General features: G+C 37.8%; 5 protein-coding genes across 5 annotated transcripts; 2 read left to right on the top strand and 3 right to left on the bottom strand.

Moving 5' to 3' along the window:
• Positions 1-13,930: 13,930 nt before the first annotated feature.
• LOC131604192 (uncharacterized) lies at positions 13,931-14,617 on the bottom strand. Its single transcript, XM_058876652.1, has one exon. It carries the CDS (start codon positions 14,615-14,617, stop codon positions 13,931-13,933), a length of 687 nt encoding a protein of 228 aa, XP_058732635.1.
• Positions 14,618-32,934: 18,317 nt separating this feature from the next.
• LOC131601320 (probable pyridoxal 5'-phosphate synthase subunit PDX2) lies at positions 32,935-36,842 on the top strand. The gene is made up of 7 exons (XM_058873104.1): positions 32,935-33,103; positions 33,189-33,316; positions 33,941-34,028; positions 34,332-34,405; positions 34,764-34,955; positions 36,415-36,512; positions 36,605-36,842. The coding sequence occupies exons 1-7, from the start codon at positions 33,049-33,051 to the stop codon at positions 36,735-36,737; spliced, it is 768 nt and encodes a 255-aa protein (XP_058729087.1). The 5' UTR covers positions 32,935-33,048; the 3' UTR covers positions 36,738-36,842.
• Positions 36,843-41,706: 4,864 nt separating this feature from the next.
• On the top strand, positions 41,707-43,856 carry LOC131601319 (chlorophyll a-b binding protein CP29.2, chloroplastic-like). The gene is made up of 2 exons (XM_058873103.1): positions 41,707-42,296; positions 43,368-43,856. The coding sequence occupies exons 1-2, from the start codon at positions 41,787-41,789 to the stop codon at positions 43,728-43,730; spliced, it is 873 nt and encodes a 290-aa protein (XP_058729086.1). The 5' UTR covers positions 41,707-41,786; the 3' UTR covers positions 43,731-43,856.
• Positions 43,857-48,315: 4,459 nt separating this feature from the next.
• On the bottom strand, positions 48,316-51,935 carry LOC131601318 (uncharacterized). The gene is made up of 4 exons (XM_058873102.1): positions 51,591-51,935; positions 50,951-51,005; positions 49,953-50,851; positions 48,316-49,005 (listed from the first exon to the last, which is right to left on the bottom strand). Exons 1-4 carry the CDS (start codon positions 51,798-51,800, stop codon positions 48,790-48,792), a joined length of 1,380 nt encoding a protein of 459 aa, XP_058729085.1. The 5' UTR covers positions 51,801-51,935; the 3' UTR covers positions 48,316-48,789.
• A 10,281-nt stretch (positions 51,936-62,216) lies between these two features.
• LOC131606255 (small ribosomal subunit protein bTHXc) lies at positions 62,217-63,755 on the bottom strand. The gene is made up of 3 exons (XM_058878509.1): positions 63,514-63,755; positions 63,365-63,429; positions 62,217-62,456 (listed from the first exon to the last, which is right to left on the bottom strand). The coding sequence occupies exons 1-3, from the start codon at positions 63,704-63,706 to the stop codon at positions 62,337-62,339; spliced, it is 378 nt and encodes a 125-aa protein (XP_058734492.1). The 5' UTR covers positions 63,707-63,755; the 3' UTR covers positions 62,217-62,336.
• Positions 63,756-72,089: the final 8,334 nt, after the last annotated feature.

The raw sequence follows: 72,089 nt of genomic DNA, 5'->3' as shown, positions 1-72,089 counted from the left end.
TTTATATGAGGGTAGTTTCGTCCAAAAATTTTGATTGTAGGGGTATACGGGCAATTGTAGGGGTAGGAAGTAAATTTTTCCTTTATTTTTTTAAATTAGGAATTGGGCTCCCCATTTTTATTATATTTTGTAAAAAAATAATTATATCTATCTAAACTTTTCATACTTTTAAAATTGACACTTTTTTTTATGTTGACTTCTAATTTTTTTTTTAGTATTACTAAATTTACTTTAAAATGTATAACATCTAATTTAACATGTTACTAAGATTCACTCCACCAAAGAATATTTTACACTTATTAGGATTCGCCAATAGAAACATAAAAGTTTGTGAAAGCATTTAGCATCAGCTCAATAGACCGGTGGTCTCCTCTAGCAAACATCAACAGATCATCAGCAAAGGTAAGATTAGTGATATGCAACTTTTCACAGTTGATATGATGGTTGAAATCAAGGTTCTTATGCATCTTGTGTAAAGATCTATTCAAGTATACCATAATGATCACAAACAAGAAAGGCGGCATGAGGTTCCCTTGTCTAATGCCTCTCCTAGATTGCATGTATTGATGTATTTACCATTAATACTAAACATATAAGAAACAAAAGTGACAATAATCATGGTTCATCTAATGAACTGCCTAGGCATTCCTATCTTCCGGAGAATACGCTCTAAACCCTTCCAACCACCCATGCCATATGCTTTTTGGAGGCCCATGTGCATCATGCACCTAGGAGTCCCTCTCTTCATAAGTGTAACCTTTAATCATCTCACTTTGTGGTCGGCAAAATTTCAATGACGTCGTCACCATTATTTATTTTTCCTAAAGACATGGAAGATAACAGGAAAACCTTGAAAGTATGGATAAGTCAGTTGTCGCAACCAACTTAAGGGTCCGAGAGTCCATTGAGTGAAAGAAATGTATTAGTCACTCCTCACTTTCCTTGTACTCTAGGGAAACCTTCTCTAATCTTGAATTATTATATGCATTCATCTATTGCTTGCTTATTCTGCTTTTAATTATTTATTTATTTATTTATTTACGCAATAAAAATATCTACAAAAGATTAAAAGTTGACTCGCCTTGGTCTCGCAACTGTTTACCTTTGTATTTTCGTAGTGCAATGAGAAATTCAAAGTCGTCGTAGTTCAAAGTGTTTGGTTGGTCAGCAAGACCATTGTGTTGAGGAGTATAAGGAGCAGTAACCTCATGCTCAATTCCATTATCATCATATAACTTCTGGAATTATGTAGAGTTATACTCACCTCCACCATCCATTCTGAGAATTTTTAACTTTTGACCACTTTGATTCTCAGCCTTCACCTTGAATTTATGGAATTTTGTAAACACCTCATTCTTAAACTTGATGAGTGTTACCCACGTCATTCTTGTGAACTTGTCCACAAAAGACACAAAATACTTATTTCCTCCAAGTGAAGGTTTTGGAAATGGTCCACACACGCCAGAATATACTATTCCCAGAGCATACCTCACATGACTTCTCATGCTTCATAATTTTTGGAATGCCACGTACGAGCTTCTTCAAACTTATATGCCCTAAGCTTCCGAAGAAGGCGAGGGGTGGTTGCACCGCATGTAACACCTGAGGCCTAAGATGGCAAAGGTGGTCGCCACATCGGAATGAGAGGGATCCTGAGGCTATGCAAGTATGGCACTGCATGGTTGAAAGAAGACTTATAAGGATTGATGCCTACTACCTATACCAACAAGATGCATCTTCTTTTCGGTAGCCCGTTCCATAAGAACTCCATAGTTAAGTGTGCTTGACTTGGAGCAATTATGGGATGGGTGACCTTCTGGGAAGTTTCCCGGAAAGCGTGCGAGTGAGGTCAAAGCATGCTGAAAAGACCCGTGTTGGTCTGTGGGGTCAGTCGATCATCCCGAAAGCAGTCTGGGGTGTTACACTCAGCCTTCACCTTGAATTTATGGAATTCTGTAAACACCTCATTCTTAAACTTGATGAGTGTTACCCACGTCATTCTTGTGAACTTGTCCATAAAAGACACAAAATACCTATTTCCTCCAAGTGAAGGTTCTGGAAATGGTCCACACACGTCAGAATATACTACTCCCAGAGCATACCTCACATGACTTCTCATGCTTCACAATTTTTGGAATGCCATGTACGAGCTTCTTCGAACTTATATGCCCTAAGCTTCTATAGTTCAGATGCCCCATCCTCTTATGTCACAACTTACTATCTCCTTCATAGCCTTCTGCACTAAGAAACTTTGTTTCATCTGTTTCTACATTCACCTTGAATGTTTTGTTGCTTCCCTATTCACATTGCATAATCAACTTCTGATTGTAATCATACAACTTCAAGAGATTGTTCTTCATAACAACTGAGAAACCTTTGTCAATGAGCTGACCCGCACTCATTATATTTCTTTTGATTCCACGAACATACCAAACATCTTTAATCAGAACAGTCTTCCCATTCTTCATATTAACTTTGACATTTCCCATTCCTTCTCCATTAAGGTACTTATCATCAGCACGTCTAATCTTTGTCCTCCTTCTGGAGTCAAAATCTATCAACCATCGTTTGTTTCCAGTCAAATGATTTGAACAGCCAGTGTTCATATACCACCAATATGCCAAACATCTTCCATCAGACTCAGAAGCCATCAATAACACAGGTTCTTCATCTGACTCTCCTCTGGCTATGTTTGCTTCTTCTGCTTTCCTTCCTTTGTTTGACCAGCAATCTCTAGCAAAATGGCCAAACTGCTTACAACAGTAACATTGAACTTTCTTCTTGTGAAACTTCTCCTTCCCCTTTTGTTGTTTCTTCTCATCAGAAGTTGAGGTTTATGACTTTGGAATCTATCACCATGTATATTCTTGGCCTCTGATCAAGAATACTACTGGTCCTTCTTGACAAAAGATGCTTTCAGAACCTGCTTAACTTCCCTCTCAAAAGTTCTTTCAGTCAGACGCAACTCATGCGCTTCTAGACTACTTTGCAGATATTCTATTCTTATGGTTTCAAGATCTTTAGAATGTTCAATTGCTACAACAGTGCAAATTGAGGAGTAAGTGACCTTAATACCTGATTGTACCTGATCAAAAGAATCGTCGCTGGCTGCTCGAACTGGGTCTTCTAGGAATGAGGAGGGGGTGTACCTGCAAGGTACTCCGATGCCAAAGTGAGTAGACGAGCAAAGGAGTGCAAGTACGAGCTAAAGGTTAGAAAGAAGTGAATACCTGACCCTCTAGTAAAAGAGGGTATTTATAGCCCCCAGCGCTGGGCCATGATCTCGCTATTGGGTTGGACTTCCAAGCCCAACTAGGAGACTGCCAGGTTTCCTGAACGGAAATATCGGAGGTGCGTGAGTGCCCTCTGTCCTGGTTAACCGCTCCGAAGTTCAAAGGAGACGCGGTCTTTCAGGAACCACGTTGGCTCCGTATTATTCGGAGGGTTGGATATGAAGGAGCCCTGCGAGGAGCAGGGTCCTCGGCAATGAAGGTGCTCGCGGGGAGCACCTATACTAGGCATCAGCCAGCTCACGGGGAGCATGGTGCCGAGCACGATGGAAACGAGCACGGACCATCATCGATCAACAACTTAGGGTGGTCTGGGCCTCTAAGGCTAAGTGGGCCGAAAGTGGATTGGGCCAAGTCTTGGCCCAGTCCAGAACAGGAGCCCCCCAAGTCGGAGTTCCGAGGAAGGAGCTTCGAGTTCTGCAACTGCTGGCCGGCACGATGGTGGTCCTCGTCCACTGCTGGCTGCTCGAGTGGTGTCATCCGTAGGGGAAGGTCGAAAGACCGCGCGTGGACAACACTCGCTGACGTGTCAGGGGTAATGATTGCCTAGGGGTAGATGGCGGCGCCTAGGAAACCTGTGTCAGCCGACGCGACGTTTCGCATTTCGGGCAAACCCCTTATAAAAAGGGTCAAAGTTCCTCATTTAGGAACTTTCTGCTCCCCGTTTGTGTGCTCGGCATCTAGGTCAAATTCCCAGATCTCGTTATTCGTCAGTGTTTTTCCAGCAATCAAGTCCGCCGAAGCCATGTTAGAATCAGGTGTGTTTGAGGTTTCTTTTAGTTTCAAATGCTTTTCTTTTGCTTTATGGGGGATTATGAGGCGTGATTCTGCCATTTTTGCCGTCTAAATCGGTAGGCAGATGCGAAAGTTGTGCCATCTCCCCGGGTTATTCATGCGATGCCCGGGGAAGGTCAATGTAGGAGTTGATTTTTCCCGCTTTTGCCCGGCTTCTTCATGTTTTAGCCTGTCAGATTTATGGAATGATCGGCATCGCTGAGTTACCCGTCGGGTTATTTATAGCTATGCCCGGCGGATTCAAGGTTTCTGCCGGTCTCGTTGGGGCTGGATCCGAGTGTGTTTGCGTTTTTATGTCAAGTTAACCTTCTTTTGGTGGAGGGCCTCGGCCATAGATCAACGAATTCTTCGAAGGGGTTTGGTCGGTGGCTTTGTTGCTCGCCGTTCCACCCTTTCACTTGCATCGCGGTGGAAGTGTGGATTTGATGATTGATCGAATTCATTTTTTCCTTCTGCATGCAGGTGAATCTGGCTCGGGGTCCAGCTCGGGATCCAACTCGGGGTCTAGCTCCAGTTCTAGCTCGTGGGATGATTCACAAGATACGAGCGCGAGTAGTTCCGAAGTCGAGGAGGTGGAGCTCGAGAGCTCACGCCTCACCGTGATAGAAGAAGGCGACGAAGAGGGGGGGCCCTCGGAAGTTGACGAGGAGGGTCCTCTGACTCCACTTTTTGAGTATGACTTCGAAGTTGACTTAGGCTGGGCGGCCGAGGAACCTCAGCTCGAGGTATCCCGATATACTGAATCGCTGGTCGGGGCCTTCCGGGAGGTCGAGGATCGAGGGCCGAGCGACGAATTGAACTTCCAGGTGGTTTGCCCGACGGCCGAGGAGCGTATCAGTTCTCACTTCCATGGGGATAGTTTTGCCATGTACGAGTATGTTTTCAGGGAGCTCGGGTTTCGCCTGCCTTTCTCCAGCTTCCAGGTCTCTCTGTTGGCCAGTCTTGCGTTGGCTCCGTCCCAATTGCACCCGAATGCCTTTGCTTTTATGCGGGCTTTCGAGATCATCTGTGACTACCTGGGTATCGGAGCTACGACTGACTTGTTCGGGCATTGTTTCAGAGTTCAAAGGAAGATGGCCGACGGGCGCTTCAGTTGGGTTTCCTTCAGGAATGCCGACCGGAAACTTTTCAAAATGCATGTCGACTCGGTCAAGGCCTTTAAAGATCGTTACTATATCATTCGCTTGCATAGTCGCGCAGCGTACACTTCGTTGTCGAAGATGGTGACAGTGTGCAGCGAGAATGGTATCCCGGAAAGGGGAGGGGAAGGGAAAGTCAGGACCAAGCTTTGTAGCATGTTCCCCTTTGTCTGGTGGAAAATCCATTTCAACTTCCCTCCTAAGTACTATGATCGTGAAGACGGGGATTTAGACGAGCAAGATTTGGCATCGTACCTTCGTCTTTGTCAGTGGGTGGATAGCTTTAATCTCAGCCCGTGGGTGACGAGGACGGGGGAGCCTATTTATGACGAAGAGGGGGTGTCGAAGGTCGAGACTCGGGCCATAAACACCAAGGCCCTCCTGATGTGCAGGACGCCGCCGGAAACCAAAGCGCTGCTAGGTGGATCTTTCGTTGTTTACTTTTGATTTTTCAATTAACGCTCGTTGCTAACTGTTTGTTTTCATTTTCAGATGCCATGTCGCTGAAGGACGAGAAGGTCCTGAAGGTGGCCCAAGATGCGAAGAGGCTCCGGGCGTTAAAGAACAAGAATCGGGCGGCGGCTTCGGGTGAACACTCTGGATCGGCTGGTTCTCCTTTGGTGATCCCGGAAGGGGAGAGGACGCCGAAGAACACTGGATCCGAGCGTGGATTTTTCTCCCTCCTTGCTTCAAAGAAGATTAGTTTTTTGAGAAGTTTCCTCTATCCATCTCTTCGGACGAGACTCGTCGAGTCGAGGAGATGTCTTCTTCGGCCCGACTAAAGCAGCTGGTCAGCGAAAGTGCCGCCGTAATGAGGGTTGTCAGGATGGATCAGGTGTTCGCACAAGGGGGCGTTGTGTCTGCCGAGGCCCTGAAGAAGGCGGAGGATGACAAGAGAATTGCCAAGGAGGAAGCTGTCAGGCAAAATGTGGCGGTGTTAAAATCGAGGGTCGAGTTTGTTGAGAAGATCGACAACTTGAAACTCGAACTTGCCGACATGGATGAGGAGGGGTTTAAATGTGTTGTCCAGCAGTTGAAGCTTCTGAATCCGGGTCTGAAGACGGATGATATCGGGGTTTCGTCTAGGATTGTGGATGGCCAACTGGTGCCCGGCACACCCGATGAAGAGTGACCTTGCTTGGGGCCTGTGTGCCTATGTTTTCTTGGCCTGCGTGCCGTTGTTTTGATCTTAGGATTTTTGGGGCTCGCGCCCGGGATATTTGGGGTCTGCGTGCCCGACATTTTGTTGTAATATTTGGACATCACCGGCCAATTTGGTCGGCTTTTGCTGCTTTGCTATTCTGCACTTTATGTTTGATTATCCTATTGTGTGTTTAGAATGTTTAGTTTTGTTGCATGTTTTTGTGCCCGGGCTACGCTTGTTCCGGGGAGGTACTTAAGTACTTAGAAATATTTTTGCTTATTGGTTATGCTCGGCCGAGGTTGATTACCCGGGCGTGTGGTGTACGGTCCGGGTGCTCAGAGCAGATGTGCGCTATTAGCGGGCACGAGACCGCGGTCGGGGCCAAGTGCTCGCGGCGTGGGCGGTCCCATCGCGAGTTAGGGTTCTGCCGTACAGGTACTGCCACGGAGGGTCTAGGTGTAGAATCTGCCGTGTAGTCGGTCCTACCCTTTGACAGGGAATTCCGAGCGTTGCTGTCGTGGAGCATTCGCGTTCGTACCAATGACGCGGGTCCATACCCGGCTACCTCCTGTGTTCGGTGTAAATAGCCAGGGAGCGTTAAGTTTTGTTTAACTGTAATAGCGTCTGAATTTTTCAGCGTTCCAGGGTCGAGCAATTTTTTCGCCAAGAAGGTTCTCGAGGTAATAGGCGCCATTCTCGGTTTTATCGTAAACTCGGTATGGGCCTTCCCAGTTCGGGGCTAGTTTACCCTCGCGTGAGTCTTTCATGTTTCTTCGGAGCACAAGGGTGCCGACTTCGAATTCGCGCTTGATAACTTTGACGTTGTGGTGAAGAGCTATCTGTTGTTTTAATTTCGCTTCTCGGAGGGAAGACCCCGCCCGGATCTCTTCAACCATATCGAGCTCTTCCCTCATAGCCTCGTCGTTGAGTTCTTCTTCGAGAGGTGACTCGGTGCGCCGAGAAGGTTCTCGGATTTCCACGGGGATCACGGCTTCGGTGCCGTAGGTTAGCCGAAAAGGAGTTTCGCTTGTGCTTGAGTGGGGCGTCGTCTTATATGCCCAGAGTAGACTATAATTCTTCGACCCAACCTTTCTTAGCCTCGCCGAGCCTCCTTTTCAATCCTTGGAGGATGACCCGGTTGGCTGCTTCGGCTTGCCCGTTCGTCTGGGGGTGCTCGACCGAAGTGAAGTGCTGTTTTGTGCCGAGTTTGGCCACAAACTCTTGAAATTTTCTATCAGTGAATTGGGTGCCACTGTAGGTTATTATAGCCTGCGGTACCCCGAACCGGGTGAGTATGTTTCGTTTATAAAAACGGAGCACGTTTTGAGACGTGATCTTGGCGAGCGCTTCGGCTTCTATCCATTTCGTGAAGTAATCTACGGCGACCACTAGAGATTTATTTTCGTATGACCCGACTAGGAATGGTCCGAGGAGATCCATTTCCCAGGTGGAGAAGGGCCAGGGCGAGGAGAGGGATTTAAGCTCGTTTGGGGGAGCTAAGTGAATGTCGGCGTGACGCTGACATTTGTCGCACTTCTGGACGTGCCCTTTGGCGTCTTGCTGCATGGTCGGCCAGTAATAACCGGCCCTGAGAGCCTTTCTCGCTAGCGATCGGCTGCCGAGGTGTTGACCGTTGTTCCCTTCATGAAGCTCTTGAAGTATCTCGAGTGCTTGCGAGGCGTCGACACATTTGATAAGTGCCAAAATGTACTTATTTTGTGTATGTAAATAGTGGCACTTATCGATACTTTAGTTAATACTGTTTGAATAATTCCCCGTTTTGTGTATAAATACGTATACTTTGTGAATAGTTGTATTTTCATATACTTTTATACCATTTAATAGTTTTTCCTTTGGTTTTATAGGTATTCATGCTTATTGGAGCCTTGAGGAATAAAGTGTCAAAGGCACGGCTTCGATTTCGCAATTTTGGTGAAAGCCCGCTTAGCCATCGTCAAGCGGACTTCCAAAGAATCAAAATAAGGATGACCAAAATCATCATTTTGGTTTCCATTCATTCATTATTGGATAGAGCATTGAATAAGCTTTCCAAAACTTCGAACCGGGCGCAATTCGGAGTTACGGTTCTCGAGTTATGTCAAAAACAAAATCTGATTTTTAGCATACTCCGCTAAGCGGAGGGGGTCCGCTGAGCGTAGCTCCAGCGGAGCAAATCAGCGTCTGGATGCAATTTTGAGTCCGCTGAGCGGAGGGGGTCCGCTAAGCGGACCTGCTAAGACAGCAGCTCGTCAAAAGGGGCCAAAATCACATTTTTAGGTAATGGGTTGGGTATTTTTGAGTCCCAACACCATCAACTTCATTCTTAGATCAAAATTAGCTTAGAAAACAACTTCGGAGGTTCCATAAGGATGATCGGGGGTGGATTGAGCGTCGAACGGAGCTGACAAACCGGGAGATCTTCGGTTCATTTCTCTTCTTCTTTGTGTATTTCTCTTTGGTTGGGTTTGTTTGTATATCTACTTGAATCTTATGTATATTTACCGATTATAATGTTATATTTAACTTGCTTTACGAATCTGTGTTGATGTTATCCTGGATTTTTGCTCTATGCTGGGGATTTGGGGTGCTTTAGAGATAAACTTCTTGAATCCTTATCTAGGATGATTATCTGTTAGTTTCTGAACTCTAGAGATAGATTTAGAGCTAGGGGTGGATTGAGCGTCGAACGGAGCTGACAAACCGGGAGATCTTCGGTTCATTTCTCTTCTTCTTTGTGTATTTCTCTTTGGTTAGGTGTGTTTGTATATCTACTTGAATCTTATGTATATTTACCGATTATAATGTTATGTTTAACTTGCTTTACAAATCTGTGTTGATGTTATCCTGGATTTTTGCTCTATGCTGGGGATTTGGGGTGCTTTAGAGATAAACTTCTTGAATCCTTATCTAGGATGATTATCTGTTAGTTTCTGAACTCTAGAGATAGATTTAGAGCTAGCATTCACTGTGGGTATCCGTTCTTAATGCTTTCGTGTTTGAGCGGCGCGCGAGAGATTGCCGACGCGAGAATACGAATGTTCTCGCGACTTCGCGTTAGAGATAACCTTAGTTGTGAGATGATCTCGTTTGTGCTCCAGAGATGGACGCTTATGTGAGAGATACGTGATAACATAGATGAGTATCGTAGGTTGAGTATAACGGGTTGGTAAGTGTATGTTTGTGAAGAGTGAATATATTTACATTCCTGATAAGTTATTTCTCTTCTAAGAATGTGTTTCTTCTTTTCTTGTCTATATCTTTGTTTACTTTTTTCTCATTCAATCCAAAGTTCGAAACCATAGAAACTATTGAATGGCATCTCTCCATCTCTGTGGACGATAATTCCCGGATCAATATTTCCAAATCTTTTGTTGCTTGCCGCTATGCCTGCTTCAACAACATTTAAGGAGAGGAATGGAGAAACCTCGTCGGTATAGTTTATTCTCGACGATAGTGTACGAGCAGGCTCGTCTTTTAATCGCTGATGCTTCCTTCCCGTCAGAGGGGAATTCGTCCTTTGTGAGGAAGTTATATACCGGGGTCATCCAGCAATGGTCGTCGCCGATAACAAATATTTGTAGAGTTTGCGCGTTTTTGTCTGTGCTCGGTCTGGGCAAGATTTCCTGGATTACCGACTTGTTTCCACCTTTCTTTCTCGTGCTCGTGAGTTTGGATAGTACGTCGGCCCGTGAGTTATGTTCCCGGGGAATATGTTCGACGTCTACCTTTGAGAATCTTTCCATTATTTCTTTGACGAGTGTGAGATATTCGGCTAGCAGGTCGTTTTTGGCTTGATAATCGCCGCTGATTTGGGATGCGACGATCTGGGAGTCGGTATAGATTATGACCTCCCGAGCGCCTACATCTTCGGCGAGACGCAGGCCCGCTAGGAGAGCCTCGTATTCGGCTTGGTTGTTCGACGTGGCGAAAGACAAAACCAAGGATACTTCGATGATGAGCCACTCGTCGTTTTCTAGGATAATGTCGGCTCCGCTCCCCGAGCTGCTTGAGGCACCATCCACGTAGATGGTCCATTTATTTTCGGTGGGAATCGGGAATATAGAAATTGAGGTCATCTCGGCTACGAAATCGACCAGCGCCTGAGCTTTTAGTGCCTTCTTACCCTCGTATTGTATGTCGAATTCGGATAGCTCGAGGGACCATCTTAGCATTCTCCCGGCCATGTCTGGTCGGCTGAGAAGTTGTTTGATGGGCTGGTCTGTTCGGACGACGATGGTGTGGGCGAGGAAGTAGTACCTCAGCCTCCTGGCGGCCGTTATTAGGGCCAGCGCGACTTTCTCTATCTGTTGATATCGCACCTCGGGCCCTTGTAGGGCTATGCTGGTGAAGTATACGGGCTTCTGCCCGTCTTCAGTTTCTCGGATCAAAGCCGCGCTGGCCGCCTCGTTTGAGACGGCCAGGTAGAGATACAGAATCTCGTTAACGCCCGGTCGGGATAGAACGGGCGGCTTTGAGAATACTTGCTTAAGATGGGATAGTGCTTGCTCGCACTCCTCGGACCATTCGAAGGTCGCTTATTTCCGTAATAACTTAAAAAATGGGAGGGCGTGCTGGGCGGATTTCGCGACGAAGCGGGATAGCGCCGTGAGCATTCCGTTTAATACTTGGATAGATTTTTTATTGTTAGGGGTGGGAAGTTCCGAAAATTCTCGGAATTTATCCGGGTTGGCTTCTTTCCCTCGTTCGGTTAAGTAGAAGTCGAGGAATTTGCCTGCCCGAACTCCGAAGGTGCATTTCTCTGGGTTGAAGCGCATCTTGCAGGATCTGGCCTGCTCGAATACCCGTTCGAGATGTGCAGTGTGATCGGAGTCTTCTCGAGATTTGACGATCATGTCGTCCATGTAAACCTCGAGGGTGTCGCCAATCTCTCCTCGGAACACCTTGTTCATCATCCGCTGGTATGTGGCTCCGACGTTTTTGAGTCCGAAGGGCATTACGTTGTAGTAATAGTTGCCCGACTCGGTCATGAATGCTGTGCACTGCTTGTCGCACCTCGCCACGGAGATTTGGTTGTAACCTGAATAAGCATCCATAAATGATAATAATTTATAGCCGGTCGAGTTTTCGACCAGCCTATCGATGTTAGGTAACGGATAAGCATCTTTGGGACATGCCCGGTTAACATTGGTATAATCAACACACATTCTCCATTTTCCATTAGATTTTTTGACTAGTACAACGTTTGAGAGCCAAGTTGAATACTTGGCCTCGGAAATAAAATTTGCCTCTAAGAGGTCTTTTGCAGCTTTCTCGGCAGCCTTCGCTTTCTCGGGAGACTGCCGACGCCTACGTTGAACTACTGCCTTCGCGGCTGGATCAATGGAGAGGTGGTGGCAGGCGACCTCAGGGTCGAGTCCGGGCATTTCCGTTGCGCTCCAGGCGAATAAGTCGGCGTTGGCTTGGAGACATGCCACGAGCTGCTTCTTTGGTAGATATGGGATGCCTTTGCCGATCTTTACCGCTTTGTCGGGTTTGTCTCCCAGCGGGATGAGCTCGAAATCCCCGTCTGGGATAGGCCGGAAGGGGTGAGTTACCTTCGGTCTCGTCTCTTCGACTGAGCTGAAGATTGTTGGCTGATGCTGATCCTCCCGAGGATGCTTGTCTTCGGCCCTCGGCTTCTTGTTAGGGTTGGATGGAGGGGCGATTAGTTGCAATCCTTTTACGGAGGCATCAAAGATCCTTCTGGCGGCTTCGATGTCTGCGTTGATAGTGGCTACTCGTCCCCGTTTTGTGTAGAATTTCATCTTCAGGTGTACGGTCGAAGGGACAGCAGTGAGTTCGGCTAGAGTATGGCGTCCGATGATTCAGTTGTAGAGGGTCTTGCAGTCGATCACCAGGAATCTCGTCTTGACCTGCCTGGAGGCTTCCTCTTCTCCGAAGGTGACGATCAATTCGACGTAACCCCAAGGTTTGATGGTGGCTCCGTTGAAGCCTTGGAGGTCAGAACCCACATAAGGAGTGAGGTGTGAGTCGTCCAGCTGGAGTGTCCGGAAGAGGTGAGAATACATGATGTCGACCGAGCTGCCTTCGTCGACTAGGACTCGTCGGACATCAAAGTTTGCCATTCTAGCTCGGACGAGCAAGGGAATTGTGGCGTTCGGAGCTCCGCCGGGCAGCTCTTCCAAGTAGAAAGTGATCGGATCTGATTTTCCTCTGAACTTCCGCAGAGTAGGGGCGAGATCCGAGTTGGCGCTGATCAACTCATCGAATTTTCTTTTTACTGAGCTGATGGTGAGAGAGCCGGGGTCACTGCCGTTGGATATGACCATTGCGGTTGGGAACCCTTCCCACGTGCTGAAGGCGATCGTCACTCCGACTAAGGGGATGAAATCTTCTGGTCGGGTGATGGACATTACTACTTGCAATGGTCTACTGTCTGGTGAGTTGCCCTCGTCAGAGTTCCGAGGGGCTTCTCTTCGGGGAGGTTCCCCCTTCTTCGTATACTTCGGCAGCCGCCCTTCTTTAATCAGAGTCTCAATGGCGTCTTTGAGATGTATGCATTCTTCGGTTAGATGCCCGTGACTCTTGTGGTACTTACAATATTTAGATTTATCAGTCCCCGGTCTGGTGGGATTCGACTTTGGGGGCCTGATGCTGGAATTCTTGAACTCGGTGTTTTGGCAGTCGGCCAGGATTTTTTCGCGCGAGGCGTTCAGGGGAGTGTAGTCGTTGAACCGACCGGCTGGTCCTCGGTGTTCTTTGTTGTCGCAAGACCTATCATCTCTCCTTTTTTCATTTCCCCGACGCGAACTCGAGTTATCGTAGTTTGAGCTGCGGGCAGCATCGTTGCCCCTCGACGCTTTTATCGCAGCCGCTTCGCCTTCCTCGAAAGCGATGAAGGCTTGGGCTTTCCGGAGGAGAGCGTTCATGGTGTGCACCTTCTCGATTTTGATAGCCTTCTTGAAGTTGCTTCCGGGGAGCAGTCCCCGTTCCAGGAGGTATCTTTTCATATAGTCAGTTGTCTGCACTTGGACGGCCTCTTTGTTGAACATATCGAGGTAATCTCGAAGAGGCTCGTCGGCTCCTTGGATCACAGCCTTAAGGTTTGCTTCCGGCTTAGGTTGCCGACTGGAGGCTGTGAAATGGATCAAGAAGAGTTCCTTGAGTTCGGTCCAGGAGTGGATGGAATTAGGGCGGAGGTTCCTGTACCAGGTCATCGCTCCTTTCCTGAGGGTGGTCGGAAAGATGCGGCACTTAATGGAGCCCTTGACGACGTGGTAATCCATAACGGCTTCGATGCTTCTAATATGATCGTCGGGATCGGAAGTTCCATCATACAGATCCAAGGTCGGTGGTTTTTCCATCCCTCGTGGGAGACGAGCTCTTCGGATGCTTTCGGACAAGGGGCTGCGGAAGTCGTCCTCGTCGCTAGGTCCGGGGGAATTTGAATGTCTGCCCCGCTTGGATTTCGTGTGTGTTTTGCCCTGATTTCTGCGGTTGTCCTTTTGAGGGAAATGCTCGCGGGGTTTCAACACAGGCTTGGAGGGGCCTCTATCGTCTTGCTCGAGTGAGAGGATCCTCGCTTCAGTGGTTTCAAGTCTCTAGTTTTTCCGGCTCTTTCGTGGTGGAGAGCGGGAATAAGACCTCTGGCGACGGTTCCTCCTGGGTGGGGAGCGAGACGAGGACGGGGAACGCTTGCGATATCTCCTCGGGGGCAAGCGCGAAGAGGAATAGGAACGCGACCGATGGCGTCTCCGCGGAGGAGAACGATATCGTCGCTTCCTTTCCAGCTCGTGGATGCGGTCACCCTGTTGGCGGATGAGACGGTTGGTTCTTTGCAGCTCTATGAGTAGGAGGAGGGCTGTAGGGTCAGCGTCCTCGGGGATATTGATCTGCTCTTCCTCGTCCTCGTTACGGACTCTTCGCTTGTCAGAGGTGTGGGTGAACGAGGAGGCGACATGTCCGTCTCTGGCGTCAGTCTCGTTCTCATTCTGGGACTGTTCAGGTCCATTCTGGGGTCGAGCCTGCCCGTCTTCCCCGTTCTGAACGTGTCCCTCGGGAGGAACTTGTTCGACGTTCTGAACCTGTTGGAGGCCCTGCAGCTGTTGGATGTTCTGGATCTGCTGCCCCCTAGGTTGTGAGGTCCCATGCCTCGGCCTTCTCTGCCCAGCATGGGTGTGCTGCTGTCCTTCCCACCGACGACGATTCGTCCCCTCGCGAGTGAACTCCTCGATCAGCTGTTGTAGGAGGAAGGGATCAGTATTTGGGATGTTGTTGTTGTCAGCCATGACGATCGTGAATGGATTAGCTTTGATCTTTGTTTGTTAAATAAGGGGGAGCAAGGTTCCCACAGACGGCGCCACTGATCATACCTGATCAGAAGAATCGTCGCTGGCTGCTCGAATTGGGTCTTCTAGGAATGAGGAGGGGGTGTACCTGCAAGGTACTCTGATGCCAAAGTGAGTAGACGAGCAAAGGAGTGCAATTACGAGCTAAAGGTTAGAAAGAAGTGAATACCTGACCCTCTAGTAAAAGAGGGTATTTATAGCCCCCAGCGCTGGGCCATGATCTCGCTATTGAGTTGGACTTCCAAGCCCAACTAGGAGACTGCCAGGTTTCCTGAACGAAAATATCGGAGGTGCGTGAGTTCCCTCTGTTCTGGTTAACCGCTCCGAAGTTCAAAGGAGACGCGGTCTTTCAGGAGCCACGTTGGCTCCGTATTATTCGGAGGATTGGATATGAAGGAGCCCTGCGAGGAACAGGGTCCTCGGCAATGAAGGTGCTCGCGGGGAGCACCTATACCGGGCATCAGCCAGCTCGCGAGGAGCATGGTGCCGAGCACGATGGAGACGAGCACGGACCATCATTGATCAGCAGCTTAGGGTGGTCTGGGCCTCTTAGGCTAAGTGGGCCGAAAGTGGATTGGGCCCAGTCTTGGCCCAGTCCAGAACAATACCTTCTCTATAATTACTTGTTCAGAAAGGGTTTCTCCACAAGCCTTCATCTCATTAGTGATCAGAATCACTCTGGAGATATACTCTGAAACCTTCTCATTGTTCTTCATGTTGAGATTCTCATATTGCTTTCTCAGGGATTGAAGTTTCACCTTCTTCACTGATGCATCACCATTGTAGCATCTAACCAGTGTGTGCCACGCCTCCTTTGACGTCGTCGAATCAACAATCTTCTCAAACACGTTCACATCCACACACTGATGGATGAAGATAACGCCTTCTGATATTTCTTTTTGGTGTTTCTTTGCGCCTCTCTCTCTCTCTTCTTCCGTCGCATCTGCTGCAACCAGAATATACCCACCAGTAACAAGCTCAAGAACATCTTGAGCCCCAAATAACACGTGCATCTGAATCATCCATTTGTTCCAGTTCTTAACATTAAAAAATTGAAAGTTTGGTACTCAAATTGTCATTTTTGTTCATCTTCAACCTTGTACAATACACTCAGAGTTTTACTCATACAGTGTTTCTCAACCCCACAAAATCAGAAAATGTGATTCTGTCACAATTTTGTTCAAAAACTCAGCACGAACCCAGAAACAAAATCAACCACACAACACAAACTCACGTCCACTAGTGTTTCCCTGTGTTTCTAACCGGAGCTCTAGATACCAATTTGTTATGGTACAAGAATCAAAGATGATAGGAATAATGGAATAATGAGAGAATGACGGCTACCAAAAAAGGTGAAAGAAATAAGGATTATTGTTATAAATGACATCTACCACTAATTTATTTATACAAGGAGAAAATTGCCACATAGGCCCTAATAAAGTAAACTTAATGACCAAGATAAAAAGTACATAAATAGAAAATACTAAATTATCCTGTAATAGAAAATAACTCAAAACTAAGTTACACAACGGTGTTTGGTTTTGCAAGCGACATTGATAGATGAAAAAAAATTAAAGCTTTAACAATCTTAATCCTACATAACTTAACACTAATTTGGAAATTGGAACCATAATCTCAATAACCGAAAAACTACAAAAAGGTAAACCGATCGAAGAAGAAAAAAACTGGAGAAGTAAGCATGCTGTGAGTGGTCTGAGAAACTATGGCAGCTTCTTTGGCAACCAAAAATTCGAAACCGTCGGAACTGATCAATTTCACTACCAAACTGCATATATTAAAAAAGAAAAATGATATCTTGACACCAAAAATGACACTACACCGTGTATACACTGCGAACAGTGTTTTTTATATTATTTTGACTTTTTAATGTTTTTTTTTCTAAAACTACTTTGGTTAATGAAATATTAAAACTTGGTTAATACAGTTTAAAGTTTGGTTATTATTTATTCTGACATAAAAATTTAATATATATACTATTCATACTTTGGTTAATATTATGTATAAAATTGGTCAATACAGTTCATAACTTGGTTAACGAATTCTCAAACATAAAAAAATATTAAATAGTAAAATAAAGTTGGTTAATGGAGTCTAAAAGTTTGTTAATACATTAATAATTTAGTGTCAGAACATGTGTTAATAATATATATTTAATTGGTTAATAAAGTAGTGAAAATGATTAATAAATTATAAGTAAAATAATTGGTTAATGACATACATACTTGTGGTTAATACAATTGGGAAATTGGTTAACAACGCAATCTTATTTTATATTATAAAATAAATTTTAAAAAATAAATATTTTTTTGTAAACATAATATTATTTTATTAAAAAACACTGTTCAAGATAGCAAACTTGATTAAAAAACTGTTAAACAAGATTAGTACAAAACAATGGCAGCCAAAAAAATTAGTAAACTAAAGGTCACTTTTAGCGTTACCTTAGACAAAAACCAGAACCATCAGAAATTGAAACCTATAGAAATTCAATGACAAAACTAGAAAGAAGAAAAGTGAAATGAGAACTTTTTGAAATTGAAATTAAAAGTTGAGCTTCAAGAATGCAGCATAGAAGCTTCAAGAAACGAACATGAAAAATCGAATAATTTGTCATTAATGAAGCTTTCAACTCTACCTTGCAAATAAAAAGGGGATCCTTAACAATTTCTTCAAAAATATTGATCAAAGATTTCAACTTCGTTGATCCCAATCCAGTAGCTTCTTCAATTTGAAAATAAAGCTGCATAAATAGCAAAATCAAAACAAGAAGTGGAAAAAACATGTGAGAAATTATTGGAAGCTATTAGTGTATATCACTGTATTGGGCCTTAGTGTATTGGGCTTCCAATGAACAATGGACCTTAGCTTACCATTCCCTCAAAGTTGTATTACATAGTCGTGTAGTGTGAATAGCAAGTGTAGAATATATAGTGTGTACTCACTTAACTATATTGTAACTGAAAATGAATACACAATAATGAATGAGTGAATAAAAAATGCAGAGCACTATTTCACTCTATTATAGTATCAATCGCCTACGATCCACTCCATCTTTCGCAAATTGCTTCATCACTCTCATGATATTTCTGAAGCCGTCATCCTTGTGATACCTCTGAATTTCGTATTGAAATTTATCACTATGATGCACGTTTTCTGTTATCAAGGAACCCAGTGTAAGCTTTAAAGAAGCTTCATCAATGGCTGCGTCACCAAAAAACTCCGAGTCACCGCGCCAGTTCACGGGTTCAGAAACATCACTGTTTATAAACATCACTGTTTATAAATTAGGTTAACACAAATGGTAAATATTTAATTTAGAAATCAATCACATTCACTCATTTCTAAAAATACAATTCTAAACATGGAAAATAAATAAATAAATAACTTCTTTCTTTTTTTTATTTTTGTGATTTTGATCAATTTGTGATAAAAAGTGCATAAACCATAAAGTAAAATTATTTTAAAAAATGAAATAAATAAAAAAATGAAAATTAAAAAGAAAATATATCTTTTGTGATTTTTTAGAATAAAATTAAAGCTAATGTTAGAAACAAATAAAAGGAAAAATGTCGGAAGTGGGATTTGAACTCGGGACCCTGTACGTGTAAACCTTACTTCCTTACCGATTGGACTATATTATTTGTTCAAAATAAAAAGCCAATTGAAAATGTATGAAGCATCGACTAGCATTTTGCTATTTATTAAAATATAAATAATTTAAGAGTAAACTATTATATTTTAAAATAGACTTTAAATCGAATATTTATAAAATTCAGGATGTCAATGTAAATGAACCCGACGTTTCATAAAAATCCGATTTTTTGAAATTTCGAAAAGTGTGGGCAAATTTTGGGGTATGACACCATTCTACACAAACTTATAAGCCTAAAATCCTTAGGATTTTCAAGATTTTTACATTTGGGAATCAAAGCTATATGGGTTCCATTAATCAAACTCGGGTTTTTGTTGTTGTTCCGAATTTCCAGAACCAAATTACTCACCTCAGGGCCAAGAGTATGTCAATATTTTTGGAATAAAAATATCGGCAAACCATCCTAACCCAAAACCTTAAGAGGATTCATCTGAAAAAGAGCCTTTTTAACCTTCTCGAAGGTGAATCTTACAGCACACCAATCAAATTGATCAGAGTTCAACTTCTCCTCCACTACAGAAAAAACACCCTTCAAGTATGAAGGGTTAAAGGATGAGAAAAGCTCTGAAAAATAATTAACCAGTAAATATTCACAATGCTCCTCTCTTTTCCACCAAAATGTGTTTTCATCTTTTAGCCTCTTTATAGATTTTTTTCTCTCTGCTGACTATGTTTACCGTGGAAGAATTTTGTGTTCATGTCACTGTGTTTAAGCCATAAATATCTGCTCCGTTGTCTCCACTTAACCTCATCCACCTGGAGCAGCTTATCCCTTTGACTCTCTAAAGTTTTACTTGGGTTGAACTTATCACTACCCACAGCCTAACAACTATCCTCCTTCAAGAGTTCTTGAACTCTCCTAACTCCTTGCTAACAGTCCCTATCTTGTACTCCTAAAAGAAGTCATCAAGGCCTTGTATCGCCTCTAGGGATGGCAACGGGGCGGGTCAGGGACAATTATTATCCCCCCCAAATCCAAACCTGAATCCCCAAACAATCCTCATTGACTTCCCCAAACCCAAACGGTGATGCAGAATTAAAACCCAAACCCGACCCAAATGAGTTCGGGTATTCCCGCCCCGCCACCATCCATTTATTGAAATCAATTTTTTTAATAGAAATACATTTTTTTCAAAATTAAATTACTTTATAAATAATAAAATGAAGCAATTTCATAAAAATTTATACATACATTTCAAATATTTTAATAATAAATACAAATCAAAATATCAAAACTTTGGTCACGTATTTAATATTCTAAATTATCAAAAATATATAATAATATACACAATGAATTAAACGAGGCAGTTTCGGGGTGGGTACTAGTGTCCCTATTGTCCGACCTGTCCTCATATTTTGTAATCGGAGAAAATCCAAAACCGAAGCCAAACCCAGTCAAAGCAGGGTTTCCCCGTCAACTTTGGGTCGGGTACGGGTTTTGTTGCCATGCCTAATCGCCTCAAGCTTATTATAACCCCGGAAGACAGAATTTTTCAATAGTGGAGCAACAATCTTGTTACACCGAGGAACCTTACTCCACACTTCCTCAAACCTAAAGATATGCCTCCTTCTCATACCTCTATTGTCGGAATCATCTTCCAAAATAACTCTAATAGCCGCATGGGCAGAACCGTAATGCGAGGGATGGCTCACTCTCATAGGCGCCAACCAGTCTATAAACCTCTTTGCGGCCACACATCTATCCAGTCTACATTGAACATTTTCATTTCCTTGCCTCCCATTTGTCCAGGTAAAAGGATAACCCTTAAAACCCAAGTCAATTAGGCCACAAGTATTCATAGTTTGACGCCCTAGGATAATTGGCTCATACATCTAACAGTTCCTCCCTTATTCTCTTTGTCAAACAAAGTATCATTCAAATCCCTAAAGTAAATGAGACTGTTACCATCACTCCTAACAACCTCCTGAACTAACCTCCAAGTTCTCCTTTTATTATGTTCCTCCGAGAAGCTATAGATCCCATAAAAAGATCAAAACTGATTTTCACACCCATCAAGCAAAGTCCCTCCAATATGATTGAGAGAGAAAGAAACAATACTGATTTGAAAACTTTCCTTCCAAAGAAGAAAAAACCCCATCCCTTTCCCTACAAACACCACTACAATCCACCACATGACAACCCCCATAACCACTTTTGTATTTGATAGACTCCCTTTCTTCAAACTTGAGCCTTAATTCCATGATAAAAACCAAATCGGGATTTTCAATACGGGTGAGCTTTAACAAGGCTCGAATTGCACGAGGATTCCCTAACCCCTATAGTTCCAACTTATAATCTTCATTGGCATAGGCGCTGTTGGCCTTCCAACACCACCTTTGGTTCTGAAATAGGAATTTCCTCCCCACCCATTTGACTTCTCCTCTTCTTTTATCCACTTCCACCTCCCTCAACATAATCTTCAACAATCATAACATCTACCAGTTGCCTCTTACAATCTCAAGCTCCAGTTTCTGCTCTTGGTTAAGGTTAACTTTTCTATCATTTTGTCTTCTTGTCCATTTCTTCCGCTTAACACTAGATCCCTTGACATAAGCCCCTCTACCTTTGCCTACATTTGAGATATCAATTGCACCGGGGGATTTGACAACAAGTTTAATCTCCAAAACATTTTTAATCCCAGCTAGGATTTCAACAGTCTTAGGAATCTCAACCTACAAATTACCATCTTTATCCTTGTTTCTACCTTCATAATTGCTTTGCCCTGAGGAAATATTAAACAGACTCTTCGAACATGAACTAGAAGTAGACTCCTTCTTCTTCTGATCTTCTTGAATTCTAGGTGATGGTGAGGATCATAACTAGAGCCTGAAGGAAAGATCTTTCTCCTCTAAATCTTCAAAACCTTCTTCATTGAGATACTTAACCGCCTCACAATCCTTGAGTTGATGACCTAGTCTTCCATAGAGGAAGCAAAAATTTGGAAGCCTCTCATATTTGAAGTGTACACGCAAATCTTTATCCTTGAAATGGACCATCGTTCCTTCCTTCAAAGGCTTCTTTAAATCAATCATTATTTTAACTCTTACAAATATTCCATTCCTTTGAGCTTCCTTTTGATCCATCTCCTTGAAAACTCTAAGGATTCTACCCAGTTTCCTCGCCATTGCTTCAGATTTGAGCATGAGAGGGAGCTCGTAGATCCTAACCCAAGATGTAACACCCTTCTAAACCCCACGGAAATTAATAAAATAATTCAGAGTAAAACATGAAAACAAGGGTGCCACAATTCCAATTAAAACAGATTTATCATAATTTCATTGTCATGCTTTCACTAAGGAACAATTCATCATAATACATAAACATCTCATGTTAACACAGCGGAAATTCACCATACGGATAAGCATAACATCATCTATGCAATATCCCACAGAATTAATACAATAACAACACGATAGAGTATCATCATAAACTCTAAGCTATCGTTTCCCCAGTGTTACAATATCAGAGCATGACACCGACGCTATACTAAACGAACTGGCTCATGAGCTAATCCTCACCGAGCCAAAAGCCGCTATCCTCAATCTGAAAATGTCAACAGTAAGGGTGAGTCTCATTCACAATTAACAAATGTTATCGAATTATAAACAATAACACATCATAGTCACATTATTCATCCAATTTCATTATATTCAGATTGTCAGGAAGTACTCATCAACACACAACAACAAATAGAATACATTACCAAGAGACAACACCATACTTCATCCAAACAAATCATAACCATTATACAATCATCACATATTATAACATTGGACAATCTTCCATTCATGTTATAATAACATAAGTAGCCTAATGCAAATGCAACTATATGCATGTGGTACCAAAATCTGGGATAACCCAACTCACCGATCCACCATCGTCAAGGATACGGCAACACCCACTCACTAATTCCACACAATGGGAATTAGCTACCACTGATCGACCATCGTCAAGGATCAGCCACATAATGATTATGAAATGCATGTATCAACCATAACATGCTCATCATCCACATAAACCATCCAAATGTCATAATCATCAACCAATACAATAAGCAATAGCCACACACAATTATGCTATTTATCAACCATAATAAAATACATATTTTACCTCAATAATATATGTATATCAAACATCAATTACCACCACGACAACATAATAGATAGAACATCCGCCATTCAGTGCAACAACAATGACACCTCTCACAATCGTGTACCAAGTACCACAAATCAACCCAACAAAAACAGAGTATTTACATCACCATTCATCAAAACAACATGATAATCATATTTACCATGAACAACATCCATTTGCATAACAAGCAGGAGCAACCACATTATCACAACACATATAATTGCACATATTCAATTATGCAAACAACAGTCATTGCATCTCATTAACTATGCAAAACCAGAGTAAACCATATCTGGAGAAAACGGTACTTTTCAAAATAAAATCAAGTTATTGTTGTTTTATTTATTTCATATGGTAGAGTATTCAATTTAAGGAACAACGTCCAAAACGGCGTCTAAAACGGACTTACGGTTTGAAAGTTACACATCTTTAACTTTTTACAAGAAAACAATTATCGCTACAGCACGCGGCGCCACACCCAGTCTGCAGCGCGTAACGAATAGAAAACACGCCTTCGTGGCGCAAACACAGGTTCGCGGCGCGGAACGAGAAAATCACTACGCCTTCGCGGTGCGCACCTACCTTCGCGGCGCGAACTGACAAAAGTCAGAACTTTCATCGCAATTGACAGCATTACGGGATTTACCCCAAAACCCCCAAAACCCAAACCAAGTTATGTCATGAACCTCAAACACCACCATGTCAGCCACATACATGTGATAACACAAATATAACACACTAAGAGGATCATTTAATCATCATAACAATCATACAAATCATACAATTCATCAAATCATACAATTCCCTTCAAAATCATCCCAAAACCCCAATCAATCATATAACCAATTGACACAAACAATGCATCTAAATCAGTCCTATTATCTATAATACGATAAAAGATATTAACCGGAAGAGTCCCCCCTTACCTTAGCCAAGGATCTTGATTAGCCCTCTTCCTCTTCCGTTCCTCTTTCACGTATCAGCACATCTACTCTTCTGTTCCTCTTTCACATCTATTTTTCCTTTTTCCCAATTTTCCTTATTTCCTTTATTTTATGAAAACATAAAATAATTAGTAATGGGATTACTCACTTAGCACCCCCATACTACTAATCTCACCATTCCAGCCCAATGGCCCTTAATCCATAATTCTCCAATAATTCAACAAAATATCAAATAATTCTAAATAATAATTTAATTTTCGATTAAATTAAAATTAGAAAATATGGGGTGTTACAACTCTCCCCCACTAAAAGAGTTTTCGTCCTCGAAAACATACCTCAAGTAACCAGCTCGTATAAGAGTCCTTTACCTGAGTCTCCATCTCTCAATTAACATTACCATCAGTCAATCCCCAAAAATTCATCTGACATAACCAACAGGAAACATGTTTCATACATTCGAATCCCAGTTCTTACGTCGCATTTGACTATCCAAAAGTATACCACTCGCTTTATCTCTAAAAGGTTAACAACAACAGAACATTGAGGTACAACCTATACAATACGCTCAACAAACGAGTAATACAATTACACAATTTATAGTATGATCACACTTGATCAACAATACACTAATGGATCCCTTCTACCAAACATACCAACCTCAGACACACTCTTCCATCTGAGCGATAAAACAATACTTACACTTTTCACCAGCTGCTTCCTTCAAGAAACTCAACAATAATATTCATTTATCATCGGATTTCAACTTTCTGACTCCTCTTTAGTCACACTAGCAATTATCCAACACGTTACATTCCGCTTTTCCGCATTACTCTGATTACTCATCACAATCATCTATACCAAATAGATTTTCTGAGTTTTACCCGATTCTGACTCTCTCTTTACTAATTCGTTCAAGAATCATTCTTCATCATTCATGGTACCAATTTAGCACTTAGCAATACTTACTCGTACTCAAAAACAAATTCTTGAATTACTACATCTATTAAAACATTCTAGCCATCAGAACGAGTATACACAAGCAATTATAATCACACTCATCAGCTTCAATACACAATTTCTTACAAAACAACTCAAATTGAGTTCCGCTCTTTTCTAATAATTAAATCAATTCCTCCCTTCATAGAGTATAATTCCTCATTATATCTGGAATCTACAATGTCACCTCAATAACAGCGCAAAATTATTACAATATCATATAGCATCAACTCTTCGTTTTAAACTCGCCGAATACATACTTGTTAACTACGTACAACCGTAGTAACATATTCATCATCTCGGTAATTATTCAAAAGAGTTACAATCCTTCGACACGACACCCTCACATCCACTGCATTCTAAATCCAACACGTAGATCAATACATATTCTCTATGTAGGCTTCCGACATATTAATTCCTTACTTCCCGCGAGTAGTACTCATAACACTACTCCACATCACACTTTCGCTGCGCGACTCTGATTACCCGTCTTAAGTCATCATCCACCATGTTGCACTCTTTCATATTCACTTCTTCATAAGTTCACACAACATAGTGAATGATTATTCTCACAGCTTAGTATTCATCACATCTTAAACCATTAAGGTAACAAAACAAGCTTATCTCTTCTATATGATTCCATCTACTACCAACAAGAGATTTAGGGTGTTCAAGTCCTAAATTTATCAATAGATAGTTGACAATCATATTTAAGCATAAACCGTTGTTACTACATAATAGTGTCCACTTTCTGAGTTTGCACCCAAACTTATTAACATCGTCATAGTTCAATAATTCACTACGGTGTCCTTCTTCTAGAATATTCTTTCGAAGCTCAAAACATCAGGAACACAAATCCAATCACTCAACCTCATTATACTATTCTCGTCGGTTCTGAATTCACCGCCTTTACCTTGGTAATTCAAAGTCAAACTGTCGATCAACTCAACCTCATCTTTCTGACCTTCTCTAATCTCGTCAAGAATACCACTAGTCATCTTCTAGCATACCCAATCTAACACTATTAGGAGTGCCTTCACATACCAACTCAAGTCTCAAAATTGTCCAATTAAATCCAACTCATTCATCATTAGCACCGACATATTTAAAGACTTCCTACGCAACACAGTAGCACAACATTTTCCTTACCATGATGGTAATTCAAACCAAAATCATAATTCTAGAAAAATACTCTAATCATTTCTTCCGCCTCATATTAAGCCCTTTCTTATCAAAGAGGTACTTCAACTCTTATACTCACAAAACACTTCGAATCTTGAACCACACAATTAACCTGCAAGACCAAGACCACATTCATAACTCGTGGTTTTAATCCAAATTCTATAACATCTTTCGTGCCCAAATATCTTCCCACTCGACACCTCAACAAGGTCTTCCTCACATTCAATAGGTGTCCGACATCCTTTAAAATTCGTCTTTTATACTTATCGTTACTTTTCCATCACAAATACGATTCCAAGAGTTCTAAAGTTTATTCCATCTTTACTACTAGTCCACTTCTTACCAAAGTCCATCGGTACTCAAGTCATCTTTATCATCGAACATCTCATCAACTTATTCATCGATAACATATTCTGCTCAATTCTGTTTCAAACAATCGCGGTAGTAGGCATTCCTATTCAACAAGTTTCCACGCTTCCTTAACCGACTTCACAATATCTCCTTATAGGATCAATCTACTGTATTTATAACTCTCCCATAAGGTATAACATAATCTCTCCTCTTCGTAGGTTCAAACGGTACATTAATCCGACACTCGGAACTCAAGATATGAATTTTCCAGTCATTGCCCGAAACATGCAACACTGACATCATGCAGCGACACTCTATACGATATATCCAAAACTCCTCAAATTCTATATTCAATTCTTAAAATTAATCCTCAACAAACCTTCTAATTATTCCTTCGATCCATTCAACACTGACACTGACATCCCGTGCAGTACCAATAAACAAGTCTAGTTATAAGAACAAGAGTAACCGTAACTTCACCTCTTTCCAACGTCATCCTGTCACAATTAATTATGTTACAGATGCTGCAACCATTTTTATAACAAAGTTCATCCCGTTAGCTTTCCGACGCTTCAAACGGAACTCAAATCGGATGTCCAGAACTCTAGTTATGAATTTTCGAAGTTCTGCAGCTATTCAGCAATTTTCCTGCGTTTTGCTTACGAAAATTACACTCCAAAACTCATTCTCTTCAACTCGATCACATTCCAAACAGCCCCTTATCATATCTCTTCACTTCCAAACATTCTTATAACTTTAGCAACACCTCCCATCGCCGAAGTGCAAACTCTGGAATATTACGACAGCAATCCTCTTTGCAAACTTGCAGCTGAATCTCTTCTGAGACGTAAAGCTACTCATCTGACATCTTCGCAGTACACCAGTAGAGCTGACACATCGCAACTTTCCAATTTCTCTCCTTTCAATAATTGTCAATTACCTCTAATCATCTTCCTTCAAGATGTTCCAACTCAATTCCCAGTGAAGTCTTAATTCCAAGTCACCTTCAATTCGGGAAACAACAAACTCCAACAACGCTCGCACTGTTGCCAACAGCAGCCTATTGAATCAATCTTCTTACAACTGAAACATAACCGAGAAGCGAAGCTTCTCCCCCACTTGTTTCAATCCAACACCTGCAACAAACAACCAAGTACCGACAGTGATTCACTCACATATCGCGTACCAAGGAGTAAAATGCCGACAATATACAACTGTCGCGCAACTCAACTGACTCAACAATTGGCCGGACAGACCGACCTGCTCTGATACCACTATTGTAACACCCTTCTAAACCCCACGGAAATTAATAAAATAATTCAGAGTAAAACATGAAAACAAGGGTGCCACAATTCCAATTAAAATAGATTTATCATAATTTCATTGTCATGTTTTCACTAAGGAACAATTCATCATAATACATAAACATCTCATGTTAACACAGCGGAAATTCACCATACGGATAAGCATAACATCATCTATGCAATATCCCACAAAATTAATACAATAACAACACGATAGAGTATCATCATAAACTCTAAGCTATCGTTTCCACAGTGTTACAATATCAGAGCATGACACCGACGCTATACTAAACGAACTGGCTCATGAGCTAATCCTCACCGAGCCAAAAGCCGCTATCCTCAATCTGAAAATGTCAACAGTAAGGGTGAGTCTCATTCACAATTAACAAATGTTATCGAATTATAAACAATAACACATCATAGTCACATTATTCATCCAATTTCATTATATTCAGATTGTCAGGAAGTACTCATCAACACACAACAACAAATAGAATACATTACCAAGAGACAACACCATACTTCATCCAAACAAATCATAACCATTATACAATCATCACATATTATAACATTGGACAATCTTCCATTCATGTTATAATAACACAAGTAGCCTAATGCAAATGCAACTATATGCATGTGGTACCAAAATCTGGGATAACCCAACTCACCGATCCACCATCGTCAAGGATACGACAACACCCACTCACTAATTCCACACAATGGGAATTAGCTACCACTGATCCACCATCGTCAAGGATCAGCCACATAATGATTATGAAATGCATGTATCAACCATAACATGCTCATCATCCACATAAACCATCCAAATGTCATAATCATCAACCAATACAATAAGCAATAGCCACACACAATTATGCTATTTATCAACCATAATAAAATACATATTTTACCTCAATAATATATGTATATCAAACATCAATTACCACCACGACAACATAACAGATAGAACATCCGCCATTCAGTGCAACAACAATGACACCTCTCACAATCGTGTACCAAGTACCACAAATCAACCCAACAAAAACAGAGTATTTACATCACCATTCATCAAAACAACATGATAATCATATTTACCATGAACAACATCCATTTGTATAACAAGCAGGAGCAACCACATTATCACAACACACATCATTGCACATATTCAATTATGCAAACAACAGTCATTGCATCTCATTAACTATGCAAAACCAGAGTAAACCATATTTGGAGAAAATGGTACTTTTAAAAATAAAATCAAGTTATTGTTGTTTTATTTATTTCATATGGTAGAGTATTCAATTTAAGGAACAACGTCCAAAACGGCGTCTAAAACGGACTTACGGTTTGAAAGTTACACATCTTTAACTTTTTACAAGAAAACAATTATCGCTACAGCACGCGGCGCCACACCCAGTCCGCAGCGCGTAACGTATAGAAAACACGCCTTCGCGGAGCAAACACAGGTTCCCGGCGCGGAACGAGAAAATCACTACGCCTTCGCGGCGCGCACCTACCTTCGCGGCGCGAACTGACAAAAGTCAGAACTTTCATCGCAATTGACAGCATTACGGGATTTACCCCAAAACCCCCAAAACCCAAACCAAGTTATGTCATGAACCTCAAACACCACCATGTCAGCCACATACATGTGATAACACAAATATAACACACTAAGAGGATCATTTAATCATCATAACAATCATACAAATCATACAATTAATCAAATCATACAATTCCCTTCAAAATCATCCCAAAACCCCAATCAATCATATAACCAATTGACACAAACAATGCATCTAAATCAGTCCTATTATCTATAATACGATAAAAGATATTAACCGGAAGAGTCCCCCTTACCTTAGCCAAGGATCTTGATTAGCCCTCTTCCTCTTCCGTTCCTCTTTCACGTATCAGCACTTCTACTCTTCTGTTCCTCTTTCACATCTATTTTTCCTTTTTCCCAATTTTCCTTATTTCCTTTATTTTATGAAAACATAAAATAATTAGTAATGAGCTTACTCACTTAGCACCCCCATACTACTAATCTCACCATTCCAGCCCAATGGCCCTTAATCCATAATTCTCCAATAATTCAACAAAATATCAAATAATTCTAAATAATAATTTAATTTCCGATTAAATTAAAATTAGAAAATATGGGGTGTTACACAAGAAACCCCAAAGTGCATGTTTATCTCTGATGGTTGTTCCTCCCATGAAACACAATCCAAAACAAGGAGGTTCATATCGAAGCTCCAGGGACCGTTACACAACACCCAGTCAAAATCCCTTTTAGCATAAAAACAAAAAAGGAAAAGATTATTTCTAAGCTCTTGAGTCTCCACCTACTTTTTTTAGTTTCCAAGCTCTAATCAATGTGCTTGTGAGATCCCTAGAAATGAAGCTATTATCTGTCCAAAGCTTCCCCGCTAACATTCTCTGAAAAGTATCATCCCCACATATCTCCTCCACCTCAGTTATGACCCCTTCTTCCTCCTCCTTCGACAATGGAATTTCCTTTCTTTTCTCCATGACCTAAACATAACTCTAAAACCATTACTTAAAATTCCGCAGCTAGAAATTAAATCCAAAGGACAAGACAAAGTCCCACCAGAGAGAGAAGAACCAAAAATGAATTGGGGGAAAGCCAAAAGAATCTGGAAAAAAAGGACCTCTCAAAACCCTAGAAAGAATGAGGAAAGGGGTTGGACACGATAAGTTTCTAGAGAGAGTTTGAAGTAAACACGTGAAAGAGAGAAAATAATTTGTGAAATTCTGGCACTTACAATAGATGTCCCAACAACATGCAATTTCAAGACAGATGTTATAACATCTGCTGACTTACAGCACACTTATCATAACTGAAAGTAAATTGCAGAATAATAAATAACACAATGACTTGTTAACCCAATTCAGTGCGACAACACCTAATATGGGGATACTAAGCCAGGAAGGAAATCCACTATCAGTATTACTAGTTTAAAGCCTAAACACTCTCAATTTACAACTTCTCGCCTAATCCCTATCCAGTACTACTTCTGTCTAGAAATCGGCATCTAGACCTGGGAAGTCGACATCCCACTTCCAATCACCGCAATGATAAATAACAGTCACACACCCTGTGACCAAGAGAACCCAAATAGAAAGATTACACTTTCTATTACACAACACTTAGTTAAGCACCCTAACTAAGAACAATATTTGATCTTGCTTAAGAGCTTTGATCAAGAACAATACTCAACTCTCTTGCTTAAAAGCTTCAAGAGTGAGAACGCACGTCCACCTCAATGTATCAGAATATACATGAGTGGCACAAAAGAAAGGAACACACAAAAAACTTGAGAGACTCCCAAAACAACAACCCTTATGGCACCCACGATTTTCTTTGAGTGAATGCTTGTGAAACTAGGTTTCTCAGGTTCCTTTTTATAGACTCTTGTAGTATAGGCTTAGACTCTAAAAGAAATCCAATCTTCTCCTTTCTGAAAACAGCTACAAGATCTTTACACGTATTAGGAATAAATCAAATCAAATCTTAGTTTTCTAAAAGAATTCTCAAAGATTCTTTTTTCTAAAAACCGACACCAATTTGTATTTGTCCTAAATCTTTCTTGATTGCACGCGTCTGCAATGATTACATGAATAAACAAGACTCTCATATTTTTCAATCAAATCTTTCAAGAATAAAAAAAAAGTCTGAATTGTGAAAAAAAAAATCTTTCAATCAAACCTTTTGCATACTAGAGTATAATCCTCAAAGATTAAACTTTGCTTTCTTCAATTAATTTTCCCAGTTTAGAAATTATCTTATTCTTTAGCGTTTCACTTTCCTTCATTTGAAAAGTTAGTGCATTATGGGTGAAAAACCACAAAAGAGTGCTCATAAACCCTAGAATAGTGCTCTATCTTCTTGGTTGGACTCTTTCTATTCTTCTATTGTTTCTACTTTTTCTAAAGTATGTAATCCTAATGGCACTTTTTTTAAAGTTGGTCCATATTCACACTTGGGGGTTTTGACTCCCACCGAGGATGAAAGAATATATTATAGGTAAGGTGATTATGTCATTCCCTTTTTTAAATGTACCTTCTCAGTGTTGGGGTCTCCGCTAACCTTTTACTTCCTTTGAGATAGAAGTCATGAAACACCTAAAGACGACTTGCTCATAACTTCATCTCGTGAGTTGGGAATATGTGAAGGTCTACCAATATTGGTGTGAATACCTAAAGGGAATTCCATCTGTGACCCTTTTCTTGCATCTATTTTTGATAGTGTCATAGTCTTGTGACTCGGAGGGTAACAGAGGAAGAATTTATTTGGAACCGACCGTGCATGGCTTTGGACCCTTTCTTGATTTAGAACCTTTCGAAGATCGATTCTTTATGGTAATCCCTATTCTCCTTGAAGCATATACATTTCACGTTGTTGAGGATGGAGTGAAGGGAAGATGTACTGAGCTATTTCCCAAGTATTTGACTCATAGTCACTTCCTTATGGAGAACAATGTGTATGTATATAAAAAGGTCTTTCTGCCTTGTCTGTCTCCTGAACAAGGCCTGGCTCATCGCCTGATCTATGACCAAAATACTGAGGAGTAGTGGTGACTCCTCCTTCATGTGAGTGAGAATATGAGGCAATGTGAGGAGGGCCTTTACCTTAGAGAAATATTCTTCACACTCGGCGGTCCATTCGAATCCCACTTTCTTCTACAAGGCAACAAAGAAAAGGAAAGCCTTGTCGCCTGCATACAAGAGGAGGTGAGATAAGGAGACAAGGCAACTTGTAAGCTGCTAAATTTCCCTTACATTTGTGGGGCTTCTCAAGGTGATGACTTCTTGACATTTATTCGAACCAACCTCAATTTCTCTTCTCGTCATCATGAACCATATGAATTTCCCAACCTAAACTCCGAAAGAGCAATTGGCGAGATTCAGGGGCATATCCTATTTCCTGACTGGCTGCATGACATCCTCCAAATATTTTCATGGTTGCGCCATTCTGATACTATTTTCACTATCATACTTTGAATTAAAATACAAAAGTCAAGGTTAGTCATTTTGATTAATGAATGAGAATTAACTGCAAGAACATTATGAACAATGTCATAAGTTGTTTTCTTAAATTCTTTCAAATAAATAGTATCAGGAAATTTATGTTAATAAGTAAACTTGAATAAGTCAATGCAAATAAACATTTAGTCTTGTTGATCTTTTAATTTATTAGTCTATTTAAACATTCGTTAAATTTCTTATTTACATATCCTAAAATAAAATAGGCTTTTATGTAGGCTCTTAGGCCAAACATGCATTTGAAAATGCCAGATTTAGGCTTAAAAGTAAGCTTTTGATAGGCCACATTTCAAACTTAAGCTTGACAGGCTCAGACTTAACAAAGCCTATCTCGACCCAGCCTATTCTCACCCCTACCCGTGAGATGAAAAATGAGTTGTTTGTACCGTCAATAAATGTTATCCAATTTAATAAAATAATTTGTTAATTTTATATCTATGAATTATTTTTTAATTCCTCTAAATTATTTTTTAATAACTAAAAAATATTTTTTTTTGTTAAAACTAGTTTTTATATTTTGAAAATTCAACCGTCTATGTTTTTCACCTTTTTTACGAGGAAGCCCAACCGTCTATACTATATAAAAGTGCTTATTCCCATTCCCACTAGTGAGCTCAAACCAAAACGAGAGGACCAAACCAAACTCAAACACATATCTCCGCTCCGCGTTCTGTATATTTGAATTCACTCTCTCCACACACATACACAAACACAACATGGCCGTCGTTGGTGTTCTCGCTTTACAGGGATCTTTCAACGAACACATAGCAGGCATAATCACTTTCTCTCTATTTTTTTGGTTTCTCAATTTTCTCATTCATCACTCACTTTCAACGTTTTGTGTTTGTGTTTTCAGCTCTCAGAAGATTAGGTGTTAAAGGCGTTGAGATTCGAAAACCTGAACAGCTTCTCACCGTTAATTCGTTAATCATCCCTGGTGGTGAAAGTACCACCATGGCTAAACTCGCTGAGGCTTTCAACCTGGTATCAATTCTCTCTCTTTTTGAATTTTTGTTTCAATTTGTTTTGTCTCTGTGTATTATATTGTATGGCGTAAATAATCAATTTAGTACATGAAAAGTATATGAAGTGTTGTCACCTAAGTGATAAGAGCTTGTCTTTTAAACTTCACATGAGGCGGTTCAAATCCCTTCTGAGAGGTTGTAGCTATGATATGAAGCACGGACTCTGACACTGGTTAATGTCTTTAATTTTTTATTGATAACATTACTTCAATACGTACTTGATCATTTTAGATGTGTGTGAGAATTGTCTTAAAAAAATGTAAAAACATTGTTAAAATAAAGAAAAAACAATTTTTTTGAAACAATTGTATGAATTGTCAAATGGCGGACATCCCACTATAATCTATCCCGCAATCCCATTTTTGGGGTTGGCCGCTCACCGCTGCTATGTGGGATTGACTACTCTAATTTCAGCATGTAGGACAAAAGGTTAAATAGCACCGAATGTATGTATAAACTATGTTTGCAGGTCTGTACTTAATTATTGAAATTTTATGCTAACGTTGTAATTTTATGCTCATGGAGTCAAGTCCCGAATATGGCATTGGTGATGATAAAGTATGCTGAATGTTTCAATTTACAGTTTCCGGCTTTGCGAGAGTTTGTGCAAATGGGAAAGCCAGTTTGGGGAACCTGTGCAGGACTAATTTTCCTGGCTAATAAAGCTACAGGTGGATTGTTTCTCTCTAAGGTTTTAAATTATGGCCAGCAATCACAATTGCGGTCATAATATCAATGATTTTGGATTTTGGAATTTCCATGTTTCTATTGTGACTGCAGTTGCGGCTACAATATCAAAGATCGTAATGTAATTGCAAGTGTGATTGCAACTGCAATTTAAAACCTTGTTTCTCTTCTCTTTTCTGCTCTTGTGTTGAATTTTAGACAATACCAATTATTGTAGTCTTATTTTACCTGTCACACAAAACATCTACTGATTGTTTAAAAAATTCAAATGACAATCATCATTTCAGGACAGAAGACTGGTGGACAAGAACTTGTTGGTGGACTTGATTGTACTGTACACAGAAATTTCTTTGGCAGCCAGGTAATGCATGTATTCGATGTGGCTGCTTTTGCGGGGGTAGTACTAATATCAAAGAGCACAATCAGCTTTTTATTTTGTTTTGTTTTCTCTTATTCTGTTTCTTAATTTTTTTTTTTTAATTCGGTTTCATTTATAGGTTTGATTATAATCAACATATCCTTTAATTGATTTATTTGATTATATATAATGCAAAATGTCAAAACAACCATATCTTTTTCTAAACATTTTGCATTTTATCCATTATAGCTAATAATATTTGCGGAGTTCTTCTTTGGATGTAAATATAAAATACTGTTCCGAATGAAAATTGGTAGAATGATATAATTTTAGTCCGTTAACAAATAACATGCTTACTCAGATTCAAAGCTTTGAGACAGAGCTTCAAGTACCTGAGCTTGTGTCCAAGGAAGGGGGTCCTGAAACATTCCGTGGAGTTTTTATTCGTGCCCCAGGAATTCTTAATGTAGGGCCAGATGTTCAAGTCCTAGCTGATTATTCTGTACCTTCTGACAAAGTACTGAGTTCTGATTCCTCTGTAGAAGGCGAAAAGGTTAGTTATTGACACTGTCTATACTCTATAGTCTATAGAACACTTTTAGCTGCCCCTTTATGAATGTAAGATCAGTAGAGGATGGTGGTTGTAATTTTCCAACTTCTCTTGTTTTTTGTTATTTCTCAGTGTGATTAAACAGTAAATATTTCACCGACTTATATTGTATGGGTCTTGCTAACATTTACTCTAAGGGCACATGTTAAGCAATAAAAGTATAGAAATTTTGTCTTGAAAAAACAGTTTTTGAACATTTAAAGAATTGATTAGACAATTTCCAAGACAATGTTTTTATATTTACTTTAGTTTACTGACATGTTCCCTACTTCAGGACACATGTTAGCATTTGCCATATTTTATTTATAGATTGGTTGTTTGTTAATTCAAGTTGTTGGTTGTGAATGGTGATTTGTTCAAGAGCTATTAGATTTCAAATGGTTTGTCCGATAATTAGAATAATGAGAACATGTTAGAATGTAAAGAATCAGACCAGAATCAGATTAGATAAATACGAGACTTTGCGAATCATGTATAATATTCTGTTTGTTAATATGATATCCTTAAGGATTGATATTAATTTGTAGGTACAGGATAATCAGCTACCGCAATTAGTGAGCTAACTAACTAATAACACTATGTCTCAAACATTCTCAGTGCCTGTTTGGTCTGGCTTTTCAGCTACCAAACGCATGTCCATATGTCTCCCAGCCGTGATTTAGAGAAGCTACAAAAGGTAGCTTTTGAGTAAACGTGAATTTTCACCGTTATTCTAGGAAACTCGCCGCCAAACCAAACATAGCATCAGCCTTTAACTAACAGAGTCTGGGCTGACTTGGCTCTTTCAGCTCATACTTATTTCATTTTTATATATACCACTTTCCGTTTTCCTCTTGACATACATATTCTCCTTGGAAAAGTTCCCTACTTTTTGAGAAAGAAGCCCATAATAATGTTACCATTACCTTATTGGATGTAATTTTCCAAACTTATATGTTGGTTTCATCTTCATATACATAATAAACTACTGATATACTGTATTATTAGGCTTAGTTGTTTATACTAACATGGATCGTTCGGCGGCTGGCCATAGCCTTCTAGCATCCCAAGTAAAGGCTAATCCATGGTTCACCTTTGGAGGATTAAAAATTAAACCTTCACACCAGAAGACCTAGATTAGTTTGATAGGTGTATAGGTCCTATCTTACCATCCAGCTACTAGGTATTCATTCAACTGGTAACAGGTCGCTTAGGTTGCTCCCTTAAGGCTGCTGGCAAGTGCCGGATATTAGTGGTTAATTTGTTAGGAAGAGGGTAATTTTGTTAGCAGACGGAATCAAACCCCAGAACCTGTATTATACTGTACTTTTTCAACTCATTTCACCTGACTTCATATTTGGAGATGCCTACTGCCATTTCTCCCCAACATCTAACATGTTTCTTATTATTTATGGAATGACAGGAGAATGCTGAAGAAGCTAACAAAGTTATAGTTGCTGTGAGACAAGGGAACATACTAGCAACTGCTTTTCATCCTGAATTGACAGCTGATACTCGATGGTAGATATAATTTGTTTTTGGTTTTTGAATCTTACAATGTTGTATTGTATGATATATGTATGAATTTGACATCAAAGGCTCTATTTTTGCAGGCATAGTTATTTCTTAAAGATGGGAAGTTTGGTTGGAAAAGAGGCCTCAAGTAGCATTGTTCCAGAACAAGTTGCACAAGTCGGTACAAGTTTTAAGCAACCATCCCAGCACGATCTTCCTATCTTTCAGTAGACCAGAAACTCACTATGACTTTGTTAAAAAATTATGAATGCTTTATTTTTTTTTTAATTAAATTTTTAGGTACCCATGATAAGTAATTGGGTATTGGTATGCAAATTAATTTAGAATTTGAATTTTTTAAAAATAAAATCTTTTTAAAAAATGATGTAGCATTGATAATAGTATTTGATTGGAAACGGGTATGATACCCAACTAAATTCAAAGTACCAAAGTGCTTGCATTATTTTTTATTTAACAAATTTCTTTTGAAAACAATACTTGTTTTGTCTAAGCAATGGAAAGGAGCACTGGGGTGTCAAACCCAATACAAAAGAGAAGGAAAAGGAGAAATTACAATTGTGACTAGCCCAATTCGACTCGAAACAAACACTCGGTAGGATAAACCTTCTGATCCTCCCATGAGATCTCTATCCTACTATTGTTACAAAATCCCAACAAATCCCACAAGAGAGGCTTAATCCGAGATATCACTAAAGAAATATCTAAAATATCACATTTAAAAAAATTGCATTCTTAGTCTGCCAAATATTTAAAGTTGTCCAAAACAGAGTGCATTATAGCTAACGGAATTCTCAACCATGCAAACAAAATCGACCAAAATTTGAACTAAAATACTACATTGAACAAAAAGGCAACCTGCTGATTCAATTTCATGTAAGCATAGTGCACACACATCAACTTGTGGGAATCAAGTAAACCTCTTCTTCAACGTTGAAAACGTGTAGGTAGACGATCGATAAGCAATTTCCAACCGAAAAAAAATGAAAATTAGAAGGAATTAGAGCCTTCCAAATTTTAGAGAACAAATTAGTGGGAAACAGCCTGCATTGGCCCTGTCGAATGCAAAGAAATCAACCTCGATTAAGCCGCTTTAACCGAGAAGAAACCAAGTGAATCCCTCCATCAAATGAACGTCTCCAACTCATGTGGAAAAGGATGTATTTCTGCCGTAATGCACATAAGTTGACGAAGCTCACTGACTGTGAACGTCGACAACGAATCAACACTTAAATTTCAAATTTTAGATCCAACTACCATCAATCCAAGTACCCAAAGAAGCTCTATTGACTGCATTGTTCGAAACAACCCCGTATAGAGAGGGAAAAGCCAACTTCAAAGCTTGTGGACCAATTTAATGATGACTCCATAAGTAATTAGGTTGCCGCTGCCTAGCCTGCACGAAATGCTATTTTCTTAGTTGAAGGTACCTTCCTAAAGGCTATTGTTAATGATCTTAAAATTTTCTAATAAGTTTGTGCATGTATCAAAATTACGAGATGTGACCTAGAACTCATTTTTCCATTTTTGAAATAAATATATTATGTAAATAAATGCGCGTAATCGATCAGAACCCGTGCGTATGCACGAGTTTGTTACTAATTATTCATAGGATACAAACATGGGAGGCTTATACACATCTATTCGGTTCATAGGCACCACAGTCTTTTAAAATTAAAATCGAAAAATCAAACTAAACTTATTTGATTTTCATTAGTTTAGATTAGTTTTTGAACCAAACCAGAACATATTGATTTTTTTCCTATTTAATTTGATTTAAATATTTAATTTGTTCAGTTTTATATGATCCATTTACGCCCTCATTAAAATCACCTTTTACTTAATTAGAGAAATGAAATCCAAAATATATTAGGGTTTAATATACTTCACCCCCTGCCAATATAGCGAGATTCGGTTTGGCCACCTTGAATGTTTTTTTTTACCAAACGCACCTTATAAAATCCAAAACATGGATTTACCACTCCCTGTTACCACACTTGCTGACTGGTCAGTCTGATAGTGGACATGGTGGCGCTGACTGGGATCCCTATTTCTCCACCCTCATAAAATTAGGGTTCATCTTTCTCTCTTTCTCCACCGTGAATCATTCCTCTCCTTCTCTTTCTCATCGCCCTTGATCCATCATCGTCCTTCCTCCATCTTCGTCACACCCAGATTCATCTTCTTCATTCATGGCCGAAAGCAACTCGTATGGTAGGAAATTCGTTTCCAGATTTACCCAGATGTGGTTGTGACAGATTCATCCATCTTCGATTTTCAAGAGACTTTTTCTCCTGTGGTCAAGCCTGTCACAGTGAGGACTGTTCTTACATTGGCTGTCTCTAGGAAATGGCAACTCACTCAATTGGATGTCAACAATGCCTTCTTAAATGACATCCTCACAGAGGAAGTTTACATGCAGCAGCCTCCTGGTTTTCAGAATTCTGATCCTACCCTTGTATGCAAACTTCATAAAGCTATCTATGGTTTAAAACAGGCCCCTAGGGCCTGGTTTGAGAGGCTTACTATTGCACTGCACATCTTTGGGTTTGTCACCAGTAGGTGTGATCCATCCTTGTTCACCTTGAAGACTCATACTTATTTCATCTACATGCTAGTCTATGTAGATGATATAATAGTCACAGGGGATTCTCCCTCTCACATTCAGCAGCTAGTCAATCAACTTAATGCTCAATTTTCCCTCAAACAATTAGGTGTCTTGAATTATTTTCTAGGCATTGAGGTTGCTCATCTTTCTGGTGGATCACTCTTCCTCTCTCAGTCCAAATACATCAAAGATCTTCTTTCCAAAACTAATATGAGTGAGGCAAAGAGCTTACATACTCCTATGGTTTCAAACCTCAAACTGACCAAACTCGGTACTGATTATTTACCTGATCCTACTTACTATAGGTCTGTAGTAGGGGCTCTCCAATATGCCACTATCACTAGACCTGAAATCAACTTTGCAGTCAATAAAGCATGTCAGTTTTTATCTCAACCTATGCAAAGTCATTGGGTGGCTGTCAAGAGGATTTTGAGGTACCTTAGGGGTACCCTTCATCATGGCCTCCACTTCATGCCAGCTGCTTCTCATCATCCTATCTCCATCACTACTTTTTCTGATGCTGACTGGGGGTCAGACCTTGATGACAGGAAGTCTACCTCAGGTTCTTGTATATTTTTGGGACCTAATCTAGTTTCCTGGTGGTCTAAGAAGCAGACCTTAGTAGCCAGGTCCAGCACAGAGGCTGCGTACAAAAGTCTAGCTAGTACTGCCTCTGAGGTTCTTTGGATTCAATCCCTATTAGCAGAATTACATGTTCCTACTGCCACTCCTATACTCTATTGTGACAATCTCAGCACCGTCTCCTTGGCTCACAATCTTGTGCTTCATGCCAAGACTAAACACATGGAACTTGACATCTTCTTCCTTAGATAAAAAGTCTTAAATAAGACATTTTCTGTGAAGCATATCTCTGCTGAGTTTCAAAGTGCAGATATACTTACTAAACCTTTGTCTGCTCAGAGGTTCTTAGTTCTAAGGGATTATCTCAAAGTTCTTGACAAAGCATCTCTCTCTCAAAGGCTCCTCAAGAATGGAAGCACCATTTGAAGGGGAAATATTAGAGTATAATATCAATATATAGTTATAAGTTGAATTTGAATAATAGAAATAGTGTAATAGTGAGCTGGCAGTGACAATTATCACTGCAGTCACGTATAAATACCATGATCTGTAACTAACTCATTTAGAGTTTTCATAATCAAGATTACAACAAACTCTCTCACTCTCTCATTCTCTTTCTCCCTGCATTTCTCTTTTTCTATTAAAGGATGTATTTATGCCGTAATGCACATAAGTTGACGAAGCTCACTGATCGTGAACGTCGACAACAGATCAACACTTAAATTTCAAATTCTAGATCCAACTACCATCAATCCAAGTACCCAAAGAAGCTCTATTGACTGCATCGTTCGAAACAGCCCCGTATAGGGAGGGAAAAGCCTACTTCAAAGCTTGTGGACCAATTTAATGATGACTCCATAAGTAATTAGGTTGCCGCTGCCTAGCCTGCACGAAATGCTATTTTCTTACTTGAAGGTACCTTCTTTCCTAAAGGCTATTGTTAATGATCTTAAAATTTTCTAATAAGTTTGTGCATGTATCAAAATTACGAGATGCGGTTTAGAACTCATTTTTCCATTTTTGAAATCAAGTGGAACAACTTTATGGATCCAATTGAATATGTAATGGTTGATATTAGGAGTGGTACTTTATTTTTTTTTATACTTTTTATATCTCATAATATTTATTTATTATGTGCATATCTATTAATTATAAAACACTAATATTTATATATGGAAAAAAATTATTATTGATTAAAAACTTTTGTATATGAGAAATGACATTTACGATTAAATATTTTTAATTCAAAAATGATATACGACAAAAAATTTATTATTGATTTAAATATTTTTATATATGAAAAAATTTATTATTAATCTAAATATTTTTTTTTTCTTTTTTAATCATCTATTTAAAATAAATATATTATATAAACAAATGCGCGTAATCGACTAGAACTCGTGCGTATGCACAGATTTATTACTAGTTATTCATAGGATACAAACATGGGATGCTTATACACATCTATTCGGTTCATAGGCAGCACACTCTTTTAAAATTAAAATCGAAAAATCGAACCAAACTTATTTGATTTTCATTAGTTCGGATTAGTTTTTGAACCAAACCAGAACATATTGATTTTTTTTCCTATTTAATTTTGATTTAAATCTTTAATTTGTTCAGTTTTATATGATCCATTTACGCCCTCGTTAAAATCACCTTTTACTTAATTAGAGACATGAAATCCAAAATAGATTATTAAGACATGAAATATGACATACTACATCCACAAGTTGTCAATATAAGGAAAACATATATGACTCAACCACAGCCACAAGTTCTATCTTGCAAGTTGCAATCACTTCCACCAAGGACAAAAATTTGTCCACATTAAAATCCATGTCATCAACACCAGATAAGCAAGAGGATAAGCTAAACCCAATCTTCACCGTTAGATGGATACTCTTCAAAATCCAACGGCCAAAATCCCTCGTCCAAAGATTATCCATAATCATCATCTTCACCACCCACATCAAATACAACACTATCACTCATCCTCATTTCAAAAACTCACAAACAACAACACTCAATTTTCTATTCGCACCCCCTAACCGCACATTAGCACAAACCAAATGGCAACAGCCACCGCCGCTGCCACTTCCTCCTTCATCGGAACTCGTTTCCGTGAAGTCCAATCCAGTACCTTCCGAGTACAAGCCAAATTCGGCGGATTCGGATTTGGGAAGAAGAAAGCCGCACCGAAGAAACCGTCACGCTCGGCTCCAACCACCGATCGTCCGTTATGGTTCCCCGGAGCAAAGTCGCCGGAGTATCTAGACGGAAGCTTTGTCGGCGATTACGGTTTCGATCCATTTGGTTTGGGGAAGCCAGCTGAGTATTTGCAATTTGACCTTGATTCGCTTGATCAGAATCTGGCGAAGAATCTCGCCGGAGATGTGATCGGAACTAGGACGGAGTTTGAGGATGTTAAGTCGACGCCGTTTCAGCCTTATACTGAGGTTTTTGGACTTCAGAGGTTTAGAGAATGTGAGTTGATTCATGGTAGGTGGGCCATGCTTGCTACTCTTGGTGCTCTTACTGTTGAATGGCTTACCGGAGTTACATGGCAAGACGCCGGAAAGGTTCGTTTGCTTCTAAAATCTGTTAATTATCAGTTGTTTAGTTTTAAAATATGGTCGCAGTCGAATAAAGACTTTTGTGATTTCAGTCGGTACAGGTGTTGCCACACTGAATGTGCTTTCTGATACTGTTTTGTCGCGGCCAAATTATTACTGCTAATGCTGATTAGTGATAGCTTATATTAGTGTTTATAACTGCTAATATTGATTAGTTATCACTTATATTAGTGTTTATTAATTATTTATTATTGTGTTGTTTAGTGTTTATCAATGCTTTTGTTGGATGCATGCATGCATGCGTTTGGATTCTATTGTTGAATTCATTGGTTTATTATTTTAATATATTTTAAGAAATTACTAAAATAGTGTTTTTCTTTTTACTGAAATTAAATTTCATACATTTAAGAAGTAAAAAAAGAAAACAAATAGAAGATTTTATAAATTAAATATTTTTTTATAGAGTAGTATGAAACAAACACACTCCTAATTGAATTTTTTATATATTAAAACCTTAATGATATTTTTGAGAATATATAGGAATTTAGAGAAGAAGCTTCTGATTCAATTTGAGGATCAATTTCAATTTTTATTTTAAATATTCTAGGATTAATTTTTGTTTGACAATATTTCAAAAATTTAGAGACTAGTTTGATATATTAAATGTCCTTTAGGAACATGAAGCAAGCATGCATGATCTCTTAGAAATTTTTTTTGATATTTTTTTATTTGTTTTCATTATAAAATACTTATTCTAAAAATGTTTTTCAACTATTTTTAAAGTAGAAGAAAAATGTTGGAACCTAGAGTACTTAATGAAATGGTAAGAGATCTCTTTCTTCTTAATCATTTTAATCAGATGTTTTGGTTTCGAACTCAACCTTGAGATGCAGAAGTGTTTTGCGCGCATAGGATACATTTGTACTAGTGTTTGTGTATTCAACAAATATTGATTTTACCATCGAATTCTAGTGTTAATTGTTGGTGCAGAGTGTCCAAGTGTTGTAAACCCTAGCGATCGAGTTCGGTTTCTACTTATAAATATTAAATTATGGAGTTTTTTGGTTGAATTTTCAGGTGGAGCTAGTGGAAGGATCAACATATCTTGGACAACCACTTCCATTCTCAATCACAACATTGATTTGGATAGAAGTTCTAGTTATCGGATACATCGAATTCCAGAGGAACGCCGAGCTTGACTCCGAAAAGAGACTATACCCTGGCGGAAAATTCTTCGACCCACTTGGTTTAGCAGCTGATCCAGAGAAGAAAGCAACACTTCAATTGGCTGAAATCAAACATGCTCGTCTTGCTATGGTTGCTTTCCTTGGTTTTGCTGTGCAAGCTGCTGCTACTGGTAAAGGACCTCTTAACAATTGGGCTACACATTTGAGTGATCCTCTTCACACTACCATCATTGATACCTTTTCTTCCTCTTAGTTCTTGTAACTTATGTATGGTTTTCTTTATGAATATATAAATGTCTTTTGGCATTGGTTGTAAACATTGTGCTTAGTTTGATTAGTACTTTTCAAATTCCTAACGTGGATTGGAGCAGTTGATTAAGCATGGTTTTTTCTGCTTGGTGGGAAGTGTTTATTAAGCATGGAATTTGAGGGCAAAAGAGAATGAAAAGGCAAATAATTCTTCCTTCGATCACTATTAAAAGGCAAATGTTTTAATTTAAGTTCATTAAATACCTAATTTATTTGGTTTATATAAAAACCAAAAGCATAAATTGTTTAATACATTAGAAGTAAAATAGAATTTAATAGACAAAACAAAACATACATTCCCAAACTTCTGGGAACTTAATAGCGAAAGTGATCGGTAGTTCAAAGAGGATCAAACAAGCTCTAGATATCAATCATATTGAATTTGTGATTATAGTTAAAAGATGAGAGAAAAGTATTATGGATAATAACTCTTGACTTGATATAAAGCATTTAATACTAATCCCTATTTATAAGTGGTCCAGACTCGGGATATTTATAAAGACGCGACCCATAACATATAATCTAGCCGAAAATTGCATGTAAGCCGAAGTCGGGTATTAGATCGGAAGCTAAGCGTTGCAAGCCGTTATGAGACGGTTACAAGTTACTAATGGGCGGTTACAAGCGTTACAAGCCATTATGGGTGGTTACAGACATTACAAGTGGTTAATAGTCGATTACAAGTCATTAAGATTTGGTTATAGATCTTAATAAAGCTTGTTTGCACTATAAAAGGAGGTCAGGGGCTAAGGACATGGATCATCTGGTCCACACCCGATCACTCTCTCATTCTCTCAAGACCTCTCTCTGCAACATACGCAAAAGACGCACCATTCACCATTGGATAAAGCTACAATGGGGCTCCCGCAAGAGGGATAAACAAGATACCTCTTTTGGAACAATAGGTGATCCTAACGTAGCTTTCAAATCCCCAAAGATAGTCACCAAATCATCCCCCCCTAAGCTTCCCTCACCCTCGAAGGCAAGCTCCTCGGAATCTGGTTTTTTACAAAGAACAATAGGAATACAAAGATTGATCAATTCTAAATCAAGGATTACTTAAATATGGCATTCACATTATAGGTGAAATCTTTATAAGAGCTGGATAAGTGGTCATAGGTGATATGTCTTTGAATGACTGAGGATTTAGTTTTTGTTCATACGAATCTTCGTCTTCTCTCAGAGATAGAGTAAGGTTTATAATGAAGGAGCAACAAAAATGTGGGATATTGGTGGAGATGAATGAGATCATGAGCAGATCTACAACCCAACGAGCCCTGGCACGCGCCCCAGCTCAACCCCTCCTTTCGTTGTATACTTTCCATCTAATAGTCGATTTTTAGGCAACACCAGGAGTAAAATTAGTAATTTTTAGACAAAATTAAGGGTAAAATTAGTAAAAATAGAGTGTGAAATTTTTGAACAAAATCAATGACAAATTTTTTAGACGAAATCAAAGGCAAAATTAGTAGAAACAGAGTGTAAAATTAGTAAAAATAGAGTGTAAAATTTTTGCCCAGACTCCCTAAAATTTCTGGCTTCGCCACTGAATGAGATATATTTGATGGAACGATTATTCTTGAAGTTGCTAGTCTTTCTCTCGATGAACTTGAACTAGAAGCCTCACTTTTTAATAATATTGGAGAAGAAAATATTGATATTCAGCCATGATTTTATGAAGTGTGATTTATTTATGTTATTGCATAAATATTAACTTTTTTTAAGCAAACTATTTTTTAATTTTTTTATTGTTATTTAAATAATATAATTTCTTAATCATTTTTATAATTGTATTTTTAAAGCATTATACTGACGTATTTGTGCATTAATTTTTCTAAAAATATCGTACTCCGTATCAGGGCCTATATTAGATACTGGGTAGATAGCCGTACCTATCCAACGCAGATATCAAGCAAAGGTTTGACTATGACATTATCACAAATGGTTTCATTTGAGTTGAGCTTATTGGTTTTGAAGGAAAAAATATGTTAAAAAAATGTGATATCTCTAGAGATGAGGTAAGAGTGATCTATGAGATTGTAAAGTTTGTACCTTTGTAGTTGGGTGGATAATCAAGAAAAACACAAGATATGGTTGTAGGACTAAACTTGTGATCATGAATGGGAACATTAGCAACATAACACAAACATCCTAAGATTCTCATTCATTTATACTCAAGAATTCTACCATATAGTAAGGAGTGGTGTTACCTAGAATCTTTGATGTTGTCCTGTTAATCAAATAAGTTGTAGTCTATGAAACACGAACATGATATGAGTATCGAATACGATACGTATCCGATACGGCAAGACGTTACTAATTAAAAAATACATGATACTTGAAGATATATATATATATATATATATATATATATATATATATATATATATATATATATATATATATATATATATATATATATATATATATATATAAATACTATAATTAAACATTTAGTTAAATTATAGTTTATCAAAACTATATTCATAAGACAATTTTTAACAATATTATATTAATTAAAAATATTAAATTTAAGATATTGAAATAGTATGAATGTCATCTCTTTCTACATCACAGGTAAATAATGCAACATTTAATCTAGGGGTGCTCGCGGTGCGGTTTGCGCGGTTTTGACGAAAAAAATCATCCGAACCGCAAGAGAAAAAATAGTGCGGTTTGGTTTGGTTCGGTTGGCTTTTAAAAAAAATCCGAACCAAACCAAACCAAACTAATGCGGTTTAGTTCGGTGCGGTTGGTTCGGTTTTTTACAAATATTTTATTGAGCCATACATACACATATAGATGATAACATAATTTTGTATTTATACATTCATACACTATCAAATAACAACAAAACTCGTCATATTTTGACAACAATTTTTCATTTAATATGTAAAAATTAAATTAGACAAAAGTGGAATATTAAACATAAAATAATAGCATAAAACAATATAAAAATTATTATAACGAAACAAAAAAATAAAAGAGACGAAAGATTAGTGAAAGTGAAAAAGAAAAAAAGTGTTGAGAGATTAGAGAAGAAGATATGCGATAAAAACGAAACTGAAATACGAAACATTTACATAAAAATGAGAAGGTGAAAAAGAAAGAATATAAGAGAGTAGAGATTATAGAAGAAGAGGGAAGATGTATGTGGCAAAGAATGTGCGATAATGTTATTAGACATTTTAGAAGATCGGGACTGAAATTATATGTGTAAGGATGATAAAATTGTTCGTAATCATAATGGTAATGTATAATAAGTTTAAGTTTGGGTTGGATGTGAGTTAGTAAAATTTAGGTTGTGACATAGTGCGGTTTGATTCGGTTTGGTTCGGTTTACAAAATACAAACCGCAAACCGACCGAACCGTGCGATTTTGTAAAAACTGACCCAAACTAATTCGAACCAAATGCGATTTCTTGCGGTTTCGGTTTGGTTTGGTTTGGTTTGCGATTTTCTATTGGGTTGGTTTGATTTTGATCACCCCTAATCCAATCCATCAAGGTGTAGAAGAAGAAAGAAACTTTGAAATAAAAGAAATGATGCAAGCAACGGGTTGTTCTTAGTCAAAAACATTTCACTATAAATATTATTAATAAATAATAATTAATATGAATTAAATTTTAAATATTAGTATTCATAAGAACTTATGTGAATTAAAATCAATTTTGAAAAATAGTAGAATTAATTAATTAAATTTTTTTTATCACCACAAGTATAGTCTGGTTCGGGAGATCAGTGGGATCGAACTATAGTTCTCCCTACTAAGTCCAGCGTCAATCACCACTGAACCAACTAACGATTGGTTGGTAGAATTAATTTGGATATAAAGAGAATGATTGGGAATGAATAGTCATTAAAAGGGTAATAAAGGATGATTAAAAAGAAGAATCAGTTGAAAAAATAGAGTCACGTATATGAGGAGTATAGGAGATGTATCTCCGCCTGAATTTTTTTAGTTTTCTTTTTAAATAAATAAATTCGAATACTCCTCCGATACGTATCGACGCCGTATCAGAGCGTCTTGGAGTATCGGATACGATACAACAAAGTTTTTGAAGTATCCGTGCTTCATAGGGTTATTCAGAAGAAGTTGAATCAGAAGATTGACAAAGTTGAACTTAGCCAAGACCTCTTCATTTATCATTTTGGTTCTGATAACATTCCTCACATAAGTGATGTCAATAAAGTTTCTTGAGCTATCATGTTTTAAGTTGGGTTGCCTATCAAGGTGATGAAATGTCTACTACAAGTAACTTAAAACATTTCATCACCCTAAAAGTTGACAAAGTAGTAGACATTTCATCACCCTAAAATTTGATAGGCAACCCAACTTAAAACATGATAGCTCAAGAAACTTTATTGACATCACTTATGTGAGAAATGTTATCAGAACCAAAATGATAAATGAAGAGGTCTCGGCTAAGTTCAACTTTGTCAATCTTCTGATTCAACTTCTTCTGTATAACCTAATACTCATCATATCGAAGGCGTGACATGCCATTTCTTCAACAATAAGTTATCGAAATTATAACCATTAAACTATTTGACTAAATAAATGCTGAGATAGTTTTATTCATTTATCATTCAAGTTCCAATGTTAGCATGGAGATGTGATGTTAATTACGTTACAACTCCCATTGCCGTACGTTGTTTACTTCACAACAACTCACAACTCTGTCTGTCTTTTTTAACATTCCAAAGCACTTTTGATAACTACGCAACTTTCCATACACAATCTGTGCAATTCAATATCACTATACAAAAGTGGCCAAAACTGAAACAACAGTACAATCCAACTAACAAGACAGCATAATATACAACAGCATTATTATCTTCAAAAAACAACATGAATCCAACAATCAATAACTCATCACCTTGAGCTCTTAACCATCTTTCCCAGGCCAATAAAAATTTAGGCAAAAAGATAAGAGCAATCACAGAACTCATAACCGTTTTCATCCAACAACTTCCTCCTAGTGGTTCTGTAAAAGTTGACATCAAAGCAATCCAAATTTCGTTAAAAACTTCTTGACGGTTTCGCGGCCCCACTCCACATCATTACGCAAGGCGTTACCATGAATTGGCTCAGCGCTCAATACTTCTTCCGGTTTTGGTGCTAAATGAAACTGCTCCTCGTGGAAACTCAGCTCATCGTTGATTGTTGTATTTATCTCCTCTGCTGTGTCATAATCTGATTCTTGATCCTTACTCAACTGAACATTTACAAATGAAGCACACGAAAAAACAACATTAACACCAACATCAACTATTTAACAGATATATAATAAACGGTAAATTCTATATGAAGCTAAGTCACCCTATAAAACGGATCTCCATCGTTTTATCATAAGAGGCCTATATCAGAAAATACAACAATGTGCTGATGTTTTTGTAACCACCATTGAGGCTGCATGCATCAACCATATTTGACTGTTTTTCATGGCAGGTCAAAATAGTCTCATATTGCTTGGGAATCGAGATTAAAGATAATTTATATACAACACTCATACAACTCAATCCAACGAAGCGCCTTTTCTAAATGACAAAATCGTGAGGATTCTCACATTCAAAACGGACAATACCTCGTAGCCGCAGTAGCGCAGACTTGAGACCTACTGAAACTTTGGTGCTAGAAGGAGAGGTCGGGCCCACATGGCCTTGATTGAGTGACCGTAGTGGAGCGGACTTGAGGCCGACCAGAACATTGACTCTAGAAGCAGGGTTGGGCCCACATGGCCTCGACTGAGAGGCAACTGTTCCAGGCTGGCCAAAATAATCCCACATTGCTCGGGAATTGAGGCTAAAGTGATCATCTTTCACTTCATCTATTTGTTTACCATTATTATTAGAGAAATTCATTGTAATAACTAAGTTATGTTTAATCATTGATTACAATCAAATTGGAAACAAATTTTTCTCTGCCACTTTTGGCTTTGAGATGCATTGGTTATATATGTAAGAAAGAAGCAAATGAGCCACGGTAAGAACAAAACTAACTTCATTGATGAAAAACATAGATGATGATACAAATGAAACACGATGCTTCGGATAACTATCTAATCAGTTATTCTCTCGGTTGGTTGCAAACTCGAATGAGCTTTTAATAAAACAGAAACAAGAAATTCAAAACGGAACAACATCACACTCATCAAGCGATTACCTCTGGTATAATCTGATCATGTGTTTCAAAAGTTTCAATTGAAGACTTTATCACAATCTTTTCTTCTTCAACTTCACCTTGATCAGCTTCTTTTTCAGTTGGTGGCGTTAAGCCAGGTACAAGAACGGGACCTCCTTTCAAGTCGATTAAGCTTCCCTCCACAATCGTCCCTTCTTGATTGTTTAGTGCTGCAGCATTTCCGTTGTATCCGCTATAACGTATTGTATCCTCCTTTTGAGAACCATCTTCCGATTCTTCATTTTTTTGAATCACATTACTTTTACTCGTTTTGTGACTAGTACTTCCCATGAGTTTCTCCGAGGAACCGATATTTTCTGCTATAATAGCCATTGGCTTCTCAATCGATGAAGAAATACTATCACCAATATTTTCCTGAATTACTTCTTCATCAATCAGTTTCTCCTCCCCATGAATTCGCGTATCTTCAATATTAGATGCATTTGATACAACGAACTCCGTTTTATCTCGAGAATCATCTGCTGTTTCAGTAGAAGTTGACACGTCTGATAGAACTTGAGGTTCTTCATTTGGTCGAGAAAATCGATCTTCCTCTACTACTTTCTGAAGTTCTGCATTCTCCCAATCCTCACTAACAATTATTCTGTTCATAGTTTCCCATGTTTGAATAACCCGATCCGAACCCGGCTGCCAAATAATATCACCTTCTATTCCCTTTAGTATGAACTTGTACTGGATCGATTTTCCGGCCGGCATATCCAGCTCGAGAGTCCATATATGGCCATCAGACCATGTCATTAGTAATGCATCTAAGGGATTCCATGAACCAAGCATAGGATCGTCTCCAACTATTAGAAACTGTTCCCCGAAGTCACAATCTTTTAGTAGCTGAAATTCGACACGAACAAACTTTGATACGTCTGCATTACACGCACATTACAATTTTAACAATTTTAGTTTTAAAGGAAGACATGCAGAAGAAAAAGAACATTAATGGATCATAATAACTTATAACCTACTTGTTTGTTCACTTTGTTGAACTTGAGGCTCAACATCTTCCAACTCAACCTCTTGCTACATTTATGCAGAACAAGACACTCATCAAATATACCAAAATATTCATCAATTATGAACAAACAATCAGATAACCAAAGCCGTCTCAAGTTTTTGGAGGCTCTGTGTAGGTTGGTCACAGTTTAACCATGAAAAAACAAACAGAGACCCTATTTAGCTATATTTTGTCCTTGATAAATTCAAGACTATGTGCGGTAATCTATCTTGCACGCTCTCAAAGACGGCGCTGCAGATAACCACTTAATAGAAAAGCCAATTAGTTTAACTCATATCCTCTTGTTATCATCAATCATATCAAGAATTAATCATTCATATCAAAGAAGTGTAACATTGACATGAAATTGTCAACAACAATTTCAAGATCTATGCATACTCTTAAACAACAATAGTTTTGAATCATAGAATAGAATGAAACCAAAAGCTACAAGTTCAAACCTTTAACCACTCAAAAATTCAAGAAAATGAAAAAGATCCAAAAAAAGTTGAAACAAAACTATACCGAACAAACAAATAACTCCATATAGGCCAGAACAAACAAATACCCATTATTCAAATGCAATCAAATAAGAAGAGGCAAAAACAAACCTGATGTTCTGATGGCACAGCATGAAGAGGGTAAAAACCCTTGTTTTGAACAACTTTCAAAACACAATAAATGGACCCTTTTTGTTCATTTCTAGAGAGAAAAGTGAAGCAAGAAAAGGGTTTATCAGAAACATGAAAACCAACTCTAGGAGACAAAGATCCTAGCTTAAGGTTTATTGGTTTTGAACTAAAACTTGTGAAGGCTTTCATCACAGTTAACTAAAATGGTGAAGTTTGATCCTGTAACAACACAGTGATGTCTGGTTTTTTTACTTCGATTATCTTTTGTTGTTTTGTGTGTTTTTGTGTTGCAGAATCTATGTGATGCTGGTGGTTTCTTAATGGTTATGTGGGGTCGTTTTTATATTGGTGGAGCCTAAGAAATTCATGATAATATAATAATAATTAACAATATAATACAATATAAGTTCGGTTAAAACTTCACATAATAGTTGTGTAGAGACATCAGATATAAAAACATCAGATTCAAATAAATAAGTTTGAATCTGCGACATTCATTTGTTCATCTTTAAACAATGAATTCTAGCCATTAGATTTTATATATATATATATATATATATATATATATATATATATAAAATACATGTTATGCTCCTATTGAATAAGGTAAATGCATCTACAAGTATGTGTCTCTTTGCTACTCGGAAAACTCGTGTATTTCAAGGATGAAAATAAATTATGATACAAGATTTGAAGTATTCTTTAACTTTTATTAAGAAACAGACATGATATTAAGAAACAAGGAGGCATCTGTCTTTATGGATAATGGGAATAATACAGACAGGGGGAGCTAAAAGCTAGTTCTTATTTGGAAAAGAAATTCCAAGACCAGCCAACTAGACATTTAAATCAACTAGTACTTGGTTTGGTGAGATAGAATCAACTTGTATTATTAATGTAAAATTGTAACATGAGGATAAAACAAAAGTATATTAAATTGTTATAATAAAGTGTCATTGGACCTTTATGAATATTGTAGCTCAAGTTCGAGTATAACAACTTTGACCCATTCACTTATGACCATGTGGAATGCATATAGAAGAATGAGGTTTGACCATATTAGACATGTGTTTGACATTAGGGAAATCTCGCCGCATTTGGCTATATCATCGATAAAGAGTCACCCATCATGCTCCCTCGTGGAGCGGGGATCCTATGAGTCATGCCGAGAATATAATTTTAAGGACTAGGTCAGATAATCACTTTAGGGTAAGGATATTGGTGAGCCATAAACTATGTATTTTCATTGATTGATTGATTCACATTATCATTATAAAGCTAACTTATATAGGCTAGAAAGTCAGTTTGAGATTAGCTAACAAAATTTAAAGTAATTAAAAAGTATCATAATAAAGTAACTAGCTCACTAAATAATAATAGTTGGTATAACTTGATACCCCACACGTTGGAGGACGGTAAATGGCAACCATTTCAAGCTTCAGCACGAAATCATAGAATATCTCTGAATGAGAGGTTTTGATAAAATCATCAACAAATTGGTTTCGAGAGGCTACCGATAATAACCACACTAGACTAGCAAGCACTTTTTCATGAAAAAAATTACAATTGATGTCAAGGTGCTATGTGCAAACATGGAAAATAGAATTTGCAGCTATATGTAGAGTGTTTTGGCTATCACGATAGAGAGTTTTCATTTTAGCTAGAGTTTTTAATAAGTCTCGAAGCAAGAATGAGATCCACTGTAGTTCACGAGTGGCGCAAACAAGTGCTCGGTCTTTTAGCTAAAATTTGTAACAAGTCTCAAAGTAAATTTTAAAATAACTAAACTTGTGTTGTAATAAACTAAGTAACTCACTAAATAACAATAGTTTTAATAGGTTAAACTCTCGAACCCCATATGTCAAGGTAACAATTCAAAGTTCCTTTCTCATCTATGCTTATCTTGCATTTGCTAGTGTTCTTGAGAAGGTGGCAATGAAGGATTTGAGGAATTATTTGTGACTAATAGTGAAAAGGTAGTTGGTAACCTTGCTTCTAGTGAGGTTACTAGAGGTTTCTCCTTTCATGCCTTTCCCTTTATGAATCCCATTGTTGTAGATGATTTTAAGTATGAGCACAAAACCCGAATTCATATCAAAGTGTATCGTCATGCTTTTGATTATGACCCTACAGATGGTGAATTGAGGTGGTGGTTGGAATCCTAATCTCATATTTATACTCATGATCATTCTTTTTTGTGTGTTGGCGATAACTTTGAAATGGATAAATCTGGCTCGAGAATACAAAATGTGACGAGAGATGATTCAATTGTGTGGATGACATGTTAGATGTTGTATCCGTATTCATTGGTAAGGATAGTACGAACCATGCTTTCAACGAGGTGGTTCACATGTGCAGTGTGTACATTATGGGACCCTTTCCCCAGGCTTTAAACTGAAGTTTCTAATTGTAGACATGGATTATTTCACCAAGTAGATAAAGGCCGAAACAATTATTGGAGTAAAAATGTAAGTGTAGTATAAAACATTCCAAAAAAATCAAAAGTGGGAAATATATTTGTATTGTCACCATAGGGATTGTTTCTATTCTAACAAGAATGCAAGAATTATACTTGTCGCCAGAAAAGTAAATGACATAATGTAAATAGGGGTACGTGTTGCATACTTGAATTGGTTGTGTGAATAATTGTAAAATGCATAAACTAATTAACTGTTGAGAGTTATAATGAGAGAAATGATTAATCCTTCCTTGGAATCATTTGTCCTTTTTATGTAGTGAATCCATGTCTGAACCTATAATAACTCTTCTTATATCATGTCGAGAGTTTGATTGGGGATTAAATGAGGAAAAGATAGAGCTTGTTGAGTAACGATAAAGAGACAATCCTTTCTCGTGGAATATCGCGAAAATCAGATACTAGTTCCAACAGATGACACCTCTTTTCAGTTCAAGAACTAATAATGGTTGATGAAAGAGTAAAGTATGATTCAGATGTGGTGAAATGTGCTTCTAAAACGATCAAGCAGGGTGGATCTGCAATGTAAGCACTCCAATGTCATGTTAGTGAATGAATGAAAATTAAAATGAGTGTGAGAATGAAAAGAATACCTAATTTCCATGGCATTATATAGAAAGGGATGTTAGAACTGCTTCCACTTTATCCGACGTATCATGTGTTTCAAAAAAATTATTTTGTTCAGGAACAATAAATAATTGATGACATAGATAAATTGGAATCAAATGCAGTGTTTCAAGTACGATCGAGCAAAGTGGACCTACAAGGTTAACACTCTAACATCTAAATCAGTGAATGGATGAGCAGTGGTATTAGTGTTAACATGATTAGAATAACCAAGTCTTGAGAAGTTAAGGGCTTTATAAATAGATGAAAGTTAGAATCGTTTCTACTTGATACAACGTCTCATGCAGATCAACATTTGATTAAATATGACAATAGAAAGTTGGCAGGATGTTAGAATCACATGCTTCGAGCTCGACTGAAATTATACATGTTTCCTTTGTGTTTTTCCTTAATAGTGTTGGTTTTTTTACTTTATATACGAGCCTTTTAACAATAAAAATAATAATAACAATAATAATAATATTAAATTAAATAAACCAATAAATAAATGATAGCGATATGCAATATATACCTATGCCAAAAGGTGTTACAAAAATTTTTGAGGCCTTATGTAGATCCTTCTAATGGAGAAGGAAATGTACTATCACTAGAAAGTCTCTAGTTGCGTGGAGTAGGGTCTGTGCCCCAAAGAATTAGATGTGATAAGCATTACATAGTGGAATAAGGTTTGCCTAGTTAAGCTTTTGTGGAATTTGTATAAAAAAGAAGATAGTCTTTGGGTCTGATGGGTGCATACTTTGTGAAAGATGGAGATATCATGAATATGCCTATTGGGGAAAACTGCTTAGGATATTAAAGAATATCTTGAAGCATAGAAACAAGGTAAAAGATACGCAACAATGGGAAGACCCGAAGAATAATGGAAAGTTCATTATGAGGAAGTTTTACAATATGTTCCTTGAGCAGTACCACTAAGTAGATTAAAGGGGATTATTTTACAGGAATGCTGCTAGGCCTCGTTCACTATTTACTTTGTGGTTAGCAAGTCATGATCGGTTGGCTACTAAAGCAAGATTGGTGAAACTTGGGATGTTGAATGATGATACTTTTATGTTTTGTGACAATGTTGAAAACATGCAACATTTGTTCTTTGAATGCAGGAGTACAAAAGACATCTAGGAAGTTATCCTCAAGTGGATGAATATGGAGCACAAATCCATCGGATGGGCTCAAGAGCCGGCATGGGTGATTAAGGTGTGTAAAAGTAAGAAGTGGAAAGTCAAGATCCTAAAAGTTGCTCTGGCAGAAACAATTTATACAGTCTGAAAGATGATGAATGATCCTGTTTATTGCATAGATCATAGTAATACTAGTATAGAAAAGGAAATCATTGATACCATTGTAAATAGAGTTTGGATAAATCCAAAACTTAGGGAATAACTTGCTCATTTAATATTGAGATAATGTGTTAGATTGGTATATGTTCCTCGGTGGTTGACTCCGGACCCTATGAATCGCTTTTGTACAAATGGTTTTTTTGTTTATATATAATATTTTATTTCAAGAAGAAAAAAATAATATCCCAATTCATCCATTAATGGCACTTAACGAAATTTTATTTTTGCCCACCCGCTTCCGGAGATACACATTAGGAAGCATTTTTTTCTCAAATTTGATTTTTTCCGAAAGTACATCTACGGAAGTAGTTTAAACAGGAAAACGTTGGGAAAAAATTCAAAATAATTCAGTTAAGAGAATGTTCCATATATACAGTTACGAAACAAATCAACGTTAAGTAAAAAAAAATTCTTCCAAAGATACACCTCCAAAAACATGTGAATATTTTTGGCAACGCACATGATACGTGAGAATGCCTGAAGGATGGAATAAGAGATTAAAAAAAAAACTAATAGTGATATGATATTTCTACAAGACTAGCAAGCAATTCATGGAACATGAAGCCCAAATCTCCCTTTTTAATTTTTTTTTTTGATAAAAGGGAGGGCTAAAGAGCCCGAAACAACAAAAAAACTACACGCAAAAAACGCGGGGAGAAGATTCCCCCGCCAGGTCCGATAAATAGGCCTGAGCAACCTCCATTGGGCAGCTATCATAAAGAAGAGTACCCTTCTCGTGACCAAGGATAAGATTAGCTAGAGCATCCGTCGTCTTGTTCCCTTCTCTGTATATATGAGTAGTTTTGACTACCCAATCTCTGTTGAGAAGCTGCAACACAGAGTTGAGGTAAAATTTGCAGGATTTTTGGATAGGAGCATTCCTATTAATAGCATCGTGGACCACTTTGTTGTCAACTTGGAGAAGAATTCTTCGACAACCTTGATCATAAGCTAAATGAAGACCAATAAAAACGGCTTTAAGTTCAGCTTCAATTATCAAACCCGACCCCATATTATGAGAAAAAACCCCACGCCATTGGCCCGTATGATCTCTTATTGTACCACCACAACCTGCAGCCAGATTATTCTTGACAGTACCATCCGTATTAAGGGGGTACCAATCCTCTTGAGGAGGTCTCCAACAAATCAGCTGAGAGACTTTCTTGTGTTTTTGAAGATTCCTGTTGAGCTCAATACTGGTTTTGTAGGCAGTTACATTTCTACTAATGTCTTGCTTCAAGTCAGCAGGCATAATGAAGTCGTCATTATGAGTCCGTTGGTTCCGCCAATACCATAAGCTGTGGCACGCAAAGGCCTAGACGCTGCTCCAATTGGAATATTTGACGTCGAACAGGTTCAGGTTGATCCACTCTTGAAGTTCACAACTGAAGAAGGATTCCTTGTGCTTATCTTTCACCAGACTGTGCCACAGGGCTTTCGCGTTTCGACAGTCGCGCAAGATATTAAGAATTGTCTCCTCTTCCTGGTGACAATCAGAACAAAATGGATTGCTCAGATGTCTGGAAGCAAGCCAATGATTTGTAATCAAGCTATTATGTTTAACCATCCACATGAAAGTTCTAATTCTTTCCGGGGCTTCAAGCTGCCAAATTCTCTTCCAATCATCATCTTCTATATCATGATCAGTGCATCTCATGAGGTTGTAAGCACTAGAAATTGAAAACGAACCCGTATTGTTCCCTTTCCAAATGCAAACGTCCGTCCCTTTGTCATGACTAGGCGGGCTATTTGCTAATATCTCTTCAGTGATACGCTGAGGGAAAATGCTATGTAACAAATCCATATTCCAGTCGCCATGATCATTCAAAATATCTGTGATAAATTTTTGTTAAGGCTCACCATTATGCGTAGCACAATACTCCTCCAAAGTGGTTCCACCTTGAAGCCAAGAAGTCTTCCAAAGATTTATGCTCTTTCCATCACCCATTTTCCAATGCACCATGTTGTTCAAATCTGGCCAAATCTTGACAATGTCTTTCCACACACTTGAATCGTGGTTCTTGGCTGATAAGTCGAGAAAATGTTTGTTCTGCCTGCCATATTTACCTTGAAGGACTTGATTCCATAAAGCATGCTCTCCATTTATTAACTTCCAACCAAGCTTGAGAATACAAGCTTTGTTCATATCTGTTAGATTTTGAATTCCTAACCCTCCCAAGCTTTTAGGATTAGCAATATAGTCCCACTTGACAGTGTGGACTTTCTTTCCTAAATCAGTTTCTCCCCAAATAAAATATCTTTGAGCCTTTTGAATTTCTTTCAGACTTGCCTTAGGAAGAGAGCTAGCCATCATAGAGTACGTGGGAAGAGCTTCAATGACAGATTTTCCTAAGGCGACTCTTCCAGCAAAAGACAAATGAGCACCTTTCCAAGCTTCAAGCTTGGTGCTGACTTGATCAATAATGAAATTATAGTCACTTCTTTTAGGATTCTTACCTGTTAAAGGAATTCCTAAGTACTTGCCTAACTCTTTGGCCTCCTTAAATCCTGAAAGACGAGTCAGAAGTCTTCTAGTATTAACTGAGGTGTTTCGAGAGAACATGATCTTGGTCTTTTCCTTATTAATTTTCTGCCCAGACATATCGCAAAATTTACTGAGAATTTCAGTGACACAATCAATCTGCTCTCTAGTAGCTCTGCTAAATAAGAGCAGGTCATCTGCAAACATCAGGTGGGAGATGGTGGGTCCTGATCTTCCAGCTCTAAGGGTTTTCCACTTGCCTGTGGTAACTGCTTCTTGTATCAAGTGCGAAAGTTTATCCATACACAACACAAAGATGTACGGAGAGGTAGGATCACCTTGCCTAATACCTTTCCTAGGAGCAAAAGGCATACTTTCAGCTCCATTCCAAGACACTTTCATGTTAGAAGAAGTTATAGATTCCATAATGATCCTTCTCAATTTGTTTGGCAGGTTCACTTCACTGAGCACATTGTCCATGAAATTCCAATTTATATTATCATAGGCTTTGGCAAGGTCCACCTTGATCACAAAAGCACCAGTTCTACCATTAAGATGGTGCATGGAATGTAACATCTTATGAGCAACAATGATATTCTCCTGGATGTTCCTCCCTGGAATAAATCCAGTTTGTAAAGGCGAGATGATTTTGTCAATGCAGATTTTAAGACGCAGGACATTCGTGTATGATTCCATATTCTTCACAACATGCATCAAATTCTACTGAAAAATACTCATCGCCTTTATCACTTCTAAGTACTTTTATAGTTGTACTTAATTTATTTTCTACTTCCGCTTTATAGGCCTTAAAGGCATTACAAGCATCATCTTTATGCTTTAAAAAGTATACATGTGTAAACCTAGAACAATCATCGATAAATGTCATGAAATAATAGTTTCTCCCATGGGTCAACATACCATTAAATTTACACAGATCAGAGTGCAAAAGATCAAGCACATTTTTTTCTTTCAACACTTTTGATATAACACATATTTTGCATTTTTCGAAATCATGAATGTTGCATGATATCACCCCAGATTTAATTAGTCTATTCATAATACTAATACCAATATATGCTAATCTAGATTTCCATAAAGAAATGGATTCAAGCATATAAGTAGAATTAGAAATTTCATTAATAATATTGTCGGTAGTACAAAGTTTGATCATTCCTTCAGTGGAATATCCTTTTTCTACAAATATATCATTACGGGTCAATATTAATGTGCTAAATTCATATACATATTTAATACCTGGTTTTCCCAACAAATCCCCACTAACAAGGTTTCTATTCATGTTGGTTACATGAAGCACATTAACAAGAGTGACTTTCTTTCCGGAAGTGAAGTTGAGTTCCACGGATCTTGTTCCAACGACTCTAGATCGTACTTCATTTCCCATTTTAAATTCTTGTCCATCATTGACTTTGATATATGTTTTAGATGCCGCTTTATCATAAGATACATGCACGATTGCACATGTGTCATACGACCATCCTTGCACTCTGTCTTTGATATCCATAATTTCGCTTACCGTAGTGATTATGTCATCATCAACATGAAAAACATTAATCTCATTTTTGGACTTATTGTGTCTGCAGTCTCGAGCATAATGTCCGGGTTTGCCACATACATAGCATCCATTTTTTGTACCTTTTGGTCTGCCAGAGTTTTTGAACTTGTTATGTTCTTTCTTAGGGCCGGGATGGTTCTTCATGCCATCATATTGTTTCTTTTCTTTTGTAGCAACAACATTTGCCTTAGCAAATCCAGTGGACTCGATTTTTTCTCGATCCTTTAACTTCTCCTCGATTCGAAGGTGTTTATGAAGTTTCTCCAATGAGAAATCCTCAGAACTATACAACAATCTCTTTATGTATCCTTTCCCTGAAGGTGACAATTTTTCTATGATTGCACCGACTTGAAAAGCTTCAGGAATGTCACTTTACGACTTCTATTTTATTCACGAGAACCTGTAACTCTTGTACTTGTGCAAGAATCGGTTTGGAATCCAACACTTTAAAATCAAAGTATTAAGATATTAAAAACATTTTCGTACCTTTGTCTTCGGCCTTGAATTTGAATTCAAGTGCTTTCCAGATTTCCTTTGCAGATGCAGTATTGGTGTATATATCATAGAGACAATTAGATAATGTGTTCAAAATATGTCCACGGCAGAGCAATTCATCTTCCTTTCGTTTCTTTCGTTCCTTTTTTACTTCACCAGTGTCATTCTCAGTTGGTTTTGGAATTGCTTCCAAATCAGGATCCAAGACATATTGAATTTTCAGGGCAGTCAAGAGAAATGTCATTTTATCTTGCCAGCGGGTATAGTTTGTTCCGTCAAAACGATCTAACTTAACAAGGTTCTGGTTCATCAGTTTGATGCTTGAAACAGAAGTGTCGGTGACCATGATTTGAGATACTATAAGACTGTTATTTAACGCTTCGAAATTAAAAGGATTCAAGCTTGAATCGTGAATGAAACACTTTCCTTATAGTATTTCAAGCACTCTCAAATGTCTTAGAGTTTCTATGCAGGAATACCCAGGATAAACCAAGAGCTGCATGGTTTCATTTTGCAGCACTTCATGAAGAGTTATCATTCTCCAAATTCAAAAGTGCTTAAGTGCCATCTACAAACCGCCACTAGCGCCTCTACGCCCTCGGACCCGTCGAGTGGTTGTATGAATGATACATGTGGCATAATACTTGGGACCACCACATTTGTCTATTTGACACTTTATCTTCTTTTATCCATTTATTGAGTTAGTGATATTAACTCTTTATAAAGACTTATAAAGTGAGTGAATTTTTCAATGTAGAACTTTATCTCATGCATTTATTCACTTCCATCATTTGTCATTTTAAAACATACTTTGTAATTAATTTCTATAAATTACAACACAACCTACTCAAAGTAGTGTAGATCAAATGTAAAAAAGATAGGGGTGAATCGAAACCATTAGACACATTAAGTTTTAATTTTTGTGTTTAAATTGGGGTATGATGGATATAATGGAGAAGAGGTGAGTATGGGTGGAAAGGAGGAAATCATAAATGAGTGTGATTGAAATGGTAGTTCGAAAATGTATATAAGTTAATTCTATATAAATGATGGTGGAAAATGGTGAATTTGATCATGTATTTCTCATGGCAGTGTAAAAATTAGTTTATATATATATATATATATATATATATATATATATATATATATATATATATATATATATATATATATATATATATATATATATATATATATATATATATATATATATATAAGTGAATCCTATAAATGATGTTAGAAAATGGTGATTTTGATCATGTATTTCTCATGGCAGATTAAAGTGCTAACTACACCCGGTTAATATGAATAAACTTGTCTTTTTCTTTCTTTAATCAACTTATGGGACATTAGACTTTCAAATTTTCTTCTAATCATATTGCTATTAGCTTTCTCAAAGAAAAAGGTTATCTAAAGAAAAAAACTATATTCATACATAACTTTTTATTTCTTCCAAATACAAAGAAAACATTAAATTAATTGTGTATCACATGTAGCTCCACAGATAGTAGAGAAGGAACACTATCAATGCATGCCTTTCCCAAGTGATTCTAAAGCAAAAGTGTAAATTATAGTGATTAAAACATAGAAAGATAGCAAATGACACACTCAAACATAACAAGCAAAATCAAAATAGTATATGCCAAATGAAATCCATATATCAAAAACTACAAATTATATGAAAGACTGAAAAAGTTACAATGCAACATAAAGTTCAACCAGAAAAAAGAGGGGTTCATTCCTCAATGTCAATCTTAATCGCTTCCTTATCTTCAATCTTATCTTTTTTGGTAAGATCCGGTGGAGCATAAATCCTAGGTGGACCTCTACCATTCTTCTTGCTCCTTGGCCTTGCCTATTACATTTTTAAACAATATTGGAACTAGTAAAAACACAAGATTCACAATAATTTCAACAAATATCCACAACATATATGTATAAAAACTAAATGTTTTTAGTTCTATAATAGTTTCAAATTTATTTTTAAGTCTAATATTCAGTTTTCAATCTTACAAATTAAATCAATAGGCACATTATTAACATAAATTAAATTAATTAAATATAATCATGCTCAGACATTGTTGTCGAACACGGAAGATGATATTTGAATTAATATAATCAAATGAGATGAATGATATAAATTTATGTTCAATTGATTAGATTAATTAAAAAAGCATGGAATGAAGCTGAATTCATTCCATCACTTTTCATTATTTAGAAATTTTAGGATTGAATAAGTTGTTCATTCCGTCTAATTCAGAGGAGAAAAAATATGGTGGTAAGTGATAGAATGAAATGAAATCCATATCACTCCATTTCACTCTGTTCCATCTAATTTTTTAAAATTATCCAAACATTAGAATATCATCCTATTCTACTCTAATTCATCCAATTCTATCAATTCAAACAAAGTCTAATTTAGGCGGAACGACAAAATTGATTTATTCCATTGTGAAATATCCAAACAATATAATTAAATTTTTATTTCATTCCATTTCAATCCGATCATTTCCACTCGTGGTTATTTTATTCCATTTCACTCCATCTCACTTCATTCTGCTTCATTCTAGAATGCTTTTCCAATATTCAAATATAGCCTAAATCTAATCTACATGGTTTAAAACAAAATGTATGCAATTATAGAAATAAAAACATATTTAAGCCTACTAATAATAATTCAAGAAAAAAAAGATAAAAATTAATAAATGAAACAAGTATGGAATTTGAAAAAGGGTAAAATGGGAAGAGAGAAGAGAACATTACATTTCCAAACGAATGGCTGAACCGTTTTCCCTTTGCAGTTTTCCTATCGCCTCTGCCACAATACACTGAAAATACAAAACAAAAACGCAAAATTCACATACAATAAATCAAACCCATTACAAAAGTTCACAATTTTCCGAAGAAATTACCAGAAGGAGTGGTTGGTGAAAGAGATGAGATTGAAGAAGAAGAAGAAGCTGAGAGCGACGGCAATGAAGAAGTGGTGACTGGTGAGCGAAGATTTTGGGAGCGAGAGAAGGAAAGGTGAGAGGAGGAAGATTGGAATTGAATGGAGAGTGGAGAAGGTGATGCTAGAAGCAGTGATGATGATGCGGTAGCCATGGCTGAGAGGGAGAGGATAGAAAAGACAGTGCGATAAGGTTGGTTTGAGAGGATATATGTGCGCTCGCGATGCTTGTGATGAGATTATTTAGATCCAATGGTTAAGAATGCACGTCTACATATTTTATTTTTTAAAAAGTATAAAATTTTAAAATAATTTGTGTAACTATTAAAAAGAAGGTTTTGTAAGAAAAAACTTTATAAAGGTGTTATTAGCAACTTTTATATAAAAAACCATAGATAAAACACTTATGTTAGTCTTGCGATGCATAGTCGGTCTCAATTTTAGATAAAACGAGAGAGTTGTGTTAAGAAGTCGACAATCAATATAAAATTTTGTTAAATCTTTATGACATAAATCAGATACGTAATAATGTGAATGATCGATAGTTGTCTGTATGCAACACGTAGTACAATATCAAAAGAACAAGGGAAATTGCATCGCCAGTTGGGTGTAGTAAAAATAAGGAAGGGTTCTCACATTTTCGGAAAGGAGTGTGGCTAAAGAAGTTAGTTCGTGAAAGTATGATTCATTTTGAAATTTGGAATATAGACACACTTACTGAAAGATTAATGAAAACAATAGACATTATGGTTGTGACGAAGATCAATTTCATGTGCCTATAAGAAACTAAGTGGACAAGTGAAAATGATACATTTTAGACAACTCAAAATTTAAGTTTTGCTACATCGAAAAAGTTAGATTAAGAAATGAAATTTAGATTATTGTAGACAGGGAGTGGAAGAAGGATATTATGGACGTGAAAAGAGTAGGAGATCAGATCATAGCCCAAAAGTTCATGGTGAAACAAGACAACTTTAATGTTATTAGTACTTACACACATCAAATTTGGTTGGTGTAACACCTTAAAGTAAAAATTTGAGCATATTGTTTACCCTGGAATTTGGTAAACAAGCGCTAGTCTTCCAAAATAAAGATGATATTTTAGTTACTTATAGGATCAACTAGATTGATCCTACAACATGTGTTTAGTTTTGTGATTTATGTCTTTCGAATGTTCATCTTCTCAAATATTATGGTTAATTTATAAGGAATTGTAATGCTATGAGAAGTAAATACAGGAAAGTAAAGAGACTTTGATTTAAAGGTTAAATGAATCATATATACATTTCTTAGAAACTATTTTCTCGATAAGTGTTGGTACTTCGAGTGATATTGAGTATTTGTACATAATTGAATACCCTAAATCCTAACGCTAAGATTCTAATTTGTACTAACTCGACCATAACGATCTTTTTCTAACAGAATGCCACGTTCGATGTTTGCATGTTTTCGAATCCTCAGACTTGTACGTGTCCTTTTGGATAAGATCAATCTTTTTGAATTTGAATCTTCTTCCTTTCGAAGCGCCAATTCGACCAACAAGATTGTCGAAGCGTTTTTCTCTTCGAAGCTTCCAAAATATCTTAAGTCTCAATTGCTTCATGAAAATAAGACTTTTCGCCAACACTTAGCAAAGTAAAACCACTCATGAGTTTGATAGTCGAAATCTTCATGAGATCATCTTGAACACTCATCAATTTTTTACTCAACATCTTTATGTCGTCGAAATTCCTAGCTAACACATATACCCCAAAAATGTCATTTTCGACATACTGAATAAAAAGGGCATTTTTTTAATGTTCATTTCGACGCCATAAACTCTCCAGCTCCAATGATGTCATAGTCATTTATGACGCTTTTCTTAAAACGTCTCTTCAGACCTTACGTGCGAATCTTTTTCAATCATGATACTCTTAGTTCCTAGGAGGTCGTGAGTAGCTATAACTGCCACCGTCTCATCATAAGCTCTTCGACTGAAACACGTCCCACTCACAAATCGAACATCACTACTGAAGTGAAACCGTCTCCACCTTCATACTCTATAAATAATCCTTTTTATTTCATTTCAAACATTTTTTCTCATTCCATATTTCTGTAAACTTAAGTTCTCTCTTGTTCATCATCTTCTTCATCGCTCAAACCCTTTTTTAAGCTATCTTTTATGCAACAATGGCGTCTTCCACCACTATTAGCAAGGATGCATTAAAGAAGACTCAGGAAAACAAGAAATCTTCCAGTCTTCCTGTAGTCCACAAGATTCTGGGACCACTGGTTATTGGTAACCAACAATACGTGCCTGAGTTGTTCACTGAAGAACAAGGAGAATATATCAATCTTAGTTATTTCTTGATATTTCTATTACTGGTAAAACACATGCAACGTTAGGACCTATAACAGTCCCAACTATTGACCCTGAGAAACTTAGGCAGTTTTTTCCAACTTACTATAGGTATAAACCCATAGCGAACTCTAGAAAACCTAAAGCCAAAGATGAAGTTCATACTGAGGAAAACCCTCACCCTGATCAACAAGGTAATCCTTTGACGGATGAACCCTTTAAATTAACCTATATGAATAATGGCTTTAGGGTCTTTCGATCTTGTCCTTTGTTTAAGGATCCTAAGGATTATTTAGGCTGGTTAGAGAAAGTAGAAAGGAAAAAAAATCTCAAATTTGGAAAGATATGGGCATTTTCGACTTGATCCAGCTGTCAAAAGTAGGACCTGCCTATTGCTAATCCATGTTAGTTTCCTCCTTGTATTTATGGGATAATACCCATCATACCTTTCATCTTCCTTGTGGAATGATGACATCAACCCTCTTCAACTTAGCCGCCATTGTTGAGCTTAAACCCACTGGCAAAAATTTCTATCCAACATATATGGCTTAGGATTCCATCGACTTCGATGTTTCCAGAGCTGCATAAAACACTCATATTGAGCACTATCATGGTAAAAGATCTGACGAAGTCTCTGATCGAGAGCACATTGCGTTCCTTTCTCAATGGTTAGCCCGCTACATTTTCTGCTCGAAATCCCTTCAAGTGTTTAAGAAATTCCTTATTATGGCGAACCAACTCCATGCTGGTGTCATACCCCAAATTTGTCCATCCCGGTTCAAAAATTATATAATTGGGTTTTATAAAAATCTTTGGTTTATTTATATTTTGGCTTAAATAGTCTTTTGGTCCCTATAAGTTGGCGTGTTTTTTATTTTCGTCCCTGTAATTTATTTTTCTTGGAAATGGTCCCTGAATGTTAAAATCCTTTTAGTTTTAGTCCCTAAAATTAAAATCCGCAGGAAAAATCGAAGGAAAATCTGCAAGAAACCTGCAGATTTTTCTTCGGATTTTCATTTTAGGGACTAAAATCAAATAAAATTTAACATTTGAGGACTTTATCCCCAAATATAAAAATACAGGGACGAAAAACAAAAACACGCTATAACATACAGGGACCAAAAGACTATTTAAGCGTTATATTTTTATATTAAAATTTCGTTGGTTTATTTACTAACAATTTTGAGCTTTAAATTTCGCTGGCTTATTTACTAATATTTTGGGATTTTAAATTTCTTTGGTTTATTTACAATAATAATTACATTTTGGGTGTTATAGATTTCTTTAGTTTATTTACACTAGCGTCTTGGTTTTTTAATTTCTTTGATTTATTTACAATAATAACATAGTGGATTTTATAAATTTCTTTGGTTTATTTTCACTAACATTTTGGATTTTATATTTATTTATTTTATTTATTTCAAAATATATAATAGTTTATTTAAAATTATTTGTATTTTCTGAATAGCAATTACTTGCTTGCACTTCATATACTTTTAATTGATTTTTTATTTTGAATAAATAATATAACACAATTGGTAAAAGAGCAAAGATTGTAAACTCAATGTCATAACATAGTGGGTTTTATAAATTTCTTTGGTTTGTTTACACTAACATTTTGGATTTTATAATTATTTATTTTATCTATTTCAAAATATATAATAGTTTATTTAAAATTATTTGTATTTTCTGAATAGCAATTACTTGCTTGTACTTCATATACTTTTAATTGACTTTTTATTTTGAATAAATAATATAACACAATTGGTAAAAGAGCAAAGCTTGTAAACTCAATGTCATGTTTGAATTCCACAAGTGACATTTTTGCATTTTTTTCTTTCTATTTTTACTAATTTTCTTTCCATTTTTCAACATATCAAATTTTGGGGCTTTTTGGATATGGGTTATTTCCCTTTTGGGATTTTAACCTAATTTCCACTTTATAAATAGGATTCTTCAGAATCATATTAGGGGGAATTTTTTGGTTTCACGTACGATTTGTTTCAAAACATTTTCTTTCCATTCCCCTTTTTTTCTCTACGCTACTTCTTCTCTCTCTTGGAGGTTTGTCTCGTTGACTAAACAGACAAGACCAACAAACCTTCTCTCTTTTACACAAAATTTTTTAAACATTTTTTTTAATAAAAAATCTTATGTTTTGGGAGCCAATTATTTCATATGATCCCCCCTTTTAAAAATGGTTTATTCTTTGGCCGATGATTTCATACGAGGCCTCCCCCTTTTTAAAAATCTCTTTCAAATACTTTATCTAGAATTACAATATCTTTGGCCAATGATGAATACACAAGGCCTCCCTTTTTTTCAAAAATGTTTTTTTACAATGCTTTTGGTCAATGATTTCATATGAGGTCTTTTATTTTTAAAATATTTATTTTGGCCAGTGATGATAAGGCTATTGTTACTACACTTTGGTTTGAATTTACGATCATAATTTTATTTTCTGAACTCTTGGGGATTTTTTTTCCCAATTTTCCAAAATTTCAAGTATTTTTTAAAACCTAAGACCTAAAGGCTAAATGGGTCCCCTTGAGTACCAGAGAGGTAAAGGGTGCCTAACACCTTCCATTTGCCTAATTTACCTACTTACCCAAATCTCATATTTTTAAGGATTTCCCACTTGCCCATAAAACAAGTAGTGGGTGGCGGCTCGTTTAAACGTAAATTTTAAAGCAGGTTGCTACAGCTGGACATGACCTCTGCCTCAATGAAATGATTTTGGCTCATCTTTACGAATCTTTGGGCGAAGGAGTAACTGACCTCAAGAATCCAAAGAAAAAGGGAAGTTTACTACTTGCTGGTCTCTTTTGGTTACTTCAACTATGGTTGAATGGCACCTTTGAAGCATCCTTACCAAACCTCAACCTTATTGATGTACAGGCTGACAAAATCAAGAATAAGAGGGTCGAAGGAGCACTCCTAACTCAACTAACGCCAAGTGACAAAAGATGTAACCTTCTATAAACCTTCACCAGTTATGTGATGGTGTTTGTGAAGCTGTTTACGGTGATTTCCGGTAAACAACCGCTAGTCTTCCAAACTATAATAAATATGATTTGGTTACTTGCAGGATCGACTAGATTGATCCTAGGACACATAGTCAAGAAGATTGTTATCAATGTTCATTTGAATCATATTCGTAATTTGTCCTCTTCGATGAGTATTGTTCGATTCAAGAATCTTGGTAATTGCTTCGTTATATGTAATTATAACTTTAACAAGAAAGATAAATATGAAACTTAAAGATTGTTAAAACATAAAGAATCTTAAACTGCAGAAATGTTAAAGGCTTTAAAAGTAAATGATCATGAAAGTAAATTCGAAAGTAAAATAAAGATACAGGAATGTAAATGACAAGAAATAAATGAAATGCAGTAATTCAGAAATGTATTCGAAAATGAAATACAATACACATGTATTAAAATGGTGGTGTCATACGTACATTTTCTCAGCGAACTCTTTCTCGTAACACTTGATACTTGAGTAAATATGTGAGTGATTTGTACAAAATGAACACACGGAATCCTAACATTAAAACTCCTATTTATACTAGTTTCGACCTTAACGGTCCTACACTAATCTGCTGCCACGTTTCTCATCAGAACTTCCAGCGAAGCCATCTGTTATTGAACGGTTACGAAACCGTCTTCGAATTTCAAATCTTCCCGCCTGAGTCCGTCTTCGACGCGTGGCAGTGTATTACACAAACACTACTAAAAAACACGCTAAGTAGTAATACTTGAATACATATCTTATGAATTTTGTCTAAGTCCCGAAGACATATGCTTTCATTAGTCTTTCAGTGTCCACTATCTTCAATGAACTTAGAAGTCTGTATCTTCGAGGCATGACCATCAGTAGCCATTCTTTCACTTTTTTAAGGGATGGCCATCAGTAACCATCTTTCCTTCGATTCTCAACTCCTTCGAAGGACAAACAATATAAAACGAAATCTTCAGCTAACAAATTGCCCCCAATAAATGCCTGTTTCGAGAATCAACAGAAATAGGCGTTTCTTGTCATTATAAGATTTCGTTTTTATGATCTTTGAAAGTTCCAAGACTGCTGACTAACGTCATAATCACTGATAACACTGTTTCCGAAACGTCTTGTCATTTTCAAAGATGTCTTCTCATAACTTACATTCCCACGTTTTAACCTTACTTCCTGATCATTACTCCTACATACTAGGAGTGAAGCTAACTCATTCGACCGCCGTTGGATTAAATCACCAGCCGCCACGTGTCTCTCGGGTTTTACCCAAAAGATTTAAAAAGGGTTTCCGTTAAACCTTTAAATATTTGACCTTGTGCCCTTATACCGCCTTCCATTCATCTTCTACACCGAGAAATTGAAACATCTTCACTCTTTTTAGAATCTTGTTCTTTAAATCAAAAAATTTCTTCATGGCTTCATCTTCAAATGTTCTTTAACCCGCTGTGAAGCTCCAATCAACAACACGTTCTGGGGAACGAGAGTTCGTTCCAAACCCTAACACTGAAGAAATACGCGCTATTTACGCTTCCCAGGTAATCATTCCCTTTGAACTCTCTGGAAAAACTCTTGCCTTTATGGGTCCGTTACCGAGTGAAAGTATCCAATCTGTGAATAAATTCTTTCCTGCTTATTACAAGACTAGACCATTAGTTAGCAAAGTTAAGATAGATGAAGACGGTCGTTCTCCTTTAGGCAAATCTGCTAATGTTGAGAAAACTTCAACTGCAACCCCTTTAGCTTTAGCCAAAATTAGGTTAAACTATATGACCAATTCTGTAAAAGTTTTTAGGTCAATCCCTTTAGCCAAAGATCCTGACTTGTATTATGCTTGGCTAGAAAAGGTAGAGAAACAAAAAGGATCCTTTTGGAAATCGTTAGGGATATACGATTTGATCCAACTGTCAAAAACAGGTTTAGAATACAACCAACCCATGTTAGTAGCAGCGGTTCATTTCTGGGATGCTTCTCACAATACCTTCCATCTTCCATGTGGAATGGTTACCCCCACACTTTTTGATGTGGCTGCTATTACGGGACTTCGACCAACTGGTGAAACCTTTGATCCCAATGACATGGATAATGACACTATAGGTTTCAACGATTCGCAAGTTACTTACACGGCATTCATCCAGAAACACCATATTACCACCGAAGCGACAGTATCTGACGAAAAGCATATTGCCTTTCTAGCATTATGGCTCTCACGGTGCGCCTTCTGCTCAAGATCTATCCAGGTTGCAAAGAGGTACCTTTGCATGGCTAATCAGTTGCATGCTGGTAGAAAACTCAACCTCAGCCAACTACTTCTAGGGTCTCTTTACGAAAACCTTAGTGAAGCTGCGAATCTTACCAAGAATTTCAAATCTGGCAGCTTACTTTATGCTGGTCCTTTTTGGTTATTGCAACTGTGGCTCAATGCCACATTCGAAACTTATCTTCCCTTTCGAGGAGATGTCAATGAGGAAGATAGCACAATCAAAAATCGAACTATAGAAGGGACCAGGTTAGCTTACCTAACTCCAAAAGAGGAAATGGGAAAGCTTCATGAACATTTCTTGGCGTATTCAATGATGTTTGCTCGGCGTGATCAGTTCGATCCTTCCATGGCCCCATTTGTACACAGAATAATAGGTCCTGAATGGTTTACTCGAAAATTTCCACCAACATCTCAAGATCAGCAAACTGAATCCATGGAAATTTGGGAAGCCTTTCTGACTCCAAGATTATTTTCTCACCGTCTTCGACCATCAAAGGGTCAATGTATCCTCATGTGTTATCAACCAAATTTGGTCTCGAGGCAGTTTGGGCTAACTCAAATAACACCCAAGTGCTTATATGAGAAAAGGAATCATATGTGTTTCCACACTTTGTATCTGACTGAAGAAGAATGTGAACGAAAAATCAACAAATATACTGGCGTCGCCAACCTTTCTCCTATTCCTTTCGAACCTTCTTTTTACTCTACACCGAATTTTCATCAATGGTGGACAGAGTATTATAGCTCTCAAATTTTTGATGCTGATAGCCTTGCTCAAGAACTAACCGCAGCTTTCACTGATGTGCAGGAGAACTTCAAAAAAGGTACTTCAACTCATATTAAAGAAATCCAAGCTTTTCAAAAATTCTTTGAAACTATCTATAGGCCTGATGATCTTAGTCAGACCGTTTGTGAGGCTGCAGTCACT

Source organism: Vicia villosa, linkage group LG5 (genome assembly GCF_029867415.1).
Source record: "Vicia villosa cultivar HV-30 ecotype Madison, WI linkage group LG5, Vvil1.0, whole genome shotgun sequence".
Lineage (NCBI taxonomy): Eukaryota > Viridiplantae > Streptophyta > Magnoliopsida > Fabales > Fabaceae > Vicia > Vicia villosa.
The sequence above is the reverse complement of the archived record's forward strand: the minus strand, read 5'-3'. Positions and strand labels throughout refer to the sequence as shown.

Coding starts and splice junctions, on each gene's coding strand:
- LOC131601320 (XM_058873104.1), top strand. CDS start 33,049: ATGGCCGTCGTTGGTGTTCTCGCTTTACAGGGATCTTTCAACGAACAC. Junction 33,317..33,940: donor TCGCTGAGGCTTTCAACCTG/GTATCAATTCTC, acceptor TTCAATTTACAG/TTTCCGGCTTTGCGAGAGTT. Junction 36,513..36,604: donor TTGACAGCTGATACTCGATG/GTAGATATAATT, acceptor CTATTTTTGCAG/GCATAGTTATTTCTTAAAGA.
- LOC131604192 (XM_058876652.1), bottom strand. CDS start 14,617: ATGGCTGACAACAACAACATCCCAAATACTGATCCCTTCCTCCTACAA.
- LOC131606255 (XM_058878509.1), bottom strand. CDS start 63,706: ATGGCTACCGCATCATCATCACTGCTTCTAGCATCACCTTCTCCACTC. Junction 63,430..63,513: donor TTCACCAACCACTCCTTCTG/GTAATTTCTTCG, acceptor TTGTATTTTCAG/TGTATTGTGGCAGAGGCGAT. Junction 62,457..63,364: donor TCAGCCATTCGTTTGGAAAT/GTAATGTTCTCT, acceptor AAAATGTAATAG/GCAAGGCCAAGGAGCAAGAA.
- LOC131601318 (XM_058873102.1), bottom strand. CDS start 51,800: ATGAAAGCCTTCACAAGTTTTAGTTCAAAACCAATAAACCTTAAGCTA. Junction 51,006..51,590: donor CTGTGCCATCAGAACATCAG/GTTTGTTTTTGC, acceptor GCATAAATGTAG/CAAGAGGTTGAGTTGGAAGA. Junction 49,006..49,952: donor ATGATCAGATTATACCAGAG/GTAATCGCTTGA, acceptor GTAAATGTTCAG/TTGAGTAAGGATCAAGAATC.
- LOC131601319 (XM_058873103.1), top strand. CDS start 41,787: ATGGCAACAGCCACCGCCGCTGCCACTTCCTCCTTCATCGGAACTCGT. Junction 42,297..43,367: donor CATGGCAAGACGCCGGAAAG/GTTCGTTTGCTT, acceptor TTGAATTTTCAG/GTGGAGCTAGTGGAAGGATC.